This window comes from Typopeltis vanoorti, chromosome 8 (genome assembly GCF_054136105.1).
Source record: "Typopeltis vanoorti isolate ZY-2024b chromosome 8, IOZ_Tvanoo_1.0, whole genome shotgun sequence".
Classification (NCBI taxonomy): Eukaryota; Metazoa; Arthropoda; class Arachnida; order Uropygi; family Thelyphonidae; genus Typopeltis; species Typopeltis vanoorti.
The window spans coordinates 91287059-91359147 of NC_143556.1; the positions used below are offsets into that span (position 1 = coordinate 91287059).

The following is a 72089-nucleotide window of genomic DNA, read 5'->3' on the forward strand; positions in this document are numbered from 1 at the left end:
AAATGTCCCATGTGCAATTGGAAGAACAACAATACGTTGCACCCTTCAATTGGAATATTATTATTCCTGACACCTCCAAGGAGTCTGAAGACCCATCTCCATCAACTTCCCAACCTCAACCACCACAACTGGTATTCTATGTCTGTAAATCGCGTGTGTTCTGAAGGGCCTAGGTTCGATTCTCGTCGTGACGGGAAAGAATCTTTATAGGGATTTTTTCAAATGAAGGTGAGTTAGTTGATCTCATATGGAGGTAGCATGGTTTTCACTCCTGGAAACTCGGGTTTTTGATCATGCATATAGACAAATCGGCCCTTCAGAATACATGCAATTTGCAGACAAAAAATTTACTAACTTTTTTTTTTTTCTAGAAATCAGTTTTTGGTTAATATCTTTTGCATAAATATAGGGTTACTTTGTAGAAGGTTTTTGACCCTGGTTTTTTTTTTTTTATCGAGGTTCAATGTGCAACTCGTAATCATCAAATGTGCCATAGGTTATGGCTCGCAAATATGCCATTTGCTGGTTGGCTGAATGGTTAGCATATCTGCTATCCAGCCAGAAGGTTGCAGGTTCGAATCCTGCTGTGGGCATGGATGTTTGTGATTGTCTGGGGAAATATTAGTGGTGGTAGTGGCCAGTTAGATGGGGGTGGTGTAGTTGGTGAACTGAATGGTAGAGATAGTTGTAGAGTAGGTGTCCTCTATCCCTCAATGAGTCTTTGGACTCCCTGAAGGTGTCACATAATAATAATAAATTAATGCTATACTTCCAATATTTCACCAAAGGCATAATGGCATCATCAGGAAGCAATGCACAGAGAGATATTTTAATCACTACATGGATAAGTCGGGCTGAAGAAGAGAAACAAAGGTAATCCTTATATCGTAAATCATGCCACCTAGTGATTCTGATTGGATGTTTTCAGCCATTTGTCCGAGGAGCAATTTCCTAACTTCAGGCAGTTATGTACATTTGAGTTTGAATAGCTTTTTAAAGAAAAGGCATATCATCGGAATAGACTCTCACATGTATCTGGTAAGATCAAGTACAGTGACCTACATTCTCACACCATTAAGATTCTTCCCAAGAATTTAAAAAAAAAAAAAATCAGCTAACGCCTTTTAATCCCTTATAGGAAGTAGGCGAGGTTGTTTTAGTCCTAACTTTTGAAGACAGCAGAAACTGCAACTGCAGTAAATTTATCAATATCCCATATATATATATATATGTGTGTGTGTGTGTGTGTGTGTGTGGCATGTCTGAAAGCAAAAAAGTGGCGAACACCTTGGTCAGACAACACAAAAAATTGGCATTCATTTTCCATGTTCCTAGTACAGTTAATAGATCTGCTTGGTCTTTGAAGTGGCATGTAGCTGTAATCTATCCTACTATGGCCTAACAGATAGGAATATAAATACTACATTTGGTACCATGACCATAAATGCTTAGGACTCACAGATTAGGCTTTGGATACATGCCAGAAGACATGCTGGAAAAGGCCACTTTACTTCACTGTAGCAAATGCATACAGTATCAAAGACTATTCCTAGAATCTGCCTTAAAAATTATCCAAACACACAGACTTGGAATACAAACTTGAATTGATGGGAAGAGGAATCTTTCCTGAACAACACAGCCTAAGTTTGTTAAGGGGAGATTTTCCTTTAGTGATTCAGTTACATTTTATAACAAGTATGACAACTATATTTTGAAAGAGATGCTTACACAGTGATTTTTCTAGATTCTTTAAATGCATCTGATGAAATACCACCTGATAAACTACTAATCAAAAGTGAGCAGGTCAGAGATGAATAGTGGATAGTTGACTGAGAGGGGCTAGCAAGCCGGTGTAGTGAGTACAATGCCCAGTTAGGGAAATGTGATAACTTTCCTTTTAGAGAACAGTAATCCAATACCAGAACAAAACTACAGGTCCTGTTCTGGGTTGTGGCTCTTTATTTTATATATCAACAATTCGTTCAAGGATTTAACATAAATATTTAATGGTCAGATGATAACGCAAATTGGCAAGAGTAATATCGGAAAGCTCCGATGTGATTTCAAGAGGATCTGAATAAGCTGGTGATATGGGATAAGTGTGATTTCAACAACTATTTTGGCCAGAGATGGAAGGAAATAAAGTGTATTGGTGAAGGTTTATTCTAAGAAGTGAGAAATTTAGAAGTTTTGGTAAATAGAGAGTCAAGTTCAGGGTACTCACTACAAAATGTTGTAAAGATTACCAAAAAAAATTGAGTCATAGTGTGATGACTCCAACAAATTGAGATAAGGAGGAAGAGTGATGGATAAGGTACGACTGGGCCACAGCTCATTATTTATACAGACCTAGTCTTCTGGATGGTGAGGAAACAGAGTATAGAGACAAGTAACTAAGGCCTCTGGACCTTGAAATGTTGAGCAGGAAGTGTGGTCAAGTGAATGTTGTTCTATAAAGCTTAGAAAATGAGATGATTGAGATTTATTTAATGTTAGAAGGCTATCAGAAATATTGCATAGCATAATACATGGCAGAACTGTGTAAATATGATTGTGAGCAAATAAGGAAGTGAAGGCATGTTTGCATGGAGAGTGGAACGCATTGCTGGAAGAGTTAGTGGAGAAAGCCCCAACACTGAATGCTATCCAGGTGAGACATGATATATATTGTAGTTTGTGAAGTTTGGACTCTAGCAACGAGTCCTCTGACTATAGCCTTAAAATAATATTATTTCATCTCTTTCATTCAGATGCTCAGTTTCTACTGCTTGTTCTATCTATGAGTGTTGCCATGCTCACTCTCCTCCAAAACTATCATGACGTACAGTAGCTAATCAAGAGTCCTTCACTAGTCAACTTCAAATTTGAGGAACAAATTTTTCATCCTCGATTCATTCCTTTTGCATCATATAGTAATGTATAGGATGAAAAAAATCTCATACATGGGATTACATAAAACAAAGAAATAAAAATCCTGAATGTCTGATTACAGGTCAAATCATGCATGACTGGAGTAGATCAAGATCTAATCATGTCAATTAGAAAACAGAATTATAGAGGAATTTTTCAGTGGTCTAGCAAAGATTTACGTAAGTACACTTCAACTACAAATTAGGTATAAAAATCAGCAACAAAGACTATAACTGCAAAAACAGGAAAAAAAGCAGAAAACAAGGACTCCATTCCTAGCAATTAACCTATAGAACATGTTATGAATTTCAGTTATTTAGGCACAATTTTTATCAAATTGAACACAAAATAAGGCATATTAATCAGCGTATTGGCATGGACATGTATATGTCCATAATTACATGGATGTGAAGTGTCCATTGAAGTCAATATGACCATTGAAAATTATTAAAAAAAAAAAATTTTGTATCTATATAGATACAAAGCATACATAAATGTCTTCAAACCACATTCTCCTGGGTCTACCTCTCCCTCTTTTTTCCGTTCAGTTTCTCTTCTAATATTAATTTCTGAATGCCTTCTTGTCCAGTTAGATGTCCAAAATATTTAAGTTTTTGTTCTTTAATGATTTTCATTGTTATTTTCATTTTTGCTTTCTTTAAAACATCTCAGTTTTTCATTTTCTCTGTCCATGATATTCTCAACATTCTTCTGATGGTCTACATTTCGAAAGCTTCTAATTTTTTATCTGCTTTTTTATTTAGAGTGCAAGTTTCACTGTTGTAGTTAATCTTTTTCTTGTGTATATGTTAATGTTATTCATTTATATGGAATAAGACAGAGAAATAAGATAAAGTTAACAGAATAGAAGATAGTGGCCAAACCAGTTTTAACTTATGGATCCAAATGTTGATCAAACACTGGAGATCATAGATTATGACAGCTGGAGGGTAAATAATGGTATTAATGATAGAACTATATTAAAAATGAACTTAACGCAGAATATTTGACATTGTGAATATTAAAAAACATATATGCAGTGCATGCTTTTTGTTTTTTTTTTTATTTTTTTTTTTATATGAAACATGACAGTATTCCTAAGATGCTATAAATGGTAAAATTCTGGGTAAAAGACCAAGGGGAAAACCAAGAACAAGATGGACAAATATCATTAGTCAAGATAGTAGCATCATACTATGTCAAAACCGGAGAAGCAAGATTCTAGCCAAACAAGGCTCGATTTGAGCTGTAGAGCCATAGGAAGAAGAAATTGCAGAACTAGTTAATCTAAGATTATGTAAAACCAAAACAGAAGATGAAAGAATTAACTAAAGAATTAATTAAAGAATTTAAAAGCAGGTTAAAGTAAAAATTACCGGGAAAAGAATCAGAGAAAACAAAGATATAAGTAGCAGGTTGATGAAATTTGAAGCACTCTAGAAAATCTAGATGTATGAATTGATCAAATCAGACACCTAGCGAATAACCCAATTTCTTCCAGTATGGAAGAAAGTTGTTTATAGGAAAGTAATCAAGAAATACTAATTATATAGGACTATCATAACATCTGGTGCAACCCTTGTTAGTGTATATCAGCAAATAAAAATCCAGATTGAGATGATAAGTGTGTGGAATGGGGAACTCTCCCATAATGAGCCATTGGAGGTATCACTTAAGAATGATCATCACGATAATCATCATCATACAGTCAAACTGGTCAGAGAACAAATTAAGAAACAAAAATACTATTAGCGGATGGTAGTAATGATAATGATAGAAACTCTAGGATTCTATGGATTTCGATCCGAGTTTCGTACCCGGCTGTACAATAATACGGGATTTACCATCTCCCTTAAACTTAACTTATGTCGCTGGTAAAATAGCCTTTTGGCTTGTTATAGTAGTAATAACAATATATAAGTACACCATTTTAGCAATTCGTTAGTAGAGGTATATGTAAGTTCGGTTCACTTAAAACCTTGATATTCCAGGTCTACCTACTCACTGATGAGACCTCAAAAAGCGTTGAAACCGGTCTGGGTAGTGACCTCTTCTCATAATGTAAAACAGTAATACATCTCCTAGGAGCTGCATTTTACATTATGAGAGAATATTAAGGACAGTGAAGGATCTTGCTCCACCTTTGCTTCGAGTTGCCCTGGTGTTGTACTTCCCAAGTGATTACTTACACTTGGGCTCGCCGATAGTTTATTTCGGCATGAAACTCTAGGATTCGATGGATTTCGATCCGAGTTTTGTACCCAGCTGTACAATAATACGGGATTTACCATCTCCCTTAAAATTAACTTATGTCGCCGGTAAAATATCCTTTTGGCTTGTTATGGATGGTAGTATGTTGACAGTGATTGTGTAGATGGAAGATTAAGAACTATAAACATTATATTGTGTAGGTGTAGAATGCTGATGCTCTTCCATGAGTAGTCCTTGGACTCCATGGTGATGGAGTCCAAGGACTAGTGATAATAATGATGATGATAGTGTAATTATACTTTTTTTTCCTTCAGAAGAAAGCAGTGTGTCCTCTATGCACATACCAGTTATTCCATACTGGTATGTGCATATTGTGAATACAGAATAGTCTATTAACACAAAAACAAGTATGCATGCAGTGTATTCTATGAATACAGAATAACTGATATATACATATAATATTCTTCTAAGGATTTGGGCTCTTTGATTTTTCTCTTTCATTTCATTAGCACATCATGATTTGGAAAAGTACTAAAATTCTTAGGTCTTTCTCTACATCTCATTAATGTGTGTGTGCATGCATATATTAAATTTGCAACCTGCACATCGAGCAATATGTGCCAACAAAATTGAGGAAATTCAGTACAAATCTTAAGACCAGTTGTATTTAGACTAAATATCCTATCATTGACATTTTTCAGTGGCTTTCCAGCATTTTAAAGAGGACCCCCCCCCCATTTTTTGTAAAAAAAAATTCTTTTATCTCCCCCTACACCAGGAGTTCTCAACCTTTTCCAGTGGCATACCAGTATATTTAATTCAGGATATTAGATGTACCAGTAAGCAAATTTATCCTGGAAAAGGTGATTTGTTGGTCCCATTTGCAAAATAAGCATTTCTCTACAATAGTAGTGATTTCTTTAGTTATTTATTATTTTATTCAGATATTTATTGGAGAAACAGATACTCTTTGAATCTATTCAATGGATTGTTCTGTAAAATGTGCAATTTTTAAAAATTAAAATAATGAGTGAATACATAAACAAATTTTGACAAACACATATTTCTGATAATGGTACTCCAGTTCTCAAATAAACTTACAATCAGTACAAGCTATAAATGTAACATATTTTTAATTACAGAACTCGCATTCTTGTTTCAGTGTGAAGGTTGTGCTTGTTTAGCTAAACACAGCTTCTTAATATCTGGTTTCAACTGACTTAATTTGAGTCTTAAATTGGGTTCAACATTCAACTTATTATTCCTATATTTGTTTTTGATATAAATGAGAGAAGAAAACCCACATTCACAAAGGTAAGTAGTTGCAAACACCAACAGAAATTTTATAGCTTTTTCTGAGATCACTGGATATTTATTTCTTCTTGCCAACCAGAAGTCTGTTAAATCCATCCTCTCGATCATTTGCTTGAGACTTCCGTCACAGGAGAGCTCAATCAGTTCAACTTTCTCGGAAGGAGTTAACATTTCTGGTAAGGTATTATCAATGGAAAATGGCTCTCTAATCTAAAATTCTGAAGCCAGGTTTTCAGGGAAATATTCCTTGAAATCTGTGATTAGACTCCCAAGATGCTTCTTTATATTCACTACCAGTTCACTATGAAGAAGAATTTCATTCTCAGTTAAGAAAGTATCCAACAATGGAAAGGAACAAGTGTTTCCAGTATCGATTTCTTTAATGATGAAGCCAAGTTTTTTCTTAAGAGCCACAGATTTATCCTACACCAAAAATAAGGAAGTATGCGCACCCTGCAAGCTCGTGTTCAGCTGGTTGATGTGGCAAAATAAATCTGCCAGATAAGCAAACTGGGCAAGCCACAGTTCATCAGTGAAATAATTCAAGTCTGAGTCTGAGGATTTGTCAGAGAGAAAAATTTGAACTTCTGAACGAAGTTCAAACAGCCAGCTCAATACATTTCCTCCTCAACAGCCACCTAACTTCGATGTGAAGTAAATGAGAATCATGTTCAGCATCCATTTCATTTCGCAAAATGGAAAATAGTCGTGAATTCATAGCTCTGGACTTAATGAAGTTAACAATTCTCACACTTTCATTTAAAACTGTCTTCAGAGCAACAGGCATATTTCTTGCAGCTAAAGCCTTGCGATGAATGCTACAATGCACAAATTTTGCTTGTGGAGCTACTTCTTCAATTTTTGCAACAACTCCACTGTGTTTCATTGCACGTGCTCCATCTGAACAAACACTAACACATTTATTCCATTCTATATCATTCATTTTCATAAATTGGTCTAATTTTGAAAATATTTCATTTGAGGTTATTCGAGCAGGCAGTAGTTCACAAATCAAGAACTCTTCCTTCACTGTTTTCCCATCTATAAATCTTATATACATAAGAAAATGGGCCATGCTGGTAAGTCAGTAGTTTCATCCAATTGTATGGAAAAATATTTACTAGTCTGAACTTTTTCTATTAACTGCTCCTTAACATTTGAAGACAAATCTGAAATTCTTTGTGATACGGTGTCATTGGAAATACAGTTTTCCAGAGAAAACTGTATTTCCAGTTTTCTCTGGAAATATTCCAAAGGTTTGTGTTTTAAATCGCCATGTTTGGTTTGAAAATAACATTTAAGAAGGGAAGGCTTCATCGCCTTCTGATAGCGTTTCATTTGTTATGAAACACTATCAAAATGCGTTTCATAACAAATCATACACTGGGGAACAGGTGCAGTTTCTACTGCAATATATGTGAAACCATATGATAAATCTAAGATAATATTTATGTTGTGCTGCATTCTTGTACAATGATGTCCTCCGTCAGATGGTTAGGATTCGAAGTAGTGGCTTCTGGCAGAGAAGAATTGTTTCCCCCACTTACACTAATTTCTCCCTTCGATCTTTTTGAGGATCCACTCGTTAACCACTTACTCATGTTCCGGTTTCTGTCCTCTGGCACAAACTACATATAAATATGACAATTTCACAAATAAAATCTCGCATTCAAAGACAAAAATCTAACACCACTACTTTCTTGACTGTAACTGCGGCTAAACAAACGATAACAGATAAACTGTTTCCCATTGTTGTCCGATCAAACATATTAGAGTTACTTTCTGTCATTGTCATTTGATTAATACTTATTAAATTCAAATTGAACTACCGTATTATTTTTGGATATTATTATACAAAAGTTTTTAATGATAATGTAAAATCTAATTGTTTTCACTTAGTTGCATGATATATTTTAAGTAGAACTGTTAAATATTTGTGCATACATTTTTAATTCTCAACTCATGTTACAAGTAAAAAAATATGTTAATTTATCCTTTTATTTTATACTCTGTTTTCGTACCACCCGGCAGTGGCTCGAGTACCATAGACTGATAATCCCTGCCCTACACTTTTCATAAAGTCCTCACCCCCAGGAGTGACAAAGTTTGAAAAAAATCTGCCTTGTGGCATTGCATTCATTCATCTTCGGACACACTATGTTAGACATATTACTTTGGTGCTATCTTCCTTATGTATTTGTTCATCAGTTTATAGAAATAGTGAAATTAATCAAATTATTTTAGCCTTATTTTACTCTGCTCTAAGCAAGTTATAAATTGATCCCATTAACTAGGTAGGGTATTTACAAAAGATTTTCACATCGGTCATCATCACTCAATGCCCACCCACAGTATGAATGTACTATAGATTTATAGAAAAATCTTACATGGGTAGGAGCTACATAAAAATGTTTATGTCAATCCTACCTATAATAAGATAGGATTAATACTGTGAAGGGGTGCTTAAGGGTCAAACCTGTATAACTGAGAGGAGACCTCCACATAGCCTTTAAAGGAATGTGGAGAACCGACCAGGGCTTCTGAACTAATGTCCAATCCTCACCTTCTCGTGGTGCACCCTGTTGGGTATCTACTTTGATACTGAACGAACGAGGATGGGCTGGCAATTTGGGATTTAGCCGACCAAATTGTATTCTTATTGGTTAAACCAAAATAAAAAATGATGGTACAACATGACAAAATTTCATGCCGGCTGGGGCGTCGCCTGGTTAAACAAGGCCCCCGTTGTTTTCGCCAGGGAACCAGGGCGAACAGCGAAAAGTCAGCTACTGGAACAAATCTGAAATCAAACCCCAACTCAACATCACCAGAGTTAAAGATCGGTACTATCAACGTAAGAAGCCTGAATGGCAAAGAAATGGAGCTAGCTGAGGAATTAGATAAGTACCAGATCGACATAATAGGGGTGACTGAAACAAAAAAGACCAAAACTGGTGAGATCTTTCTGAGCAATAAATACAAAATGTTATATTCAGGCAATGACAATCAAGGAAAAGAAGGAGTAGCCATAGTATTCAACACAAAATACGAGGCTAATCTTCTTGAATGGCAGTCAGTCTCAAGTAGAGTAATGTGGGCAAATATGAGAATGGGGAACTGGACAATGAGACTTATTTGTGCCTATGGTCCCACAGAAGGTTCTACTAAGGTAGAAGTGGAGTAATTTTTTGACGCTTTAGAAAAAGCAACTGACACAATGAAAAAGGAAAAGTTGGTCCTTGTTGGGGATCTAAATAGTAGAGTAGGAAATGATTGTGAGACATACAAAAATATTTTGGGAAAATTTGGAGAAAAGAGCAAAGCTAATAATAATGGCAAATATCTGTTGGATTTCTGCTCAGGACATGGACTGGTTATTACTAACACCATGTTCCAACATAAAAATGTGCACAAATTCACATGGAGAGAAGAGGCTAGGAATAAGAAAAGTCTCATTGACTATGTTATTGTTGATAGTGATGTTTTCTCCCTGGTGCAGGACACCAGAGTGTACAGAGGATTTGAAATTGGAAGTGATCAATATTTAGTCTTGAGCAGGATAAAATTGAATTTCATATTGAAAAGAATAACATGTAAGAAAGTTTTAAAGCGAATAAAAGTTGAGCAGCTCTCAGATGTGAACTGTAGACTAAAATACAGAAATATTATTGAAAAGAAAATGAAAGAGTTTGAGAACAGGAATCAAACCTTGGAGATTCAGTGGCAAACTCTGAAGCAAACATTGATTGATTCTGCCAGAGAGGCATGTGGTGAGGTTGTGTGCAAGGATAAAAAAATCAGAACTCCCTGGTGGACACGGGAAGTTAAAGAGGCAGTGAAGGAAAAGAAGAAAGCATATCAAAAGTTCCTTGCAAATAAGTCAGCTTTTACTCTTACAGAATACAGACACAAATGTAAGAAAGCTAAACAGTTTGTAAAACTAGCTAAACAAAAGTCATGGGAGGACTTTGGCAAGAATATAGAAAATAAATATCAAGAAGGTGGCAAAATATTCTGGAGGTTGTTGAAGAAGCTTAGGAATGGAGGAAAGAGTGCTGTAAAAGGAATTAGAGATGATAAAGGTGAAATGAAAAAAGGATAAAAAGATATCCTTGAAGTATGGAGTAATTACTTTGAAAAACTGCTAAATGAAACAAGCAGTGATGACAGCACAGTGATAAAAAACACTGACCAGGCATGCAGTCAGGAATACATATCCATACTTGAAGTAGAAAAAGCCATCAAAGGCTTGAAATGTGGAAAGGCAGCAGAAGTAGATGATATTCGACCAGAAATGCTGAAGTATGGTGGTATAAGAGTCTTACAGTGGCTGCACTGCATAGTTCAGAAAGCCTGGACAGAGGGACGAATTCCCGATGATTGGAGTAGAGCTCTCATAGTACCCATATATAAAAAGGGAAATAAAACTGAATGTGAGAATTACAGAGGTATTTCCCTACTGAGTGTTCCTGGCAAGATCTATGCAAGTATACTTGAGAAACAGTTGAGAAGAATTGTGGAAGAAAAGCTTGGTGAAGAACAAGCTGGATTCAGGCCAAATAGAGGCTGTCAGGATCAGATCTTCACTTTACGACAAATAGTCGAGAAAGCATGGGAATATAACAAAGATCTGTATTTAAGTTTTGTTGATTTGGAAAAGGCATATGACAAGGTGCCAAGAGAGAAGCTATTCAATACGCTTCAGTTATATGGTGTCAATGGGGCATTATATCAAGCAATACTTAGTCTTTATTTGAGTTGTGAGTCAGCAGTTAGAATTGAAGGAAGTACAGGAAGATGGTTTAATGTTAAATCTGGTGTGAGACAAGGATGCACATTATCCCCTCTGTTATTCATTATCTATATGGATCACATTATGAAGGAAAGTGGTATTAAACATGATATTAAAATTGGAGATGTTAATGTCAGCTCTTTGCTTTATGCGGATGATGTTATACTTGTAAATAAATCCGCTACAAGTCTGCAAGATTCTCTGACTAAATTGAATAGCTGTTGTAATAGATATGGTATGAAGGTCAGCAATAAAAAGACAAAGACAATGAAAATAGGCAGAACCATTGAAAATGTCAACTGTGTTGTGAATGGAGAACCTGTGGAACAAGTAAAACATTTCAGCTACTTAGGCATGATTTTTAGTGAAGATGGTAAATTAAATATAGAAATAGACAACAGAATCAGCAAAGTTTGTACTGGGAAGTCAATTGAATAAATTCATATGGAATAAGAGAGAAATTAGTCGGAACACTAAATTAGCTGTATACAAGACTGTGTTCAAACCAATTTTAACTTATGGATCTGAGAGCTGGGTCAGAAGTAAAACACTTGACCAAAGACTAGAGACCGCAGATATGAGAGTCCTGAGAAAGATCAGAGGTGTGAACAGATGGCATCAATGGCAATATCATATTAAAAATGAGGATATTAGGAAAGAACTTGACATTGTCAGCATCCAGGAATGCATTAGCAGAGCTAATCTTAGGTGGTATGGTCACTTAAATAGAATGGGAGAGGAAAGATTAGCAAAACAAGTGTTCTCTGCCAGGTTGGCAGGAAAACGACCCAGAGGAAGACCAAGATATAGGTGGATTGATACAGTACAAAGTGCCTTAGACGATAGAAATATAAGATCTGATAATGTTAGAGTCTTGACAAGTAACAGACTGATTTGGAGGAAAATTGTTGATAGGAAGTTAGTAATGATGTAATTTTTTTCATGTAGTACTGTCATATCCTGTACACCCCTTGAGGGTACATGGCAGGAATTTGATGATGATGATAATACTGTGAATAAAATAAGAGTTGGATAATCCAGAAACCCTGCTATGGACAACATTGGTACTTGTTTTCAAATCACTTCAGGCTTCCAATAATCAGGAGTGTGATGGTTTGATAATCAGGCAATGAAATTCATCAGTTATCCAAAGACATTCAAACAACCATCTAGGATTCAAACCTGATAGTGTTAGCTGGTCAAGTAGCCACTCATATTCATATGTATGGGAAACTTCTCAAATCAACAAATGTATATTCTCCAGCGACTTCACAGTTTCAAAGTGAAGGTTATGAGACATTTATGGGTTGTTAAATCGATTTATTGGTCACAACCAGCTTTTTTTGTGAAATGAAAAGAATAGAAAATATCAAAAGCAGTTTTGCAGATTTTATAGATTTAAACAGTTATATGAAATCAAATCAAACCATAAAACACAAATTGATGCCATGCTTATGAAATTGTTAAACATTCGCTAACCAGCCGAATAAGTGACGAGAACTTTGTGATGTTTGCCTAAACTAGAGACTTCTCACAGCATCGGTCTTCATAAGTATTAAAAAAAAAAAATTCCAACTGGATCTCAGACTGATGTCAGTTATGAATTATCAGTGGATTTTCCTGAAAGGACATTATCGAATGCAACAAGTTTGCAGCAATCTCTTCTTGTGTTTTACTTTTGTGTTTTTTTATGTTGTATTTAAATGCTATTAAAATCATATCTGATACTGACTATGTTTTTGTTCTTACTTTATATGTATATTATATGTACCAAGTGCAAGTACTGTTTCGTGAAACTTTTGTTTCAGTTTGGCATGCCTGCGTGTGTGTAATAGGTCTCAATATAAAAAGCATGTCTCATTGCAGGTCATGGCTAAAAAAAAGTTTGAAAAACACCACAATACATTGTCCATTTTTAGAATTTTCACCTTTTTCTTAAACTAATCTTATGGAATATGTTTCAAGATCTGTGTTTCACCTCCTAAACTCTATAAAAAAAAAAAAACTTTTATCTCTCTCTCTCTCCTTCAGTGCATTTTCTAGCAACCACTAACAATGATGTCAGCATGCTGTTTTTGTTAAATGCCAAAACTGTAATAATTATTTTGGCAAATCATTAAAAAAAAGTTTTTGGCTTATATACCACATAGATAGTCCATGCTAAAGTGGAAACATCTTAATCCATTCATTTCTATTCAAAACTGAATAACAGAATGTACATTTCTGAATTTATAAGCACAGCACACCAAGTAAATGCACAGATAAGGCAATTAAATCTGAATGGAATTAGCAAACTTCTCTTCTTGAAATAATATGATGCAAAATCAAAACCAAAAATAACTGCTTTGCATAGAATTTTTTTTTTTAATTTTCATGATTTTTTTAGATACAGAATAAAATGAACTAAAAATCTCCTACGAACATGATAGCTTTTAACTTTATACAAGAAATAATCACAATATAAGTTAATTTTTGTTTCATATAAGAATTATTATTTTTCTACTTTTGTATAAGAATTGTTTCCCCCTGTTTAAACCAATCTGATTTCCAATTAAAGATATTTTTTAAAGGCATGTTAAGAGAATTTTTAGAAAAAGATGGGTAATGAAGGGTATATAATTATTCATTCTGAGCACTTTGCATAAGAAGTTATTATATTTTCAATGTATTAATATACAAAAAATTGAAAACGATCAATTTAATCTAGATGAAAACAAGCTTTTGTTGCATAATATATAGCTTGTCATGCACTAATCTATTGTTCATGCTGATGTGTTCCTTTATTAGATTCTTCAATTCTTCGATTAATCATTTCAGGTTGTACTTCCATATAAACTGCCATTAGCCTATGATTAATACTTATGTTCTTACCAGCACATCTGTCTATGCATGATGTCTAAAATGTGAGGGAGGGATAAAGAAAAATATATTTCAAAAAAAAAAAAAAAAAGTCTAAAATGTTTGTTTAGAAGTATATAAAATTTATATATAACAGAAACAACTTTATAGCATATAAAATGTTTAAAGGTAAGGATCAAATACTGATATAAGTACTTCATTTCCACAGAACAGTGCACAAACTATAGGAAGAAATATTATTACATGACACCTCCAAGGAGTACAAAGACTCATTGAGGGAAGGCAACTACTCTACAACTCCAGTATCCACCACTCAATCCACCAATGCCATCTATTGTCCACCACCACCACTATTTTCATAGAGGAGAAGGGCATGCTGCTAATGATATCAGATGACTTGAATCCAATTAGAGTTGAGACCTATGATCGTACTACTACTACTAACAGTATTTCATGTGGCAGTGAGTTTGAAGCCATCTGGTGTGAGGTCATATCTAACGAGATCAATTACATAGTGGGGTGTTGTTACAGACCTGGTCGATCGGTTGCTAGTGATGATGAAATGCATCACCAAATAGAAAAAAGATGAGCAATAAAAGAGTAATCATAATGGGAGACCTTATCCAAATATTGATTGGGTAGCAGTAGAATCTCATGAGAAGAATGAAAATGCATTTTTCTTAATTATGACCATCAGAAATGCAAACACGCATGCTGAAAGATTATAGGATGACATGTAATTTGTTCAGCCTCAGAGTATCTTACCACACACAAACAATATACAATATAAATAATTAGTAATTCATTTGCTTTTAATGAATCTTTCATACCTATCTTTTCCCTCTCTATGTGCCAATCATTCTCACATTGTTCATGTCTTAGTCACATATTTATAACTTTCAGAAATTTAAATATACCAACCAAATACAAGACTTCCCCTAATTATTACTTTTTTGATATATCCTAAAATAATTGCAGGGTGTAAGGTATGAGTAGTAGGGGTAGCACTACTGCCTGCTCAGCAGTCGCATCAAAATATTTGGTGGCTGGGTGGAATTGGTCCCCACTGCTCATACAACTCTTACTTATGGCTCCAAGTAGCTGGTAGAGTGCACCAGCGGCCACACCCTGGGACTGTGCCTCAACTGGCATACAAAACTAAGTGAAGGTATCAGCATTTTATGCTGTAGTGAAGGAGAGTGTCTACTCCTTGTTGCACTTGAAGACTGGAATGGCTGAGTTAGCAGATGACCAAAATTTAATTTGACAATGGTAATGAAGGCATGACAACAAACTATGTGATGTAGTCTGGGCACACTTCGAGACAAAACAGAGATGTGGCCAGTCACTGTGGAAGAGACAAGAACCTCACCACGTAACCATCCGTAGTCAATCATGAAACAGAGAACCATGTCGGATTTAAGCAATACAAGGTTGGACCCTCTGCAACTTTTGTCTGTTGGAAACATTACATGGAAGAAGAGAAAAAAATTCGGGAACGTAAGATGGATACTATGAAAATAGCATATGACGAAGATACCTTAAACCCTCCAGGGAGGGTATCTCCTGATTCTTCACATCTGAAAACCAAGAATCTTCTCTTAAGGCTTGCAACTTGGAATGTAAGGACCATATAGGAAGCTGGGAATTTAGATAACCTTATACAAGAACTTGAAGCAATGAAAATTGACATTGCTGGTATCAGTGAAGTCAAATGGACATAGTGGAAAAATAAACAGAAAGAGTCATTCAATTACATACTCATGTGGAGACAATCATAGGAACGGAGTAGCATTTGTACTAAAAAATAAGATTGTGCAATCCTCACTTGGATTTTGGCCCATAAGTGACTGGATAATTGCATTAAAAATTGCAGCTCAACCTTTTAATATTTTTATTGTCCAAATATATATGCACCTACATCTGATTACCCAGATGAAGATGTAGAATGTTTCTATGAAGACATTCAAAATGCACTAAACAATGCTAAATCAGATGACATAACTATCATTATGGGAGATCTAAATGCTAAAGTAGGCTCAGAAAAGATCTCTTCCTGCATGGGAAACCAGCACCTGGGACATAGAAATCCAAGAGGAGAAAGATTAATACAATTCTGTGAAGAAAACAATCTGGTAATAGCAAATACTTTATTTAGCCACCCTCCTAGAAAACTTTACACATGAAAAAGTCCCATAGGAACCAGACTGACTACATAATGATCAGATTATTTTCATCACAGAATTGTATTAATCTTTCTCCTCTTGGATTTCTATGTCCCAGGCCGTGGTTTTCCATGCAGGAAGAGATCTTTTATGAGCCTTCTTTAGCATTTAGATCTCCCATAACGATAGTTATGTCATCTGATTTAGCTTTGTTTAGTGCATTTTGAATGTCTTCATAGAAACATTCTACGTCTTCATCTGGGTAATCAGAAGTAGGTGCATATAATTGGACAATAAAAATATTAAAAGGTTGAGCTGCAATAAAAGAACGAATAACGGATGCATGCAGCATTTCCGTGTCCTGATGGCTGTGAAAAGTTCACGTCACATTCAGATAGGAATAAAGGAACAAATAATGGATGCATGCAACATTTCCATGTCCTGATGTCTGTGGATAGTTCATGTCGCATTCGGATAGGATTAAAGGAACTACTGGAACGAATAACGGATGCATGCAGCATTTCCGTGTCCTGATGTCTGTGGAAAGTTTATGTCACATTTGGATAGGAATAAAGGAACAAATAACGAATGCATGCAGCATTTTCGTGTCTTGATGTCTGTGGATAGTTCATGTCGCATTCTGATAGGATTAAAGGAACAACTGGAACGAATAACGTATGCATGCAGCATTTCTGTGTCCTGATGTCTGTGGAAAGTTCATGTTCCATTTGAATAGGAATAAAGGAAGGACTGGAACGAATAACAGATGCATGCAGCATTTCCATGTCCTGATGTCTGTGGAAAGTTCATGTTCCATTTGAATAGGAATAAAGGAAGGACTGGAACGAATAACAGATGCATGCAGCATTTCTGTTTCCTGATGTCTGTCTTATAGCCTTATCATATAAAGCCTTTAGATATTCTACCATAATTCCATCCATTCCTAGAGCTTTTTCTGATTTCAATTTCCTAATGGCATTTGTTACTTCCCAGGTAAGAAAAGTAGGCCCCTCCAAATCTTCTTGCATTGGCTTATCTATTCTATCATGATTGTAAAGTTCCATTGAATACTCTACCCATCTAATCCCTTATTTTGTCTTTCTCCATTAGGATGTTTCCATTGGTATCTTCAATGCAATGAGAGCCTACCCTTTTGCAAGATTTCTTAGTTAGCTCTCTAACTTTTTTATGAAGTTCTCTGGTTTTGTGCTTTTTGTCCAGAAGTTAAATTTCCTTGCATTTGTTGTTGAGCCATAGTTCTCTTGCAATCCTACAATCTTTCCTGATCTCCTTCTTCAAGTTCTTGCATTCAGGACGATTTTTGTGTTTCTTTCTTTCCTCCATCATTTTCAGTATCTTGTCATTCATCCAGGGTTTACTCATTTTCTTCTCAAATTTGGGAATTGTTTGTTTTACTGCCTTTTTTATACCCTCTTTAAATTTCTACCATTTATCCTCAATCTCATCTTTAGCGTTTGGTGGGATCAGGAATATTAACAGCAGTGGATTATGCCAGTTCCTTTAAAAATTTATCTTGTATTTCTTGATTTTTAACATACCCAGGGACTGATATTGGATCAGACCACAACCCTGTGGTCATTAAAGTAGCAATAAAATTAAAGAGAGGTGCTTAAGGGTCAAAGTTATATAACTGAGAGGAGACCTCCACATAGCCTTTAAAATAATGTGGAGAACCAACCAGGGCTTCTGACCTAATGTCCAATCCTCACCTTCTCGTAGTGCACCTTGTTGGGTATCTACTTAGATACTGAAAGAACAAGGATGGGCTGGCAATTTGGGATTTAGCCGACCAAATTGTATTCTTATTGGTTAAACCAAAATAAAAAATGATGGTACAACATGACAAAATTTCATGCCGGATGGGGTGTTGCCCGGTTAAACAAGGCCCCCGTTGTTTTCGCCAGGGAACCAGGGCAAATAGCAAAAAGTCAGCTACTGGAACAAATTGAACACAAACTCCAACTCAACATCACCAGAGTTAAAGATCGGTACTATCAACATAAGAAACCTGAATGGCAAAGAAATGGAGCTAGCTGAGGAATTAGATAAGTACCAGATCGACATAATAGGGGTGACTGAAACAAAAAAGACCAAAACTGGTGAGATCTTCCTGAGCAATAAATACAAAATGTTATATTCAGGCAATGACAATCAAGGAAAAGAAGGAGTAGCCATAGTATTCAACACAAAATACAAGGCTAATCTTCTTGAATGGCAGTCAGTCTCAAGTAGAGTAATGTGGGCAAATATGAGAATGGGGATCTGGACAATGAGACTTATTAGTGCCTATGGTCCCACAGAAGGTTCTACTAAGGTAGAAATGGAGGAATTTTTTTGAGGCTTTAGAAAAAGCAACTGACACAATGAAAAAGGAAAAGTTGGTCCTTGTTGGGGATCTAAATACCAGAGTAGGAAATGATTGTGAGACATACAAAAATATTTTGGGAAAATTTGGAGAAAAGAGCAAAGCTAATAATAATGGCAAATATCTGTTGGATTTCTGCTCAGGACATGGACTGGTTATTACTAACACCATGTTCCAACATAAAAATGTGCACAAATTCACATGGAGAGAAGAGGCTTGGAATAAGAAAAGAAAATAACATAGTCAAATATCATTGACTATGTTATTGTCGATAGTGATGTTTTCTCCCTGGTGCAGGACACCAGAGTGTACAGAGGATTTGAAATTGGAAGTGATCACTATTTAGTCTTGAGCAGGATAAAACTGAATTTCATATTGAAAAGAATAACATGTAAGAAAGTTTTAAAGTGAATAAAAGTTGAGCAGCTCTCAGATGTGAACTGTAGACTAAAATGCACAAAGATTATTGAAGAAAAAATGAAAGAGTTTCAGAACAGGAATCAAACTTTGAAGATTCAGTGGCAAGCCTTGAAGAAAACCCTGATTGATTCAGCATGTGGTGAAGTTGTATGCAAGGATAAAAAAATCAGAACTCCATGGTGGACACAGGAAGTTAAAGAGGCAGTGAAGGAAAAGAAGAAAGCATATCAAAAGTTCCCATCAAATAAGTCAGCTTGTGCTCTTAGAGAATATAGAGACAAATGCAAGAATGCTAAACACTGTGTAAAACTAGGTAAACAAAAGTCATGAGAGGACTTTGGCAAGAATATAGAAAATAAATATCAAGAAGGTGGCAAAATATTCTGGAGGTTGTTGAAGAAGCTTAGGAATGGAGGAAAGAGTGCTGTAAAAGGAATTAGAGATGATAAAGATGATATGAAAATGGGAGAAAAAGATATCCTTGAAGTATGGAGTAATTACTTTGAGAAACTGCTAAATGAAACAAGCAGTGATGACAGCACAGCACAAAAAACACTCAACAGGCATACAGTCAGTAATACATATCCATACTTGAAGTAGAAAAAGCCATCCAAGACTTGAAATGTGGAAAGGCAGCAGGAGTAGATGATATTCGACCATAAATGCTGAAGTATGGTGGTATAAGAGTCTTACAGTGGCTGCACTGCATAGTTCAGAAAGCCTGGACAGAGGGACGAATTCCCGATGATTGGAGTAGAGCTCTCATAGTACCCATATATAAAAAGGGAAATAAAACTGAATGTCAGAATTACAGAGGTATTTCCCTACTGAGTGTTCCTGGCAAGATCTATGCAAGTATACTTGAGAAAAGGTTGAGAAGAATTGTGGAAGAAAAGCTTGGTGAAGAACAAGTTGGATTCAGACCAAATAGAGGTTGTCAGGATCAGAATCTTCACTTTACGACAAATAGTCGAGAAAGCATGGGAATATAACAAAGATCTGTATTTAAGTTTTGTCGATCTCGAAAAGGCATATGACAAGGTGCCAAGAGAAAAACTATTCGAAAAACTACAGTTATATGGTGTCAATGGGGCATTATACCAAGCAATACTTAGTCTTTATTTAAGTTGTAAGTCAGCAGTTAGAATTGAAGGAAGTACAGGAAGATGGTTTAATGTTAAATCTGGTGTGAGACAAGGATGTACATTATTCCCTCTGTTATTCATTATCTATATGGATCACATTATGAAGGAAAGTGGTATTAAACATGATATCAAAATTGGAGATGTTAATGTCAGCTCTTTACTTTATGTGGATGATGTTATACTTCTAAATAAATCCGCTACAAATCTGCAAGATTCTCTGACTAAATTGAATAGCTGTTGTAATAGATATGGTATGAAGGTAAGCAATAAAAAGACAAAGACAATGAAAATATGCAGAACCATTGAAAATGTCAACTGTGTTGTGAATGGAGAACCTGTGGAACAAGTAAAACATTTCAGCTACTTACGCATGATTTTTAGTGAAGATGGTAAATTAAATATAGAAATAGACAACAGAATCAGCGAAGCTGGTATGGTGGGAAGTCAATTGAATAAATTCATATGGAATAAGAGAGAAATTAGTCGGAACACTAAATTTGCTGTATACAAGACAGCGTTCAAACCAGTTTTAACTTATGGACCTGAGAGCTGGGTCAGAAGTAAAACACTTGACCAAAGACTAGAGACTGCAGATACGAGAGTCCTGAGAAAGATTATAGGCATGAACAGATGGCATCAATGGCAATATCATATTAAAAACGAGGATATTAGGAAAGAACTTGACATTGTCAGCATCCAGGAATGCGTTAGCAGAGCTAATCTCAGGTGGTATGGTCACTTAAACGGAATGGGCGAGGAAAGATGAGCAAAACAAGTGTTCTCTGCCAGGTTGGCAGCAAGATATAGGTGGATTGATATGGTACAAAGTGCCTTAGACGATAGAAATATAAGATCTGATAATGTTGGAGTCTTAACAAGTAACAGAATGATTTGGAGGAAAATTGTAGATAGGAAGTTAGTAATGATGTAATTTTTTTCATGTAGTACTATCATATCCTGTACACCCCTTGAGGGTACATGGCAGGAATTTGATGATGATGATGATAATAAAATTAAAGAAAATAATAAAACCTCTAAAAATATAAGAATATGATCTTGGCTCTCTTAAAAATCAAGAAATACCAGATAAATTTTTAAAGGAACTGGTACAATCCACTGCTGTTAATGTTCTTGATCCCACCAAGATCTCACCTCCTTTCCACATTTCTAGAACAGATAAATAGCCTTCACCCACGTATTCAATTCACCATGGAAAAAGAAAATTCTGGTACTTTACCATTCTTGGACATCCTCCTTGCTCGAACTTCTTCTTCTGGTACCTTATCTACAAAGATAAGGTACCAGAAGAAGAAGGTCTTTTGAAAGCTCACATTTACTGGAAGATATATTCATAAAAAGTCTGCTCACCACGCATCTCAAAAATTTGGAATCTTAAATCTCTAATTAATCGAGCACAAAGTTTGCTCTTCTCCCGTAATCTTACAACAAGAATTTTCCATCATTAAAAAGTTAATGGAATCGAATAATTACAACCCCAATCAAATCAAACTGATAATAATCTTATGTTCCAATAACTAAGGTTTCTTCAACAGACCACAGAGTTCCAATCCTTATATTCCAGGAATCTCAGAACCTATAGGTAGAATTTTGAAAAAGTATCAATTGATTTCCACATGCGTTCCTATCAACAAAATTTCCTCTTTATTGCCTTCTATAAAGGATAAACTGTCATCTCTATCTTTGGCTGGCGTTTACCAAATACCATATGAACGCGTTGTTTCTTATTCTGGACAAACTGGCCGTTCTGTGGAAAAAAGGATTAAGGAACATCAATATTATACTGAATACAACAAACCTCAGAAGTCTGGTCTAGCACAACACAGTATTAACACTACTCATAATATCCAATGTTATAAAGCTATTTTCCTCTATAGATCTGGGTTCAAATATGAAAGTCTTTTTAAAGAAAGTTGTGAAGCTATTTTACACCGACCGAATTTAAATCGAAATGATTGTCTCTCCCTCTCGAAGATCTGGGAGACATTAATTTTATGTAATCAATAAAAAAAACAATTATCTTAAAGATTAATTATTATTTTCTATTATTTCCTAGAACGCGGCAACAATTGTATTTTAATAGGTGATCCATCAAATGTTCGTTACTTGTATTCAATTCCTATAACTGTTTGTGTGACACTGAAGCTGTACTATTAGTTTTAGTATGAAATATCTGTACCTTTATTAATTAAAAGTTATTACTGTGGTGCTCTTACATGTTCTTTTAATAATTATACTATGCCACGGGTACCTCTAAAAATTTAACTCCTTTGGATTTATTCTTCTTATTCTGAGGATGAAGTCAGTTTCCTACAGACACCCTAAGACCACTTGCCATTCACTGCAGATTACTCTACTATGCAGCATACTAAGGCACAGCTTCAAGCTGTGGTCAGTTTATTATAATTACCTGTCTTATAGATTCAGATTTTTTTTTTTTTTTAAAAAACAAAACTTGCTCACAAATGGCTATCACCGAAGTTAAACTGCACATTCACTTTCACAAACTGCATGCATAACACTAACTATAATTTGCCTGTAATATTAAAATTTAGACAGATTCTAGTTAGATATGCTAATAACATCTGGGAATATCTCATTTAGAGACAGATTTCCAGCATCTCCTAACATGCATTTTGTCCTGTAAACCTCTATGAATATTTTTTATGCAACCCTGATGAATGTGCCAGTTATGTTAACCACCACTTTTTTCTGTCCAACTCGTTATATTAAGAGTCAGTACTAGAAAGTATTTGCCACTGAATCTCCAAGGTTTGGTTCATATTCTCAAACACTTTCATTTTTTCTTCAATAATCTTTGTGTATTTTAGTCTACAGTTCACATCTGAGAGCTACTCAACTGTTATTCGCTTTAAAACTTTCTTAAATGTTCTGCTTTTCAAAATGAAATTCAATTTTATCCTGCTCAAGACTAAATAGTGATCACTTCCAATTTCAAATCCTCTGTACACTCTGTTCTGCACCAAGGAGAAAACATCACTATTGACAATAACATAGTCAATGAGACTTTTCTTATTCCTTGCATCTTCTCTCCATGTCCTGAGCAGAAATCCAACAGGTATTTGCCATTATTATTAGCTTTGCTCTTTTCTCCAAATTTTCCCAAAACATTTTTGCATGTCTGATAATGATTTCTTACTCTGCTATTTAGATCCCCAACAAGGACCAACATTTCCTTTTTCATTGTGTCAGTTGCTTTCTCTAAAGCCTCAAAGAATTCCTCCACTTCTACCTTAGTAGAACCTTCTGTGGGACCATAGGCACAAAAATAAGTCTCATTGTCCAGTTCCCCATTCTCATATTTGCACACATCACTCTACTTGAGACTGCCTGCTATTCAAGAATATTAGCCTCGTATTTAGTGTTGAATAGTATGGCTACTCCTTTTCTTTGATTGTCATTGCCTGAATATAACATTTTGTATTTATTGCTCAAAAAGATCTCACCAGTTTTTTCTTTTTTTTTTTCCAGTCACCCATATTATGTCGATCTGGTACTTATCTAATTCCTCAACTAGCTCCATTTTTTTGCCATTCTTATGTTGATAGTACCGATCTTTAACTCTGGTGATGTTGAGTTGGGAGTGTGTTTTCAGTTTTGTTCCAGTAGCTGACTTTTTGCTATTTGCCCTGGTTCCCTGGCAAAAAAAAAACAGAGTCCTTGTTTAACCAGGCGAAGCACCAGCTGCATGGAATTCTTTTGGTTTAAGCCAATAAGAATACAATTTGGTAGGCTAAATCCCAAATTGCCAGCCCATCCTCGTCCGTTCAGTATCCAGATAGATACCAAACAGGGAGCACAGCAAGAAGATGAGGATTGGACATTAGGTCAGAAGCTCTGGTCAGTTCTCTGCATTCCTTCAAAGGCTATGTGGAAGTCTCCTCTCAGTTATACGGCTTTGACCCTTAAGCACCCCTGTAGAAATGTCTAGGAGTAAAAATAGTACCATCACAAACTAACAGGTCACAAACTCACCAAGAAACTGCTGAGAGCTGAAATGTGTGGTACGAAAAAATTGCCTGACCTTGATTGAAACACTCACTACCGAGTTCCAAAGTGCAAATACCTCTGCTGGCATTGCTTGCAGAGGTATTTGCACATATATCAGCAAAGGCATTTACAAGCATCAGGTAGAGTGATATGAGGCTCACTACTATTGTAATCTGGAGCAGTGAAACATGATCTCTGGAGTGATGAATCAGTCTTCACCATCTGGCAATCTGAAGGACAGATCTGGGTTAGCCAGATGCAAGGAAAACACTATCTGCCTAAATGTGTTCTGCAAAACTATGAAGTTTGGTTAGGTTAGGGATGTTTTCTATGGTTCTGGCTGGATCCCCTAGTTCAGAGGATCCATCTTTAAGGCAACAGCTTGGTTATGGCAGCAAAGATTTCTTATATCAACACAACAATGCCCCCATCCACAAAGCAAGTTCTGTGCAGGAATGGCTTAATGAGATAGATGTTGAACTTGACTGGCCTGCACAGAGCTCTGATCTCAACCCCAATGAAAACCTGTGGGATGAACTCTGCTTATTGGAACACCGACTGGAAGCCAACTGCCTGACATCAGCGAATGATTTCACTAATGCTCGTCTGGATAAATAGAAGGAAATTACTGCAGCAATACCATAATCTAGAAAGCCTTTTCAGAAGACTGAAGGCTGTTATAGCAGCAAAGGGTGGACCAACTCCATATTAATGTCTTCCATATTAGAGTGAGAAATGAGATGAGCAGGTGTTCAGATATTCAGATATCAGAGAACATACAGGGTGTTCAGGATAAATTTGACAGTTTCGTAAGGAAAAAGAAAATCTTCTTTGTATCTATTAAATTTAATGGATTGACAAAAAAACATTACAGGCAGAGTTAATTACAATACTATCAGCAAGATTTACTCAAAATAACCACCATTAGCATCGATCACAGCTTCAATTCTGCTTCGGAACCTCGAACAAGCTGATGCTACAGTCTCCCTGGGAAGGGCCGCAAAAACTGTTTTAATTTTATCCATTAACTGGGCTTTTGTATTACTGGAAGTGCGATTGGTGTCTTTTTCAACTGCGCCCCATACAAAATAATCCATGGGGTTAAGGTCTGGGGAGTTTGGAGGCCAAACATTTGGACTGGTGAAGTCGTAGAAATTTTCAGACAACCATTTTTGACTTTTCCCAGAGGTGTGGCAAGGGGCCGAATCCTGCTGCCATACATACGGCCTACCATTGGCTACCCTTGTTATCCAGGGCTTGACTACAGTTAGCAACTCCACGAACAAAGCCCGAATTCCAATGCCAGGGTTCTTCAACACCTGTTCCTGCAGATTTGCGAGGAATTCTGCTGTACGAACGCAATCAGATCGTCTGCTAGGGATCTTTCTTCTTGCTACATCCTCGTAGTCACCATTGCAAGTCTCTAGTTCATGCCTGATTGTTTTTACTGTATTCAGGGAGCATTGGGCAGCAGTCGTAATATCCTTATTTTGATGGCGGGCACGAATCATCATGATACAAGTTATTCTCTTCCATGATTCAGGTGGGTTCCAGCTATCCATCCTTTCTGACATCTTGTATATGAATGAAGAAGGGTCCAAACTTTTAAATGAAGAGAAGTGTGTGTTAATACATGTAACTTACGGAAAAATATAATTAATTATAAATATGTCAAATTTATCCCGAACACCCTGTATATGTTCCATTTCCCAGTGGTTTCGACTTATTCATACTGTGAGGTTTCATTATCAAAGCATTTTTGTTTTAACTTTGCAATTTCAGTAATATTTCACTACATCAGTGGTGAAACTGATTAACCACCCAAACAGCCACATGGATAAAATATCTCAAAAATATAAGCTTCATATCCATGTTATTTCAGTGGTAGAAAAATATTATATTATCTTTGATTGACACTGCATTGATGTACTTTAATTATTAATTTGCATGCAATCAATCATTAATTTGCATGTAGTTCATTTCTATTTAAATCATGAAATAAATGAAACACTTTAATTTCTCTAAAAATTAAAAGTTTAATAGACTACATTTAATAAACATTATCTGCTTACCTCTTCATTTGAAAGTTCTCTCTGATTTAAGTTATTTATGCAGTGATGGAAACATGACTCTGCCATTTTATTATATATTAATAAGAAATCTTTCATCTGAAATTTAACAACTACATTAGTCACACATATTATTCACCACATTTTATAATTGCTGACAGGTACAAATACACTATCCTATCAGAGGGCCTATGCATATAAAACATGTGAAAATCAATGCTTGTGATAGGGAACGTTATTATTATTTGAGACCTCCAGGGAGTCAAGGATTCATCGAGGGAGGCTATAAATCACCCAAACCAGCTGTCATGCCTTCAGTTTCTTGTAGCATAACCCCGCTAATATAATATGCTGCTGGAAATCTTATCATGCAAAAGTGCATAACTTTACACTTACCAAAATTAAACTGACAGCCATTTTCATTTGCCGAAATTTCCAGCCTAACCTAACTTAACCTAATACTGGCTATCAGTAGCATCGCCAATTGCCCCGCCTATCTTCGCATCATCGGAAAACAATTGCACATCTCTTGTTAGACCCTTCCTAATGTCATTAATGTATACATTGAACAATAATGGCCCAAGGACTGAACCAAGATGTACACAACTGGTCACCTTAAATCTAGCAGATTCACACCTACTGTATACCACTTTTTTAATATCTGTCTATCAACTATCCACTGATCCAAGTAGAGTTTATATTCCAATCCCATATTCTCCAATTTATGCAACAGCCTTTCGTGTAGTATCCTATCAAATGCCTTAGAAAAATCCAACATTATAGTGTATCCATACCCTTTACCCAACTTGGCCATAACATTGTTATAAAATATGAGCAAATTGCTAAAACATGACCTTCCTTTAGTAAATTCACACTGCTCCTTGCAGAGTATAGCTTGTTTGTCTATCCATTTTTGTATGCAAGTTCTTACTAACTTCTCCAAAATCTTCACTATGACACCAGAGATACTGGTAGGTAGGTAGGTAGGTAGTTAGAAACATCAGTTTTTGGACCATCCTTGTACAATGGAACTATCATACAATCCTTCCATTGCTGTGGTATCATTCCTAAGCTGAGACTCAAGTTACACAAACACATGAAGGGCCTAGCCAATTCAGCTGAGTATTCCTTTAGCAAACGGGCTGTCTGTCCCTATTGACGAATTCTTATCAAGGGTATGCAACAGTTCTTCGACCTCATTTTCATGAAGCTGTAACTCTTCATCCAATGTAACAGTAGCACTATGTACCATGTCATACACCTAGTTGACATATCTTAGCAAAGTACTCATTAATTGAACAATCTCATTAGCTTCTGGCACTCGAGTATTATCTGCATTCAATAAAGTTATTCCTTCACATTCATTCTTTCTTTGTCTGTGCACTTCGCAACCATATGACTGGGGACACGTCGAAGACGTGAGGAATTTGAGGATCTTCCTCAGCCATAATCAAATTAGCCAGTCTTGGGTGCGGACAGTAGGGTTTTTTCCACCAGTTTATCTGGTTTTTCATCCTGCAAGCAGGCAAACCGGCTCCATGAACACACACGGATCTACAGCCATAAATACTGTAGAATAATAAATACATAAATACCATAACTGCATTCAATAAAGTTATTCCTTGACATTCATTCTTTCTTTTGCTTGTGGCATAACGATAAAATTCTTTTGTATTGTCTTTAGCTTGCATAGCTAATTTCTTTTCATACTCCGATTTAGCATTCTGCACAATACTTTTCTTTATATATATCATAACTCCTCACACTCTTATTCTCACAATATTCTTTCCACATCATCTTCTTCTTGTGTATCTCTTGTTTAATAAGGTTGCACATCCATTTCACTCCCAACCTATTTATTCTTCAAACGCTAATACATTATATACCACCTCAGCAATACATGGGAATTTCAAAATTCCCATGTATTGCTGACATTTTTCCCATTCAGTAACTTATTATTATAGTGTATGATGATAAACAGCATGCGGCCCCTTTTATGAGGAAGTATGGCACCATCTCATTCCTCCCAAATTTTATTCGGGCTTGAGACCGGCATAACTGACGAATAGGCCTATGGCTGGGAGTCAAGTATTCCTGACTGTAATCTGTGTGTGTTCATGGAGTTGGTTTGCCCGTTTGCGGGAGGAAAATCCTCAGATAAACTGGGGAGAAAAACCCTGCATTCCACGCCCAAGACCGGCTAACTTGGCTATGTCTCAGAAAGATTCTTAAGCTACTCACATCGACGACGAGAATCGAACCCAGGACACTCCTTCCCTAGACATATGGTTGTGAAGCACATAACCACTCGGCTAACCAGACTATTCAGTAACTGATAACATGGGAACAAATATAGTACTCTCCTTAAGATGATCATAATTTCCAACTTTGTAGTTCAACATGTAACCTGTTTTAATTGGAGCATCAATACAATTACATGTTTCCCAAGAAAGTACAGCAAGATCACTGTCACCAACTGATGGTCATACCATCTTTGAAGATGATCCACATGAAGGACATCCAAAAAGTGTAACGACACCAGAAATCAGTGATCAAATGCACGATTTGGTATTGGATCACCGGTGAGTCAAAGTGAGTGAAATTGCTGAGCCTATAGGCATTTCAAAAGAATGTGCAGAATATATTTTGCAGGAAGAATTGCAAATGAAAAAGCTTTGCAATTCTTCCATGCTTGCTCATAGCAGATCAAAAATGCACTCACATGAAAATCTCTGAACAGTGTTTGGCGTATTTTAACAAGAATAAAACTGATTTTGTGTGTCGATTTATTACTATAGATGAGACTTGGCTTCACCATTACACACCAGAATCCAAACAGCAGTCAAAACAGTGGCAGAAGCCGGTTCCATAAGCAGGAAATGTCATGGCATCGTGTTTTGGGATGCTAAAGGCATTTTATTTATTAATTATCTTGAAAAGGGTAAAACAATAACGAGGGAATATTATTCCGATCTTTTAACCAGACTAAACAAAATAATTGGTGAGAAAAGACTCAGTTTGCAGAAGAAAAAAATCATTTTTCATCAGGACAATGCACCTGCCCACAAAAGGTGTTTTGGCAATGGGAAAATTAAGGGATCTGAACTATGAATTGTTGGAACAGCCACCCTATTCCCCAGATTTGGCACCCTCTGACTGCTGTCTCTTCCCAAAATAAAATAAAACAAAATAAATCTCTCCTCGCTGGTCAGCACTTTTCTTCGAATCAAGAGGTGATTGCAGCTGTAGAGGGGTATTTTGTAGATCTTACTGAGAACCTCTACAGGGACAGGATAATGTCACTGGAGCATCCTAGGAATAAATATAAGGAAGATTATGTTGAAAAATAAAAATAATTTTGAAATTATAAATTCGTTTTTTCATTGTTAGGCCGAGAATTTTTCAGACCACCCTCGTAATTAGTAGTATTCCTCCTCTCCTATCTCTTCTGTCATTTCTAAAAATAGTATATCCATTATACTCAATCCCAGTTACCATATCTGATTCTGATAGCCAGGTTTCGCTAATATCTACAGATTTAGGCCACATCATATTCAATAAAGCAACGAACTCAACCCCTTTGTTTCTGATGCTCCTGGCATTTGTGTATAGATATAATAAATTACCACCTAGCCTATTCTTATAATTAAATATGCAATCTATTTGGCCTTCTTATAGAACTTTTTCTTTTCCCTCCGTAGACATACTTAAAAGGTCCGAACCCAAAGCATATTTTTCCATCCCTTCACTACATACATAATCATTTTGAATATCCAAATTATGTATTTCCAAAATTCATAAATTGTATCTATTTCATTTAAATCAAACGTTATTGATAATTTTCTAACCATCACCTGGTTAGAAAACCATCCATCACAAATACCATATTGTATAACTGCAAGCCAAAGTAAAAGTTTTATTGTACCACTGGATACAGTAGAATGTCCTAATAACTTACTTTAAAATATGTAAGGGAAATTTATTCATTCATATGTACTTCACCAGGAGTTGAGACCAATTGGTTTTTATAATGCAAATTTTGAAAAGCAAATAGTTTTTTTATTACTTAATATAACATTATACTGATATTTAATATAACATTTAAGACTTTTCAAAAATACCAATTTTAGAAATAAAAGTATCAAAAAATTGAAACTGGCATGCTATATATGTTTATCAATTTATAAAAATTGTGTCTGTCCAATGCAGAAGGGATGCAACATACAGTTAAGCAAGTTCCCACCTAATGCACAACTTATACAAGACACAGCCAGTGTGAATGTATAGTATATAAAGACAACAGTAATTTAAAATTCTAAAAATAGTTGTAAACTTTTCATTAAATACCTTATCATATTTGAAAACTAGGTGCATATTAAAAAATTATGTGGGAATATTGCAAATTTCTAAAGATAATGCCTTCATATATCATATTTCACTTTTAATAAATAAAGGTGTAGGTACTCCATACCCAACAATGCATAACATTGTCCCCCCGCCCCAAAAAAAAGCACTACATGTTAGTAACACCCTGTTCCAACATAAAGATGTGCACAAATTAATGTGGAGAGAGGATACATGAAATAAGTCTGACTGGCTGTCATTGTAAACAGCAATACCTTCACGCTGGTTCAAGACACAAGGGTATACAGAGAATAAGAAATCAGAAGTGATCACCATTTTGTTTTGTGCAGGATAAAATTGAATATCATATTGAAAAGACAAGTGTGTAAGAAAGTTTTAAAACATCAAAGTTGAGCAGCTTTCAGAGGTGAACTGTAGATTTAAATACACAAATATTATTCAAGAAAAAATGTTAACGTTTTTAATAATTCAATTTTTTAAAATCTTCAAGCCTTGAAGATTAAGTGGCAAGCCCCAAAGAAAACATTGACCGATTCAGCTAGAGAGGTGTGGTGAAGTTGTAAGAATAGAAAAATAAGAACACATGGGGGGAACAAGATGTTAAAGAAGCAGTCCTGAAAAAGAAGAAAATATTATTATTATATGACACCTCCAGTGAGTCCAAAGACTCATCGAGGCAGGGCACCTACTCTACAGCTCATTCTAACTGTAACTACACCAACACCATCTACTGCCCACCACCACCACCACCACTAGTATTTCCACAGACATTCACAAACATCCATGCCCACAGTGGGATTCGAACCTGCAGCCCTTTTGGCTGAAGAGAGGTTACACTAACCACTCAGCCAACAAGGCTGTCATATACTGAAAGTTCCTAGCAAATAAGTCAGCATATGTCCTAAAAAGTATACAGAGAAACTTAAAAGAAAACTAAGCTATGAATACAAGTAGCTAAACAGGGAAGACTTCAGTAAGAATAGAGAAGATAAATATTAGGAAGGTGACAAAATGTTCTGGAAGTTATTGAAAAAGCTTAGAAATGGAGGAAAGAATATTATAAAAAGAATCAAAGATGATAAAGTTCATTTTTAGTAGTTGTTTATGTAATTTTTTTTAAAAATGAATGCTGATCACCACCTAACTCTGACAGAAAGGTAAGATGATAAATGTGGTGTGAAAACTGAAGCTAAGAATATCCAAGATATCTGAAGCACAGGTAACCCTCGTATAACACGGATGTTAGGCTCCAAAGAAAAAGTAGGGTTATGTTAAGAAATCTTTTTTTTTTAATTATATAAACGACATATTCAATAAAAATAAAAAATATATTTTTATTTAATTCAGGTAATTCGTGTAATTTAAGAAAACATATATACTATGTTTATACATAAACAATGAAACAAATACATAGTATAAATTGTTAGTAAACTTCATTGCACATAATGCATAAATATTAGGCAAAATAAAATAAAGTGCATATTTTAATCGTCATCTCTGTCTTCAAAAATAACATTTCGTAGATGTTCTTTATTTACGAATGGCCGGACCTCGTCATCACTTGAAATCTCTTGGACATTTCTATAATTCTCATTGCATACTTCAGCTGGTTTAGTTATTAAGAAGTCAGTAATAAGGCCTTGCTTACCATTATGATGCAATTTTTTTTATCAAGTTCATAATATGGAGCTAAATAAATATCCAATTGTCTTGTGAATTTTCCGGAGGGATTATTATCCATAAAATAACTTCCTAACTTTCTTGCCAAGTCCAATCCTTCTGCTAATTTCTTTAAACTGAATTTTTTAACGGATTCATCATGATCAGAATCTTTGGCAGAACTTTCCGTGCCATTTGGCTCTACGTCATCTATTAACTGTACCAGTTCCTCCTCATTTAAACCTATTTCCCCATCAATTAATTTATTAATTTCATTTTCAACCATATCGCAAAATCCCTCTAAGTGGCTATTACTATAAAAATAAATTTTCTACATAAAAAATGCATTACATATTAATTATGTATATAACTCACCAGAAAATAAAGTGTTCAGCTTGAGATTAACACACTAATGATTTTTAATGTGCCATCCTGGCAGAAAAAGAAGATAATGGTCAACAATAAACACACTTTATACGGTAACACAATTGTTACATACATGCGTGCTAAAGGGCATTTCCCCAAATATGAAGTCGCTGTAACTACATGTGCGATGCAGGCAGACACAAATTTAACAAAGATAAATTTTGATTTTTAAGTCGAGTGGCGAAAAAATATACGAAAAGATAAAGGGTTGCTACAATTTGTAGACTGTGTTATATCGAAACTGCATTGAACAACGGTTACTACAATTTGTAGGTCGCGTCATATCGAAACTGCGTTGTATAAGTACAACGTTATACGAGGGTTACCTGTAATTACTTTCAAAGATTGTTAAACAAAACAAACAGTGACGAGACAGTAGTAGAAATCAGGGGCAATGAAAACAGGAGTGCATATCAATACTTGAGGTAGAAAAGTCAGCAAAAACTTGAAATTTGGTAAGACAACTGAAGTAGATGTTATTTGACCAGATAGGGAAGTATCAAAATTGTGTTGTGGCTACACTGCAAAATTCAGAGGATAAGGATATCTTCTGAATTACGGATAACTCCAGACATTTAGGATAAGGATATCCCAGATGTCTGGAGTAATTACAGGAACAAACAGGAGTATATGTAAACACTGGAAGTAGAAAAAGCCATCAAACTTTGTTGTGGCTATATTGCATAGTTCCTATCTATAAAAAAGGGAATAAAGCTGAATGTGAGAATTACAGAGGAATTTCTGTACTAAGTGTGAAAATTTATCCAAATATACTTGAAAAGAAGCTGAGAAAAACTGTAGAAAAGAAACTTGGAAAGAACAAGCTGAGTTCAGGCCAAACAGATGCTGTCTGGATCATATTTTCACTTTAAGACAGATAGTCAGATATCACGGTAATATAATAACAAGAATGATCTGTATTTAAGTTTTGCTAATCTGGAAAAGCATATGATAAGGTATTGAAAGTAAAGCTCTTCAAAACAATACAATTATATGGTGTAAATTGAACATTATATCAAGCAACACATAGTCTCTGTTTGAGTTGTAAGTCAACAGTTAGGAATGAAGGCTATGCAGGAAGAGATGCTTGATGTTAAATCAGGTTTGAGACAAGGGCACATATCACCACATAATGAAGAAAAGTGTCATTAAATCTGATATCAAAATTGGAGATTTACTTTATTATACTATTACTATATTCTGAGCGTTATATTATACTCCAGTTCCATTATAATCCAGTACAATTCTTACAGAATTGTACTGGATTTATAACTTCTATAAATTCAATAACTGCTATAACAAATTTGGTATGAAAATCAACAATAAAAAGATAATGAAAATGGCAGAAACATTGAAAACATCAACTCTATCCTAAATAGAAAACCTATAAAACATGTAAAACATTTCAACTGTTTAGATACAACTTTTAGTGAAGATGGCAAATTAAATATGGCAATAAACAGAATTAGCAAAGCTGATATGGTACGAAGACAACTGAATATATTTATATGGAATAAGAAAGAAATTAGTCAAAACGCTAAACTAACTATATTCAAGACTATGTTGAAACCATTTTTAACTTATTGATCTGAGAAGTGTATTAGAAATAAAACACTTGATCAGAGACTGGAGACTACAGATATGAGAGTTCTGAGAAAGATTAGGGGACTGAACAGATGGTTCAATGGCATTATCATATTAAAAATGATAATATTAGGAAATAACATATGACATTGTTAGCAGAGCTAATCTCAGGTGGTATGGCCACTTAAACAGAATGGATGAGGAAAGGTTAGCAAATCAAGTGTTCTTTGTCAGGGTGGCAGGAAAAAGATCCAGAGCAATTCTGTCTATATCGTCTATTATTATTGTCTATATGAATGCAAAATGATGTTCTGTGAAGAAGAAAGAAATACTTCTTTCTTCTTCACAGTAAAATCAGAATATAGCAATATCATTTAGGTTATATATTCAAAATAAGACAAACAAAATAGTTCCTTTGTATATTTGTTATAGTTTCTTCACTAGAAATTAGACAGCATTACAGATTTCATTGCATACTTTGTAAATAATAACTTCTGTAACTAACATCATCAAGAATGAATGCCAACAAAATTCATTATAGCTTACTTGCCTACCAACCATTTAGGATATATCAAAAAGAAAAGATTTTGTTGTTTCTGGTGAATGCTGCACAGGTAAATACTTAAAGAAGGTTTACTTCAAGAGTTCTTTCATTTCATTTCTGGATTTCCTTTTCAGATGTCTAAATTCACTTTATCCCTCATGCCTTGTTGTTACTCGCTCCAATCACACGATTACCAAAGGAATCAAATTGGTCAGTTATGTATACAAATTCTGGAAACAAAATGCAGTGACCATGAAATGATCACATGGGTTGCAGCCAGTATTATGAGAACTTCTACAAACAAGGGATATATGTGGAACTACAAGGCTGCTGATTATGTAAAGCTTAGGAAACAACCGGGAGCTGTAGCTTGGAAAGAGGAGTGGAGTGGGAAGAATATACTTGCTCAGGTTGATAAAGGCAGCAAAAGAGAAGAAATTATGAGAAGTATGAGAAGAAATTAAACAATCAAGCTAAGAAAAATTCTAGCGAGTTCTTTTGATATGTCACAAGAAGAAGGAAAAATTACTATGTGAGGATGATGCTAGTTAACGACCCTGGCAGATTGGTATAGTATGCCCACAGATACGAGACCCTTCGACACTTCTGATCATGTCAAAAGAAGGAGAATCCATTCCGATAATAGGGTAATCATATTGTGGGATATCGTATTGCGGGATGAGTGTTTATTATTACACGTCGGAAAATTAACTTATCTTTTATGATCATTGCAGTTTTTACTGTTGGCGACCAATTCGCACATTGCCTTATTTCTTTCTCCCCCCCTTCAACATGAATCGACTCTTCTTGGCAGTCTGCCAATGACAGCTCTCATTTATGTGGTCGGACTATAATAACCAGTAAAGAGGATATAGTTGAATTATTCAATGATCAGTTTATCAGCATATTTCATCCTCGTGAAGGCAACATCCAGTGAAACTGGAGTGTAGAATGTATGGCAGAGGAAGGACTGATGGTGGATGAGCAGGAAGTATATGAGGAATTATGAGTCCTATATTTTAAGACTCTTATATAATTAGGAGAAGTATATAAGTCTTGCAACAGGACAAGTCCTGAGTTAGTGAAAGGTGGGAAAAATTATTCCACTTCACAAAAGGGGAGGGAAATAAGACTAAGGCTGCAAACTATAGGCAAATCTGTGTGTCTGGATTGTTGTTAAGTATTAGATAAGTTGGTGAGGACTGTGTCAGGTTTTAGCAATCTGCTTGCATGTTACAATAAGGTAACAAACTCACTCAATAAAAGAGATGCATAATGGTGTTCTTGGATTTTTCAAAGGCCTTTAATAGACTGCTACATGACAAGCTAGTAACTAAACTGAAACAGATGGGGTTAGATAACAGACTAGTAAGCTGGATAACTGATTAGCTGTTGAACAGGCATCAGCAAGTTGCATATGGAAGGGTGGTTTCCCAAAAAAGAGGGAGCTCACTAGTGAAGTGCTACAGGGATCTGTTTTGGTACCATTATTGTTGTTAAATTGTATGTTAATGAAAATGGGACCAGCTTAACTGGAGATGTGCAATTGTTTGCTAATGATGCAAAGTTGACAAAAGCTATGAAAAGAAGAGCAGACATTGTGGCCTTTGAGGGAGGATTGAAGTAGACCCTCTGTCCAAAAAGAAACCAAACTTTTGATAGAAAATAAAACAAGCCAATTATAATTATTCAAATCATTTATTTCAATCAATATGCTCTCCCTCAGCATCGATACAGAGCTTGGCATGATCAATTAATTCATCAAATGAGTTTTTTATATCAGTTTTTGGGATACTGTTGAGGGTCGTGATTACTGCAGCTTGAACGTTTTCAATGGTGCTGTATCACTTTCCTTTCATCGGCAAATGAAGTCAGGGGGAAGAGAAAGAAATCACAGGGTGCTAAATCAGGTGAATATGGTGAGTGATCCAACAAACAATCTTGGTTTTTGCTCAAAAACTGTCTCACAATGTTCAAACTATGAGATGGTGCATTATTGTGCAAAAGTGACCAGCTGCCTGCATCACGATATTCATGCCATAAGCGACGAATTCTCGCTACCAATCGCTTCAAAACTTCGAGATAAAATTCACCATTGAATGTTTGGCAGGAGGAATGAATTCTTTGTGGATATTGCCCTTGGAATCGTAGAAACAAATCAGCATTGTCTTAATTTTGACTTCTCCAAGCAACTTTTTTTTCGGATGCCCCTCTTCTGATGGTCTCCACTCAGCACTCTGATGCTTTGTTTCGGGCTCATACTCAAAACACCACATTTCGTCACAGTAAGGATCGTTTCAAGGAAGTTTGAGTCCTTACGAGCGGTTTCAATGAGGTCCTTGCAGTGCACAGGATTCGATACTTTTTTTTGGTCATCGGTCAACTTGTGGGGAACAAATCATGAATTCAATTTATGAAGGCCCAAACTCTCAGTCAAAATGTTGTGCACAATTGATTTTGGAATCACCATTTCATCTTCAATCAATCTCACGAACGATTTCAGGTTTTCTTTGATGAAATCACACACTTTTTGGATGGTAATTTTGCTCAGTCCAGTTTTTGGACAGCCTGGCTTTTCGTCATTCTCGAGCGTCTCACAATCACTTTGAAATAGTTTAAACCACTCGTAAACTTGAATACAGGATAAGCATTCATCCCCATATGCTTTTTGATGCATTTCGTCAAAACATTTACCAAGTTTAACACAAAAGTCAATCGCAGCTCTCTGTTTGAAACTCATTTTCCGACCATTCGTCAAAACACACTACACTATCACTCTTGGCACTATAACTCGGCTTCTAATGAAACAAATGTCATAAACAGTTGACATAACACTAATGAAGATTGCTGCTTTTGAAAACAAAAAGATACAATAGGTGGTGCCACTAGTTTCTTCTATTTTCAAAAAGTTTGGTTTCTTTTTGGACAGAGGGTGTAGACTACGTGAGTAGGCAAATGATTGGGGCTGTCAGTTTAACGTTGCAAAGTGCAAGGTCTTGAAATTTGGTAGACAAGGTTGGGATGCAGAGTATACAGTTAATGGAGAAATTTTGAAGGAAGTGGAGGAGATGAGAAATCTGGGAGTGATGGTGGACAGAGACTTGAAGTTTAGGGGTCACATTACTAAAATTGTAAGAACATCCTAATGGATTATGACATTAATCAGGAAGACATTGACATGAAAAGGAAAGCAAAGCATTTATGGTTCTCCTGTATAAGGTTTTATACAGGGGAAACCTGTATAAAGCCCCCTGTATACCAGTCACATATGAACTTCTGTGCACAGATTTTGATTGTCTGGTTTTTAGGGGGGGGGATGAGGATGTATTGGAGAAGTTCATTAAGTCAGTATCAGGTCTGTGGAATGTCAGATATGAGGAGAGATTGAGGGGAATGCAACTTACAGAGCTTTGTGGATAGAAGAGGAGATATGACTGAAACATATAAGTTGGTGAGCAGTTGTTACTAGATTAAGGTGGAGAAGATATTTCATAGCATAGAGGGAGGCAAAGGTAGAACTAGAGGCCATCCATGAAAGCTGTATAAGGAAAATGTGAACAGGAGATTGAGAAGCATGATCTTGGCATGGATGAATGAGTGGATGTACTAACATTCAATCATTATCAATAGCAAATATGTCACCATTGTCACACTTCCAGTGTGATCAGTGGAGCTAGAGAAGTACAAAAGTAAAATTAAGTAAGACCAAAATAAGCAAGTTTAGAGGTGAGGAGAATGGGCAGAAGAAAACAAAAGTTTTCTTGTTGCGAAGTTAATAATCAGAGGTCAGTGGTGATTATCAATATTTCAGACCTATTAAGGGAGCAAATAAATGCAACTGGATGTTGCAAGGAAATTTTGTAGTAGAAGAGTTCAAAGACAGGACACTATATAATTAGCATTTTGTGATATAAATGATTTTTGTTATTATTTGACAGAAGGAATCAAACACAGCAGTATAGTATAGTATAGTATAGTATATTGTTCACATGCTGTACTATACTGCTCTGTATACTATACTATACACAGCAGTATAGTACAGCATGTGAACAGTGGAGATGAAGATGGCAGCTGTGGCCAGTAATTAAGCTTCTATAGTATAACTTATCTAGTTTAGATGACTGTAAATGGTGGTACACATTGTTTATTTTGAAACAAAGATCAAAAAAAAAAATCAGCTAACGCCTTTTTATTCCCATATACGGGAGTAGGCGAGGCCATTTAGCCCTATCTAACTTTTGGAGACTGAGTGGGCAGTTCAATCTCCACTGGTACCCAATCAGAGACAGATGGAGACAAAGATTGGTTAATTAAATCCCATAAAAGAGATATTTTAGCAGTATAAACTGTTTCAGTGTAATCTAACATTCAGCCTATCATCATCATCATCAAATTCCTGCCATGTACCCTCAAGGGGTGTACAGGATACGATAGTACTACATGAAAAATTTACATCATTACTGACTTCCTATCTACAATTTTCCTCCAAATTAGTCTGTTACTTGTCAAGACTCCAACATTATCAGATCTTATATTTCTATCATCTAAGGTACTTCGTACAGTATCAATCCATCTATATCTTGGTCTTTCTCTGGGTGGTTTTCCTGCCAACCAGGCAGAGAACATGTGTTTTGCTAAATGTTTCCTCACCCATTCTATTTAAGTGACCACCTGAGATTAGCTCTGCTAATGCATTCCTGGATGCTGATGATGCCAAGTTCTATCCTAATATCATCGTTTTTAATATGATATTGCCATTGATGCCATCTGTTCACGCCTCTAATCTTTCTCAGGACTCTCATATCTGCAGTCTCTAGTCTTTGGTCAAGTGTTTTACTTCTGACACAGCTCTCAGATCCATAAGTTAAAATCGGTTTGAACACCGTCTTGTATACAGCTAATTTAGTGTTCCGACTAATTTCTCTCTTATTCCATATGAATTTATTCAATTGACTTCCTACCATACCAGCTTTGTTGACTCTGTTGTCTATTTCCATATTTAATTTACCATCTTCACTAAAAATTGTGCCTAAGTAGCTGAAATGTTTTACTTGTTCCAAAGGGTCTCTGTTCACAACGCAGTTGACATTTTAAGCAATTCTGCCTATTTTCATTGTCTTTGTCTTTTTATTGCTGACCTTCATACAGTATCTATTACAACAGTTATTCAATTTAGTCAGGGAATCTTGCAGACTTGTAGCAGATTTATTTAGAAGCATAACGTCATCTGCATAAAGCAAAGAGCTCACATTAACATCTCCAATTCTGATATCATGTTTAATACCACTCCTTCATAATGTGATCCATATAGATAATGAATAACAGAGGGAATAATGTACATCCTTGTCTCACACCAGATTTAACATTAAACCATCTTCCTGTACTTCCTTCAATTCTAACTGCTGACTTACAACTCAAATAAAGACTAAGTATTGCTTGATATAATTTCCCATTGACACCATATAACTGTAGCATATTAAATATGCTTCTCTCTTGGTACCTTGTCATATGCCTTTTCCAGATCAACAAAACTTAAATATAGATCATTGTTATATTTCCATTCTTTCTCAACTATTTGTCGTAAAGTGAAGATTCTGATCATGACAGCCTCTATTTGGCCTGAATCCAGCTTGTTCTTCACCAAGCTTTTCTTCCACAATTCTTCTCAACCGTTTCTTAAGTATACTTGCATAAATCTTGCCAGGAACACTCAGTAGGGAAATACCTCTGTAATTTTCACATTCTGTTTTATTTCCCTTTTTATATATGGGTACTATGAGAGATCTACTCCAATCATTGGAAATTTGTCCCTCTGTCCAGGCTTTCTGAACTATGCAGTGCAGCCACTGTTAGACTTTTATACCACCATACTTCAGCATTTATGGTTGAATATCATCTACTCCTACTGCCTTTCCACATTTCAAGTCTTGGATGGCTTTATCTACTTCAAGTATGGATATGTATTACTGACTGTATGCCTGTTGAGTGTTTTTTACCATGTTGCTATCACTGCTTGTTTCATTTAGCAATGTTTTGAAGTAATTACTTCATACTTCAAGGATATCTTTTTCTTCTGTTTTCATGCCACCTTTATCATCTCTAATTCCTTTTACAGCACTCTTTCCTCCATTTCTGAGCTTCTTTAACAACCTCCAGAATATCTTACCACCTTCTTGATATTTATTTTCTATGTTCTTGCCAAAGTTCTCCCATGATTTTTGTTTAGCTAGTTTTACACAGTGTTTAGATTTCTTACATTTGTCTCTGTATTCTCTAAGAGCACAAGCTGACTTATTTGCCAGGAACGTTTGATATGCTTTCTTCTTTTCCTTCACTGCCTCTTTAACTTCCTGTGTCCACCATGGAGTTCTGATTTTTCTATCCTTGCAAACAACCTCACCACATGCCTCTCTGGCTGAATCAATCAGAGTTTTCTTCAGGGTTAGCCACTGTATCTCCAAGGTTTGGTTGCTGTTCTCAAACTCTTTCATTTTTCCTTCAATAATCTTTGTGTATTTTAGTCTACAGTTCACATCTGAGAGCTGCTCAACTTTTATTCACTTTAAAACTTTCTTACATGTTATTCTTTTTAATACAAAATTCATTTTCATCCTGCTCAAGACTAAATTTGAAATTGAATTTGAAATTCAATTTTAAATCCTCTGTACACTCTGGTGTCCTGCACAATAGAGAAAACATCACTATCAACAATAACATAGTCAATGAGACTTTTCTTATTCCTTGCCTCTTCTCACCATGTGAATTTGTGCACATTTTTATGTTGGAACATGGTGTTAGTAATAACCAGTCCATGTCCTGAGCAGAAATTCAACAGGTATTTGCCATTATTATTAGCTTTGCTCTTTTTCCTACTCTGCTATTTAGATCTCCAACAAGGACCAACTTTTCCTTTTTCATTGTGTCAGTTGCTTTTTCTAAAGCATCAAAAAATTCCTCCACTTCTACCTTAGTAGAACCTTGTGTAGGACCATAGACACAAATAAGTCTCATTGTCCAGTTCCCTATTCTCATGTCTGCCCACATCACTCTACTTGAGACTGCCTGCCATTAAGAAGATTAGCCTCGTATTTAGTGTTGAATACTATGCCTACTACTTTTTCTTGATTGTTATTGCTGAATATAACATTTTGTATTCATTGTTCAGAAAGATATCACCGGTTTGTCTTTTTTGTTTCGGTGACTGCTATTATGTCGATCTGGTACTTATCTAATTCCTCAGCTAGCTCCATTTCTTTGCCATTCAGGCTTCTTATGTCGATAGTATTGATCTTTAACTCTGGTGATGTTGAGTTGGGGTGTGTTTTCAAATTTGTTCCAGTAGCTGACTTTTCGCTGTTCGCTCTGGTTCCCTGGCAAAAACAACGGGGGGGCCTTGTTTAACCGGGCGACGCTCCAGCCGGCATGAAATATTGTCATGTTGTACCATCATTTTGTATTTTGGTTTAAGCCAATAAGAATACAATTTGGTCAGCTAAATCCCAAATTGCCAGCCCATTCTCATCCATTCAGTATCCAGGTAGATACCTAACAGGGCGCACCACGAGAAGGTGAGGATTGGACATTAGGTCAGAAGCCCAGGTCAATTCTCTGCATTCCATTAAAGGCTATGTGGAGGTCTCCTCTCAGTTATATAGCTTTGATCCTTAATCACTCCCTTTAGCCTACATATTGTAAATCGGTATTAGTACTATAGGTAGGCTAAATGTTAGATAATCCTGAAACACTCTACGGAAATTTTTTCAAGCCACTTCAAGTCGCTAATAAACATGTCGATGGTCTCACACTGGGTGATGAAATTCATCTCCCACAGAGACATTCACAAAGCATCTATGTCAAAAGTAGGATACATGCAAAAATCCATTAAACCTTTGTATGGTTTAATGGATTTTTATTTGTTTATGATATCCTGGTGCTGTTTTTGGAAGATATTTTTCTGATCTGCAGCTGCTGTATTTATGTTGTCTTTTATGGTTTGTGAAGGAAAACAGTAAGAGTCATGCATTGTGAGGGTGACATACTCACAAACATGTCTCTCACACACAAAGCATCCATTCTCCTGTTCATGCATTCCTTATTTAAGGACAATCTTGCAGAGTAAGCAGTGCCAGATTTATTCACTAGGCTGTCCAAGAAGCCTCCTAAAGTGCAATTACCAGGCTCATTCTCATGTATTATCTAGAAGCTGGCCTGCAGAATGGCTTTACTGCTAATCCTCGAAAAACAAAGTTCCAGAACCCTACAGTGTTCATTCCCTTAAAAGATCACCTTTAAAGCATGTAACAAAATGGGAATACAGAAATCCGATTTCGGAGTGATTAATTATATTATTATCATCTCAGACCTCTAGGGAGTCAAGGACTCATCAAAGGAAGCTATAAATTCCAAACCAGCTGTCATACCTTCCCTTAAATTCATTCACGCTAGATGCACTCACTACCCTTAAAGGCAAACTATTCAACTCACTCACTGTTCTCTGGGAGAAAAGCCTAGCTCTTACCCCCTTTCTTGCCTGTGAACAAACTTCCATGGATACCCGTGTTCTCTCCCCGCTTTCCATATAACGAAAAATTTCATCAGATGATATCCTATAACACCCATTCAAAAGTTTATAGACCTCTATCATATCATCCCCTCTTTCCCATATTAAGCAGGGTCTGCAATCCACATACTTGCAATCTGTCTTCATAACCTAAATCCCATAATCCAGATATAATCTTTGTAACTCTTCTTTGCACCCTTTCCACAGCTTCTTTATCCACCAATATACCAAGATCCCTCAGTTTCTTGTAGCATAACCCTGCCAATGTATATGCTGCTGGAACTCTAATCATGCCAAAGTGAATAACTTTACACTTAATAACATTAATCTGACAGCCATTTTCGTTTACCCAAATCTCCAGCCTATTCAAATCATTTTGTAAGTGCTGAATATCAGTATCATCCTTGATTGCTGTGCCTATTTTCATATCATTGGCAAACAATTGCATATCTGATGTTAGACCCTGCCTGATGTCCTTAATGTATAGATTGAACAATAATGGCCCAAGGACTGAACCCTGAGGCACACCACTGGTCACCTTAAATCTAGCAGATTCACACCTACTGTATACCACTTTTTAATATCTGCCTCTCAACCATCCTCTTATCCAAATCAAGAGCTTATATTCTAATCCCACATTCTCTAGTTTATGCAACAGCCTTTCGTGTGGTATCCTATCAAATGCCTTAGAAAAATCCAACATTATCATAGTGTATCCATACCCTTCATTCAAATCAGCTGTAACACTGTTATAAAATATGAGCAAATTGCTAAAACATGACCTCCTTCAGTAAACACATGCTAATCCTTGCAGAGTAGGGCACGTTTGTCTAGATCCTTGTTCTTCAAACTGTCTGCGGAAATTTCCTGGAAGTCCACCAAAATTTTCTTCGTCTCTCAGAAACAACGCTAGAACCAGTATCAAATTTTCTAACCTCTAAGCAGCAGCAGCAGATGTCGCACTAGCTAAAAACTGTAATTTTATAACATTGGATTTAATAAATAAAATACTATCTACATTAGTTTATGTTTCTATCTTAGCCGTCAGCCGGTTTGCGAAATATTTCTCCTATTTTCTCCAGTCGGCAGATGTAAAAAGGTTGAAGAACGCTGGTCTAGATGACTCTACCCATATGCAAGTTCTTACTGACTTCTCTAAAATCTTCACTACGATACCCGATATACTGAAAAAAATATTAATTAATTAAAGTCAACTACTGCCTAGAAATCTAGATGACATTAACTCCACACTAGGTAGGTTATTGTTTTTTTTTAGCTTCTGGCATCAATACTCCAAAGTTCACACTTGCATACATTTTGTGGAAACAAGCTTTATAATGCAAAGGTAGGGGTTGTCCTGGATGATTATATGATGCACTATATAATCATCCAGGACACCATCATTCAAGGGCTAGTGATGTACGTCGCTGCCCTTGATTAATTAATGCATAGACACTGAATTGTGGGTCGATTCTAATTGTTAGTCAGGCATACCAGATTTTGTTAACAAATGATAATATCTCCATGAAGATCTAATAGTGATAATAATAAATAATTTAGGATTCAAAACAGCCAATACTTACATTTCTTACAGCTCCATCTTCACTCATAATTTTCTGTTGATGAAACAATAATTAATAAAAATATTTACCAATAATAACATATATTAACTACTACATTTTTGAACTACTAACAACATCACTAAGTTTCAATTCTAAACTATTTTAGTAAGGCTTGTTGTCCATGTCATGACTTCATATAGTGATTTCTATTTTGAAGTTGGAAAAAACACACTCTGGAAGGAAAATATTGGAAAGTTAACAAATATGAAATCAAAACAAATGGAATTCTACTGTTGACAAAGTGAGATGAACATAATCTCATCAACCATTACATTTTATCATCAAAAGAATAAATTCAGTACATTGTGGAAACACCCTTGTTCATATCACTTGATTGTCCACACTTGGGATCATAATGACATTGTTCCATGTGTCATCCCCAATGCTGACACCTGTAAGATTGACTGTCATCTTATTTGCTCCTTTATGACCATCAAGAATGTGCATAAATGGGAGGACTGAGAATGCAAAATGCACACAAGTAACAATGATGTTCTGAAAGATTCTGCAAAATACAGCCAGTGTCAAAGTTACAACAGTAAATTACCTACTGAGCATCTGGAGGGTGTACGAAACAGCACTGAATAGAAATACCAACCAAATGGATGGTTTTCTCTCCTTAGATTTCCTTACAAAAACCCCAAGGTTCCATTCTTTCACTCACTCTCTTCCCCCTTGTATAAATTACCTGCTCTCACAGACTTCCAATCCTATCCATAACTTTGCCAATGACACTACACTTCATTCTTCATTTTCATTTGACAAACCTTGTAGTGTTCAAGTACTAGAATCCTCAAGATCCACCAAGACCAATGGCCTGAGTCTCCTAGCAATAGCTCAATGGAACAAGGACAGTTTTGTAAACTTCAATGCCAATAAAACGTGTTCCTGTCTGATCTCTTGCAAGAAAGAGCTTGCATCCCTATAACTTACTTTCAACAATACCCACATATCATGATCACATCCCTTTCCATAATACCCAGATATCAAAACACAATCAGATTTCTCTTCTTGGACTGACCTATATCTCCAACTTTTCCTGGCACAAACATTTGGTGGACTGTTTCACACGAGACATTTCATATCCTCACAGCTCTGCTCAACTGTGGAACATTGCTCCCATATTTGGAGTGGTGCACCAAAATCCTCTTTAAGATTACTTAATTCTATCCAGAAGAGAGCAATCCAGTTAATTAGTGATCCCTCTCTCACATTATCCACTTCAATCCCTTTCCCACAGATTCAGTTTCTGCCTTGTGCCTCTTCTACAGATATTATATTCAGCAGACATGAAGAGATGTGAACTGTTCATGTCTGCTGAATTTGCCACTATTATTCCTCAATTTTTGTCCAAAATCATTAGAACAAGAGCTGCTGTTAACCAACATCCTTTTCAAGTCCATCTTGAAATTCACTAAACCAACTTCACTGCCTCCTCTTTCATTCCATCTACTTCTGTTGTTTGGAACAGCTTCCTCCACTCTGCCTCACCCAAAGAGTACAATCTTCAGTTGTTCCAAAAACAAAGTGAACAGATTCCTCCTTTCTTCTTATCCTCTACTCTTTAATTTGTACATTAATGATATAGCAGAAGATATGAAGGGGGACATTCAGTTGTTTGCCAATGATGAAAACTAGGGCAATAGTTGATAAAGGTGATGTACATATCATAACAGGATGATTTAAATAAATTAGCAGTGTGGGCAATGGTTGTCAAGTCAATGTTGTAAAATGTAAGGTAATGCACTTCAGGATGAAAATATTACACACTTCACATTGATGGTACTGGTTTACAGAAAATTTATGTGGCTAGGGATCTGGGGATGATGGTGGATAGAGATTTGAAATTAAGAGGCCATATTGCAAGAGTAGGCAAAACAGCTCAGAGGATTACATGGATGCTGAAGAACACATTGACAAGTAAAGATAGGTAGGTTATTACCCTCTTTATAAGGCTACTGATTTGGCCACCTGTGTTTCTTGGGGATCGAGAGGCAGTGAAGAGGATTAAGAGACGTGCGACTAATCTGGTGACAGATTTGTGGAATCTTTCCTATGTGGATGAGAGGGGGATATGATAGAAACTTATAAATTACTAAAGCGATACTAGAAGATTGACAACAGAAGAAATTTTTCAATTCATGGGGAACAGGGAGGGAAAACAAGGAATCACACTTGCAAGTTATCTAAGACTGTGCAGATGTAAGGATGTGCAGACTAGGTTCTTTACTTGAAGATTGGTGAATGAGTGGAATGGATTGCCAGAGGTGGTTATGAGTGCCCTAACAACGAATATGCTTAAGGAGATGTATGATAGGTATTGTATTTACGGATAGAGTGGGTCTCCCGCAATGAGTCTTGACTCTACAGAGTGCCCATATAAATAATAAAAAAAAACATGATATTACCCAAGAAAGAATGGTGAGCAGAGGAATGAGCTAATTTATTAAATGTGAAATGCAAACAAATGGAATGCACTATCAGAATACACTGTCTACCAAAAACTGTCCAGACACTTTAGCAATTTACAATTGATACCAGCAGATGAACCCTAATATCAGGTATGTTCACCTGATGGAGGAATGGAGACAAATACCATCTGATGCCTGCTGCACATTGGTGAAAAGCCACCCTCAAAGAGTGAAGGAGGTGATCAAAGCAGTACTGAGTTCAGCAACAGATCGAGGACATGCTGCTTTGGACCTCAATCGCTGCTCATCCCACAGGTATTCAATGGGGTTGAGGTCAGGACTCTGCACAGAGCAGTTGTTTAGCACCCATCTCTTTATACCATTCCATAACAGCTGCATCTTTGTGGCACGGAGCATTGTTGTCTTGATAGTAAACAGGTCCGTTCCATAAAAACTCCACAGTGTAGACAGCACCTGATTATCCAGAATATCAAAGTACTGAGCTGTCTTCATGGAACCACAGGCAATAAGCAGTGGTTCCACTCCAAACAGGCTGAATACACCCCACCCATTCCCCCACCACCAAACTTTGCTATGGGTACAACACACTGTGGTAACAAGCGTTCACCAGGTCAGAGGAGCTGCCTTGTTCCTTGTTGTGATGTTTGGCTTGTGTGCCACTGCTCTTCTGTGGAAACCCGATAAATGAGTTCTTTTCATACAGTATTAGTGCTCATCATGGTATCACTGGTGCTCTGGAACTCATCACGGATGGCCTGTGCCAATTGTAGCCAGTTTTTGCATGCCACCTGTTTTAACACCCTCGTGTCCCTGTCAGTCATTTTTAGTGGTCACCCTGGGTGTTTTCTTGCATTAGTGATGCCAGAACATCTCCATTTGTTGATCACATCACCAACTGTTGATTTTGGATGCTCCAGTTGAGTGGCAATAGCACGTAGACATGCTACCAATGTGAGAGCCCATGATGACACCTCTCTCAAAGTCAGAGTTCACGTTGTGTTGCCATACCACCTGTATTTAATTATTATGATGAAATACTGCTTCCTACCATCAGCACACCGGTTTCCGGGTATTAACAAACCCGGAATGTTCCATAACTTCAAATAACATGGGTGTCTGTACAATTATTGGTAGATAGTGTATGTCACGAATGAAACAAGCATGAATGCACCAGAGACAATGTTGTCAAGTGGTTAACACATGCCAGCAATGAGTCCAAGCCACCTTTAGTAGTAATCATCTCTATTTGAAGATAATTTCTTAAGCAGAAAATTTAAAATCATCAGATAAATAGAAAAAAACAAATACATTTCTTACATTCCCATTCTTTTGTTAGGCAACTGTTGGATGTGTTAGTTTTCACAATTGGTTTCTGCTTTTGGTAGTTTATGGCAAAATGCCAAACAATGTACTTCTTTAATGAGAAAAAAATGAAAAAGGAATAATATTTGGTTCTAATACTTATAAAATGTGAAATGTGATTATGAAAAAATCAACAAATTATGTTAAAACATAAGATTTAAAAAATAAAAATAAAAAATACAATTATCCCTCATTCACACACACTTGAAATAAACCTCTTGGGTTTCCATCTGCTCTGCAAACAGAACTATGCAAAAATGCAAAACCATAACTTTTTTTCTGGTGTTTACTTTTACAGATGCAGTAGATCATATCACATTAAGTTTCATTTTATTTTTACACCTGTAATTCATTTGTAATTAATGTTATTGCTATCAAAAAACTATTACTGCCTCTGGCAAAACAATTCACCCAATCACTATGCTCCCAGCAAAAAATCTAGTCCTTGCACTCATGACTTTTGGAATACATTCAGAAACTGCTGTTGTTAAACAGTTCTTGACTATTATGCAAGCAAATTAATCCCTCGATGACTCCAGGAGAGTTGATGTAATAATAATAATAAATGAATACTGAATATTCAGTTTCCAATATAGCAAAGAAATAAATATTTGACCATAATGAATTAAGTTAAAAAAAAAAATTGAAATAAAAATACAGTCATTAAAAAATTATTTTATAAAACATTGAAGAAAGATTAAAAAATATGTGCAATAATACTTCATTTAACATAACTAAATAACCATGCAAAATTGCAACTTTACTTTCCTTAAATTTAATTTTTACAATTGACATTTATTAAAAAAAAAGATAGAAAATTACTGTTCTTATTTCCTTAAATAACAAAAATAAAAACTTTGATTTTTGAATTGTTATATATATAGAGAATATTTGTGAATTTAATAATCAAAATGAAATTGGAAGAAACTGTAATGCAATATTTATTTTTTTTTTTTTTTGGAATAAGTCAACCTCTGGTTTCTTCATAAACATAAGCATTTCCTTCTGAAAAAGAAACCTCTGTTGTATATTATTATTATTATTATTATTATTATTATTATTCAGGCCTCCAAGGAGTCAAAAGACTCATCGAGGGAGGTCCTTTCTAAGACATAAAGTCTGTCAAGACTCATCGAGGGGAAGTCCCCCCCTGAGAAACACAAAGTTTATCATACCACTCCTTAAACCCACTGACCATTCTCGCTCCCACCACTCCATCAGGCAATGCATTCCACGGCTCAACCACCCTCCACACAAAGAAACCACTCCTTACCCTCTTGCTCACAGTTTCCTTTCGTAACTTCCAGGGATGGCCTCTTGTCATCACTCCTTCCCGCTGATCAACCAAGCGAAAGAACTCCCCAGTGTCAACCCTGTAACCACCTCTCAACAGTTTAAAAGTCTCAATCATATCACCTCTCCTTCTTCTATCCACCAAACTCTGCAGTCCACATTCTCTCAGCCGATCCTCATAACTATCCTTGTACAGTCCTGAAACCATCTTTGTCATCCGTCTTTGTATCCTTTCCACGGTTAATTTATCCCCTTCAAATCCTGGGGACCAAATCTGAGAACAATAGTCCAAGTGTGGTCTGATCAGAGACTTATACAACGGAATGATAACCCTCTTATCTCTGCAGGTCAGTGTCCTTCTCATAATAGCAGCAATCCTCTGTGTTACCTTCACCACCTTTGCAATATGTCCCCTAAACTTCAGGTTTCTATCAATCATCAACCCCAGATCTCTTGTCTCCCCTACTTCCTCCAGTATAACTCCTCCCATAGAGTATGCAGCATCCCATCGATGTTTCCCAAACCTCAAGACCTTACATTTTGCTGCATTAAACTGACACCCCCATTCATTTGCCCATCTATCTAGCTTATTTAAATCCTCTTGCAGGGCTACCACATCTGCACTATTACTAATAATCCTTCCAAGCTTCGCATCATCCGCAAACAACTGAATATCCCCCTGCAATCCACTGGCTATGTCATTGATATAAAGGTTAAACAATATAGGTCCTAGTACTGAGCCCTGTGGGACCCCACTTGTAACCCTCTGCCTCCTGGAAACTGCTCCACCATACACAACTCTCTGATACCTATCAGACAGCCAATCCTGAATCCAGTTGACCAATCTGACATCCAGACCCATGTGCTGCAACTTAAATATCAGCTTATCATGTGGTACCCTGTCAAATGCCTTCGCCAAGTCTAAGAAAATTGCAGTATATGCCTTTCCCTCATCTAATGCTCTTGTAACTTTATTATAAAAGGCTAGCATATTGCTAAAACAAGAGCGTCCTTTCACAAATCCATGTTGATTCTCACAGATAACATTACCCTCATCTGCCCAATGCTGTACACGGTCCCTCACTACTTTCTCCAAGATCTTAACAACTACTGATGACACACAGACTGGCCTATAATTAGACACTTCCAGTCTGTTACCACCCTTATGCAATGGCACTATCTTACCTTCCTTCCATTCCCTGGGCACCTTTGCCAAAGCCAGACTTTCATTGAAAAGCCACGTTAAAGGTATTGTCAATTCCCTAGCACATTCTCTCAAAACTCGTGGCGAAATACCATCCAGTCCCACAGCTTTACTGACATCCAGAGTACTCAGTATCTGAAACACACTCTCCTCCTGTACCTCCAGACCTCGTACCAGTCCTATCCCTCTAGCATTAAAACTGACTCCTCTAGGATGAAATACTCCAATAAAGTGTTCATTGAACAATTCCACTATGTCCTCTGCATCAGTCACTCTATTCCCATTTTTATCCCACAATATCATTCTTCCACAGTCATTTCTCCTCCTACTGGCCACATAGCTAAAAAATTCCCTAGGATTTTCTTTGGATCTTAGGGCCAATCTCCTTTCATATTCCAGTTTCGCTTTCCTTACCACACGAGTCACTCTTCTGGCCTGTGTCTTATATTCCTCATGCATCTCTTCACCTGTCTCCTTATATCTCTTCCATAGCCTCTTTTTCGCATGCAATTCCTGTTTAATATTGTTTGTCATCCACTTTACTCCAAATTGCGCCCTCTTCTTCACTCGTGGTATACAACTTACCATTGCTGATAACAAATATTCTTTCACAATTTCCCACGTGGTGATATCCTGGCCTTCCAATTCCTCCCTCCATGAAACTTCCCGAAGTTGACGTCTAAGACTATTATAATCACCTGCCTTATAATTCCACATAAGTTCCCGTCTCTTTGATACTCCTGCATGTCTATTCATTTTCCAAGTCAAAACCATATGGTCACTCTCTCCAACTGGTGGGAGAGACGTCAACTCAGTTATTATCAACTCTTCTGATGCTATAACCAAATCCAAAATTTTTGAACCTCTTGTTCCCCTATTGTTACATGCATCTTCCTCTCTCCAATTTATACTACTGAAGTTAAAATCTCCCATAACAATCATTCTTCTTGCACTTGCCAAACTTAGCTGTCTAAACATCTCCTGGTCCCCATCCTCTGTGCTCCTGGGTCTGTAGCAACACCCCACTAAATATCCTGTCTTGCCTACCTCTACCTCACACCATACGCTCTCAAAATCATTTGTTGGTAGCAAGTGCCACAACAATTTTTTTTGCTATTTTACCTAAAATGAACCATGTGATTTGCCATTCTTGCTACCATACTAATGGTAACACCAGTTCTTTTTAACAGTAGTGTATTAAAACATAATTATCTCATCATTTATGCTTTATTGCAGCTAATTCTGCTTTCAACTGCATGGCAATACAGCAGTAGATGAAAGATAACACTGTCAAAATACTGCCATAATTTACTCCTCTTTTTCTTTTCATCAATATGATTTTCCAATAATCTTGTAGTTTTTGATAAAGTAATGTTATTGACTTCACTTAAATCCAAATTAAAATCAGATTTATCATTAATTAGAATACACTTAATATTTTTTCTGACTTGAAAAATTATATTTTCAAATAAAGTATTCATATATTCTAGATTTCTTCACAGAGAATTTTTTTTGCATTGTTCCTACTCTGAAAAACAGAGTGTTATCCTCATCTTTAGATTAATACGTTTTCATAATTATAATTGTTGTTTGAGACACTTCCAAAAAAAAAGCAAACATTTGAACTCCTAGTTTTGGTAATTTCCTAAATTGCTTAATAAATTTAGCAATTGTCCTATTAAAGACTGATTTGAGCTTAATGTATTTATGTTGTTGTTGTTTACTGAAAAGATACTTAGTACTCTTTTTTTTTCTTTTTTTTTTTGGTTCTTGTATTTGTTGTAACAGATAAAAAGTGGAATTTTAACATCTTTGAAGACAGTGAACATGTTTTAATCTTGAGCATGCAGCAGCTGAATGGTTAAAATTTCTGTTTTTCTACACACTAGTATAAATTTGAAATTGATATCTGTATATTAATAATTCAACATTGCTAACTGCAATGTGTAAATAAAATATGGAACACTTAGAATTTTAGCATAATTACACTCTTTAATAATACTATACCAAAGGTTAAACTAAACATATTTGGTCGTTTATATAATTCAAATAAAAACTTATTTATTAATTACTGACCATTTACGAAAAACAAAACTACATTAAAGCCAACCAGTTTCGCCAGCAAACTGTCTAGCTTTTTCAAGGCATTGATGGAGACATAAAAACTAGTAAATGCAAATTGAAAGGAACATAAAAAACGTTGTAAACCAATTAGTAGCTAAGGTTACACATTTGCGTGACAGAGAGGACTTATTGTTCTTATTCATTATCACGCATGCGTATTTGTTGTAAACATATAATGTGATTACTGGCTAGCTGTAGTTCAGATTGATTTAGAGAGAGGATCAGGTTTTTCCACGAACTGTTTAGGACTGCACCCTGAGGTTTCCACCGGTTATTAACACTATTGTGGCTTCCTTGAATAAACGATGTCTGTAGTCGTCATCCAGATATGGCATGGAGCTGTTTTGCCACGCTATCGTGTGGTTAGATGTACAGAAATGATGTGCTAAGCCAGAAGAGATACTTCTGTTGTGGTTTACATCACCAACATGTTCTTTTTGTCTGATTTCTAAACTCCGTGAAGTTTGTCCAATGTAGGCAAGACCACAAATATACTCCTGGATATTTGTAGAAAGGCACCTTATCTTTTGGGGGATCCTAAAACTTGTCTGATGCTGGTGGTTGGTTTGAAGACCACTCTGATGTCATAGGCTCTTAGTATTCTAGCTATTTGATAAGAAATTGACTTGATGAAAGGGATCGCTACAGTAGAAATGTGCTGGGAGCGTGATTCTTCTTCCTGTCTGGGGTTGTCACCGTATAGATATTTTTTGATGATGTTTTGAGGATATCCATTTTGTGATAATGTGTTGGCTATTAGTGAGAGTTCAGTCTGTATATATCCTCCTCTTCTGATATAAACTTTCTGGCCCTATATTTCAACATGTGGATAATGCTCAGTTTGTGTGTCTTGTGATGGTTTGAAGTATAATGAAGATATCTTCCAGTATCTGTGGGCTTTCTGTAAATAGATAATTTGATACTATTTGATTGTTTCTTTATCAAGATGTCTAAAAAATGCAGTTGGTTGTTGTTTTCCACTTCCAGAGTGAATTTTATCTTGTTATGTATTGAGTTGATTTTATCCACAAACGATTTTAGGTTTTCTAAACTGTCTTCCCATATAATGAAGATATCGTCAACATATCTCCACCATGTAGATAGTCTAGGGGAGATTGTGGAGAGAAATTCTCTCCACAATCTCCTACTAGCCAGTAGCCACATTACAGCTAGCCAGTAATCACATTACACGTTTACAACAAACACGCATGAGTGATAACGAATAAGAACAATAAGTCCTCTCTGTCACGTGAACATGTAACCTTAGCTACTAGTTGGTTTACAACGTTTTTTTATGTTCCATTCAATTTGCATTTACTAGTTTTTATGTCTCAGTAAACGCCTTGAAAAAGCCAGATGGTTTGCTGGCGAAGGTGGCAGGCTCTAATGTAGTTTTGTTTTACGTAAATGGTCAGTAATTAATAAATAAGTTTGAACCATGTGAATATGCAAAGATGTAAGCTATTTCACGTCTCTCCAGTGGGGTGGTTACATGTCCACTTTCTGTTTGGATTTTTCTTAAAGAAGGAGTTCATGATAAAGTTTTTCTGATTCTGCAAATTCAACTAGAAGGTTGCCATGTCCATATCTTTCACCATAATCAAATTTACCAACTGAAGTTTCATTGTTGGAAGTTTTTCCCCACTTGGTTAGACTATAATAAATTTAGTTTAATCCTTTATCCAAGTATAAGCAAACAAAGTTTGTGCCTGAAGTATCTTCAGGACTGAGGCAACTCGTGGTAAAGATGGACCAAGTTCTCATCACTACTTGTCTTAGTATCTCCCATAATGCAAAGCACATCTCCTTACAGACATGTATAATACTATGCATTAAGAGAAGGACTACTACCCAGACCGGTTTCAACCTTTATTGAGGTCTTGTCAGGTCTCATATAGGTAAATATGACTTCTCCATTGCTTCCACCTTAGTATCACCACCTCTGGGTCTGGCTCCCACTGACGAGACCTCAAAGAAGGGCGAAACTGGTCTGGGTAATGGCCCTTCCCTTAATGAATAGCATTATACATGTCTGCAAGGAGATGTGCTTTGCATTATGGGAGATACTAAGATATGTAGTGATGAGAGCTTGGTCCACCTTTACCACGAGTAGCCTTAGTCCTGAAGATACTTCAGGCACAAACTTTGTTTGCTTACACTTGGATAAAGGATTAAACTAAATTTATTATGAAGTTTCATTGTCTTGTTTACCAATCCTTGCATTGAAGTCTCCCATAATAATTTTAAACCATGGTTTTTCTTTGTTACTCAGATGTTGGATTTCTTCATAAAAAAGATTCAACTTTATCATCATAACTTGTGGAAGATGCATATGCCTTATGTTTCTATCCTATCTCCTCTCTTCCTTCTATCTGCCAATTCTTGAACTACCTCTGAACTTTTTAACCAGCTCCACATCCCCAAGAAACATAAGTGACCAAATATGGGCACAATAATCTAGATGTGGCATATCAGAGCCTTATAATAATGAATAATGCATATTTTGTCCCTACCAGTCAGTGCATTTTTGCACACCCAAGTGATCTTCAGTGTTTTGCCAATTTTTGCATTACGGCCTCAACTTCAGTTCCCTATCACCATAACTCCTAGATCTCTGGCCTCATTGATTTCCACCATGAAACTACATCGAGAGAATACATAGAATGAAACGTTTTCAATCCAAAGTGAATAATTTTACATTTTGCCACAGAAAAAAAAAAAAAAAAAAAGAATAATAAAAATCGTTAAGTTGACGTAAAAAAAATTTTTTTACAGCATGGGAGAGGGGGATAGAACAAGATACCATTGCTGGAAAATGTATAAGGAGGGTGTGAACAGGTTCTTTACATGGAGAGTGGAATACATTGCCAGAGTGTGTTGTGAATGTAGACACATTGAATCAGTTTAAAGCACAGTTAGATGAGCTTAGTGTGTAATGGTATGTACCTCCCACGAGTCTCTGACTCCATGGAGGTCAGATGTTAATATCAATAATAACTTCAGCTTTTTAAAGGCCACACACACACACACATATATATGCAGTTGCATACATGATCTAGCATAACAAATTTTGTGGAAATTCTGTACAACAGAACAAATGCTTGGTTGCAACTAACAAAACAGCACAAGTTCAGTCCAAATCATATCACATGCATAATATTTTAGGCTTAAGCAGCATCACTTCTGAACTTTTTTTTTTTTTTTTAAACGAACATGAAATATTATGATTATTATACAGGCATATCCATTGAGTCAGTCAGAATTCATTGGGATATATCCATTATTCACAAATACCTATCATACCTCTCCTTAAACCCACTCACTAATAAAACACATCTCTGGCAACCCATTCCACTCTCCATGCAAAAAAATCTAGTTTCCACTGATAATCCCATGTTCTCTCCCTTACTGCCTTGTACTAAAAGAAACATACCATGTAGTTAAATATTATATATACGCTTATAAATTATCTAGATGCAATACCGACGAAACAATTCCAACACACACCACTATGTTTGATCAGAAGGGTTTTGCATAAATTTACGATACTCGCGATTGCGGTCATTTCGATAGTCTGTTAAGGCATGAAGCAATTATGGTCTTTCCAAAGCGACTTGATATTGGTTAATTCTCTATGGAAACAAACAAAAAAAAAAAATCGGGATCTTTAAGACTTCACATATCTCTTATTTACTTTCCAAATCTTTAAAAAAAAAATGTCATTCGCGACAGTATTAATATTTAAACACACTTACGCTTAGAATACAAAATAAAAATCTTCGACTTAAACATGTGTTTCACACAACAATCAAATTTTAAGCTCTCTAGCGAACAAAATTCCAATATAAACTAAATTTAAAAATAAAAAATAAAATAAATCCTCAAGCACCTTTAATTCCCAAAATAAAGCAGGCTAGCTGTTTAGCTAGCTCTTGAATCAAAGTAATCCTTCTTCTGCAAATATAGCTTGAATAATTCTACATTCTGTGATTATCTCCACAAAATTATAAACATTAACTAGCAGTATTTGATCACCTCGAGATAAACTCCAAATTCGGAAGTTTACCTAATTTCTCTACGACTGCACTGTTCTTTGGGAATCTCAAAGAACAATACAATATATCATCATCTCGAGAAATGCCCAAGGGAATCTTAAAATGAAAGGCAAAATGATTACTTTATTATTAGTAGTAGTAGCAGTAGTAGTAGTCGTCGTCGTACATTTCCATGGAGTTAGAAGACTCGTCGCACGCACACACACACACACACACACGTACAGAGTTCAACATATCTTGCCTTCATACATTCTCAAGAACTCATGTACTCTCAAGAACTGCATTCCAATCACTAACCATCATTCGCAATGCAAAAAAACCTGTTCCTCATTCACTGAACCACATCCTCCCTATACAGCTTTGTGAGAAGGCCTCTTGTTTTCCCCATATATTCCCCATTCCATGTATAACCTCTTCTACATTAACCTGGTAATGCCACTTAGCAAAGCATCTGTCTAAATCATCCTTGCCTCCCCCCGGTTCACCAGTCTCAGCAAATTGCTTTTCTTCAATCTATGTTTATACTCAATATTCCAGAAACCACCTTGTATCTGAAAGTTTTCAATATGTCTTTAACAGTGCGTTTTTTTTTTTCTGGAAAGAAAGGTGCTGGTACTCACCATGAAGATGTTATTAAGGCAACTTCCACACTTTTAACATATCCTCCGATATACCCTGTTCGTCTCTAGATCGCTTCTTGCTTTTGGTATCAACTGCGGAATGACGACCTCGGAGCAGCCATGAGTTCACATATTTGCTAAGGTTGAACTGAGTAAGAGAAGGGCCTACTATCCTGATGACCATCAGTGCAGAAGTTGTCCGTACAAGCAGAGATGACCTAGATGAAGTTACTATATGATTCATCTGGGAGATATCCCTTTCATATTCACTGGAAGATATTGCAATTGTGCCCAAAGTGTGCTTTAGAGGAAGTAGTATTCCGGACTTTATTTTCTTGAAGATATTCACGGAAACCATGAACTGCTTCTCTTTCATTTAAGTGAAATTTGCTAACTTTTTAATTTCAGCTTCAACAAATGTAAAATCTTAGCACTTTCAGGCAAATCAACATGATCTACTTCAATCAGATGCTTACCAACAGCTTCTTTCAGAATTTTGTAGAAAGCAGATGAATTTATTGCAGGACTGTGTCTTTCATTTTTGTGGATCTCAATCCCTTTGATCTTTGTGTTCTTCTGACTTTGAAGAGAAATACTGTAGTACGGACTAGGATTTTCAATTCTTTCTTCAAAAAGTTGAACTGTATTCTTTTTCTTCCTGTCTGCTTTGTACAAGTCAATATTTCTCTCTTGTAAATCCAGATTTAGTTCACTAAGTTCTTGGAGAGCATCACACATAAGGCCCAAATCAAGAACAAACTCGCATCACGTTATTTTTCTTAAAAGGCCCTCATAAAGAAAGCGATCTGTTTTGCTTCTTCTGCTTCTACTTTTGGCCACAAGAAAGTGATGGACGAGGGCATTAAAGTCTTGCCACACTGCAGAAATAGTGCGAAAGCTAGATGTAACCCAGCGAATGCTTAAAATTCTGCTAATTTTAAGAAGTTGAAGTTCTAGAATCGCTGTCCATTCCTGTAGTTCCCTAGCATTCCTAGATGAAGCACGATGAGTCATATAAAGTTTGTCCATTAAACACTTAAAGCGATTCGCTCCTGCCACGTTGTTCACTGTGTCACTAACAGACGATTTTAGGCGATGGCTAGCACAATGCCAGAATATAACACTAGGAAACTTCTTTTGCTTTAGCCACCTTACACCATTACGCACACCAAACAACGCGGCTGCACCATCACAAGTTACAGATATAAATACTTCTTTAAGCAATCTTTAAACAATCCTAAACACTCAAGATCACTAATTAAAGAGTTTAGAATTCCTCTAGCAGTTACAGCTGTAAATTCGATCAAATCTATGAAAAGATTCACAGAAACCGAAAGTACAGAAAGAACTACACGAACAATAACAATCAATGTTGTTCTGTTACTCACAGTTATCGATTCATCAATAAGTAACGATATTTTGTTTTTGGAGTTCACTATATTGTCTATTAATGTTTTTCTCATTTCATTTGCGATATGGCTCAAAATGTTAATGCAAGCATTTGCAGAATGAAGATCCCATGGCTAGGCCATTGAGTTTCTGTAAATTTATTTCGTCTTCAAAGTTGCTAAATAATTGATTTCTCCTAGCAACTTTGTAAGCGGTTCGAAACGCTTTTGCTTTACGTCTTTATTATGAGACAAAGTATTTAGGAAAACTTTCTCTAATGTTTCGTTTTTTGCTTCAGATGTTTTATTTTTGGTATCATTAACCAACAGTTAATGACATTAACTGTTGTTTGCGACAATGGTAAAAACTACCATCTACCGGAATATTTATGATACATTTTGCTGTCAATAAATCGCAAATTTTTAAACACTAGAAAAAAGGTGCCGGTAATGCATACCATTGCTTACCGCCAGAAAAAAAGCACTGTCCTTATACTTCTGAAAACCAACTAACCAAATCTCTGAAGAGTATTCCATATAGTGGCGAATTCTCCATGCTTGCTATGCTTGTTGCGCAAGCTCATTAACTGAGAAAGAAGTAATATTTATTTGTTAATAAATGCATGCATTTATAAGCATTCCATTTAGGTTTTTATTTTTGTAGACAGAAGACGTCTTAACCTTGCGTAGCAATATTTGAGCTTTGTGTTGTGTATCGAAGGCCGATGATTGCTCGTCTAGTCAAAGCTACCTTGGCTTGCTCGGTTGTAGGAGCTTCCAGGTCCTCGTATTAGCATTGTGATTTCATGCGCGTGCGCATAGCCATTTCACGTCGTCTCATTCTGTTGTTTAAACACAGGCCATACGCAGTCAACGTAGCTCTAGTCAGTGAGCTTCAGCCTGCATTTACAAGTGTGCGTGTTGCTAGGGAAAATTAAGTTACAACCAACTTTTTATGACGATGTTATTGACCAGTTCATAAAGAAGAACCGTAGGGTAGAATTTGTATTCAAGTAGCTAAATTGAAAAAGATAGAATATCATTTGTAAAATAAATGTTGTATTTGTATGATTAAATGTACATAAATTTCTAAATATATAGTTTTAAATAGTCAGTAAGTCGTTATTCCACGAATCAGACTTCAATCACACCTCTCACTCCCTGAATGATAACAAGAGCAAGCGTGAATTTCAAGACCAGCATTCGTGCCTGCATATACGATCTGATCAAAGCCCTGTATAATGGAACCATTACATCCATACTTCTACACGTGCCTTCTCCGCATCATTGCCATAATACTCTGTGTTGTTTTCGCAATTTTTGAAACGTATTACGAAAATTTTAGGTTCTTGTTATAATATTTCTCACTTCTTCTAAGATATTTCCATCAATTTTGAACTCTCAATCCTATCTTTTCATCCGAAATTTTAAAATCTTACACCTTATAACATTGAACTGGCAGCAACACACGCACGCGCGCACGCACGCACGCACACACACGCACACACACACACACACACACACACACACACACACACACACACACACACACACACAAAGTCCATTAAGCTAGTATATTCAAGTCCTCTTCCAATGCTACGACATCCGATCTAATCTCCTCATAATTCTAATTCTCCTAACCTTGCACCATCAACAACAGCATGCCACCATTCAGACCACTCCCAATATCATTGACGTAAATTAAACAGCAAGAACCAAAATAATATCTTCAGACAACCACTAGTGACATTTGCCTTCAGGGAATACCTCTTTCATCGACAAGTTGCTGATGCCTATCAGACAGACAATCTCTAATTTAGCACACTGATTTACAATCTAACATCATATGTTTCAATTAAATTACCAGCTTGAGTAGTAGTGTAGTCACTTCTGACCAGATCAAGATCAAGATAAGATAAAGAATCGTGACGTGATTGGTTGATGACGTCATTGTGTGTGACGTCATGAGTTTGGAACGTTTGGAATTTCCCGGTGGGCATATGTGTCTATGGCTTCAGTTCTTGTGTTTTGGTTCGCGTATGGAATTATGGGTGATGGTAGAGATAAGGATTCGTGTTGTGATTGGTGGTGCTCTTCTGACAAGATCAAGTTCAAGATAAGATAAGGAATCGTGGCGTGAATGTTTGTTGTCATGAGATGAAGATACGTGACGTCATTTGTTAGTTGTAAATAAGTGACATTGTTGCTTTGAATGAAAAAGTAAGATATATTAGTGGATAAGGAATGGTGTCGTGATTGGTGGTACAGTTTAAACAAGATCAAGATAAGATAAGGAATCGTGATGTAAATGTTTGTTGTTATGAGATGTAGATAAGTGACGTCATTTGTTAGTTGTAAATAAGTGACATTATTGTTTTGAATAGAAAGGAAGATATATTAGAGATAAGGAATTGTGTCGTGATTGGTGGGACACTTTAAACAAGATCAAGATCACGATAAGATAAGGAATCGTGACGAGAATGTTTGTAGTTGTCAGATGAAGATCAGTGACGTCATTTGTTAGTTGTAAATAAGTGACGTTATTATTTTGAATGGAAAGGGAGATCTATTAGTGTATAAGGAATCGTGTCGTGATTGGTGGGACACTTCTGACAAGATCAAGATAAGATAAGGAATCGTGACGTGAATGTTTGTTGTTATTGATTTTGGAATGTTTGGAATTTCGCTGGGTCCCCCCTTCTGTCAGAAACATCACGTGGTGTTTTTGGTTTGTTTATTACCTTGTGGGTGATATTTAGAGATAAGAATAGTGACGTTATGTGTTTGGAAATTCACAGTTACGAGGTTTTCTGAATAATTTAATTATATGCTATGTCACTCAAACATACAGTTTTTTTTTCTTTCTTCTTCTATAGATGGCTGTACTAATTTTCCAATATATTTTGGGTTATTTCTTTCCTGTTAAAGGGTGGGAATTCTTAAAGTAGAGTTTAGTGGCGGGTGTGTTTCGAGCTTTTCTGAATAATTTTATTATATGCTGGTGTCCCTCAAACATACACTTTTTTCTTTTTTTTTTTTTGCTCCAAAGTTTTTATTATCAGTTGGAGGTGACATTACTATAAGATTATTGGCAAATGACAACATCTTTTTCGAATTAACGTTATCTTGTTTACAATGTTTGGGTAATGTTTATTTTTAGTTTACATGAAGAGAAAAAACCAAACGGCATTTTAAAAATAAATGGAGACTTAAAAGGTTACAATAACTTTTTTGTATGTAGTCTAGAAATTCTAATAATAATTTAAATTTACTTACAGTTTTCCAGAATGATTCTTCTTAATGCAAATAGATATTCCAAAATAGTTAAATTTTTATCCACACCACAACACACAATCTTGAAAGAACGAAATTTCTGTAATAATCTGAAAAGCTATTTGACTTTTGTTCCTTAGATTTCTGTCTGTTCGGTCACCTGTTAATTCCTTAACATAGGATCATACGATGTTTGTGATGTGGCTATATGTTTTTAGTATTCACATAATTCGTTCATTGTGACACACATATCCTAAGTCTTGTGTTTTTCATGAGTAATAATCCGGAACCGAGCGGTAACTTCAAATCGCAGTATTCATCTTTTAAATGACTCATATTCTTCCTTTGATGTTTTGCGTGGTATTATCAGTTCGGGGAAGTACGACTGTTTTTCTATAGTTGAATATTTAATTAGATTACTATCCGATTGGTTCTCTGTTTAATTCCTTCCCACAGTTGCTAATGCTATGTTTTCCTAAGCTTGGTGGGAAAGTCTACGCGCCTTTTTGTTTAGGGTAAGTGTAATTTCCTGTTTCGAATTCCAAGTGCTGTTAGGGTATGGAATTCTGACAAGTGAAATGATTTTTTTTTTTTTCAAATTGAATGGTTATTTTCTGTATTTTACTTTCAAAATTCTGGTTTAATTACATATTCTAACAGAATAACTGAGCAAAATTAATGAATAAATAAAATGTATGTGAATTTATTTTCCAACACACAGTAGATTTCTCATTAAGTCTTATCTTAAAGATATCTCTTTTATCCGGTTGCCAAATTGTTGTACGTAAGTGAGAAATCGCGCGCGCGCGCGCGTGTGTGTGTGTGTGTGTAGTAACGTGTTGGTTTAAAATATCTAATGGCTCTGTAAAATAACCAAATTCTAGCAGTATTGTAACATTTCAGGTGAAATCTTCTCCACTAAACTTCTGGTTATTAATTTAATACCCGATTATTCCTTTTGCTTCCAGGAGTTGACATGTCCTCTCAGCCCGACTCTTTTGTTTTTCACAGTAGGGATATTTATATATTTTAACACAATTATTATATTAGATATTCTTTCCAACACAAATAAATAATTATGTATTCTTATTTCAAATGAATATTAGCTCAGAAAGAAAGAAAGAAAATTGTAAAGAAAAAAATGTTTACCTTCAAATAACTATTTTGGAATCACAGTAAGCAAGAAATTCATCACCTTTTCAAAGTTTTGAAATTCCTACCCATATTGTTTTCATCATTTGGTATCATTTAAATGAAGAACGCTTCTGGCTATTAACTTTGTTAATATTATTGATTTTTCTCTTCTAATGGCGGTCATTTTTTTTTTTTTTTGATAGATTCATGCTGATTCCTTGTTATCTGCACGCTACAATACCTTTTTACTTTCTACAACAAACGTTTTTTGAGTTTAAGTAACATGATTGGCTAAAATATCAGCTGTTTGTCTCTGTAAAAAAATCAAATTCTAACAGGCGTATTGTTAGAATTTGGTACGACTGTTTTTTCTGGTCGTGAAGGTATCTACAGATGTAGTAACAAATTGCCACTTATCAACTCATTTTTTACTTTATTCACAAAACTACAAATCCGTTATTTGGTATGGTCTCTGTTTTTAATTCCCCCATTACTAGAATGTACGTGTGGTAAAGTTTTGAAATAAGTTTCGACTCGCAAGAAAAATAAAATGTTTACCTTTAAATAAATATTTATGATCACAGTAAGCAAGAAATTCATCAGCTTTTCAAAGTTTGGAAATTCATATCCATATTGTCAAAATGAAAAGAAAAAAAAGTTAGAAAGAAAGAAAAATTGTATAGAAAAATAAAATGTTTACATTCAAATAACTATTTATGATCACAGCAAGCAAGAAATTCATCAGCTTTTCAAAGTTTGGAAATTCATACCCATATTGTTTTCATCATTTGGTATCATTTAAATGAAGAACGGGTATAGCTATTAAGTTGTTAATGTTTTTGATTTTTCTCTTCCAAAGGCGAGTATTATTTGATATATATATATATGTTGATTCATTTGTTATCTGCATGCTACGATACCATTTTTATTTTCTACAATAAACTTTTTAAGAGTTTAAGTAACGTGATAGGCTAAAATATCAGTTGTCGCTCTGTAAATAACCAAATTCTAACAGTCGTATTGTTTGAATTTGGTACGACTGTTTTTTTCTAGTCTGGTGAAGGTATCCACAGATGTAGTAACAAAATTGTCACTTTTCAGTTCATTTGTACTTTATTCACCAAACTACAACTATGTGTTGTCAAGTTTTGAAAAAAAAAAAAAAGAAAAAAGTTTCGCCTACCAGTGACATGTTTTTAAACTTTTATCATGTAATATTTGAAAGAAAAGAAAAATGTACCTTCATTTCTTTTTTACATCAAGTTTTTTTAAGAGTTTGGTAACGTGATGAGCTAATATATCTGCACTCTCTCTGTAAAATAACCAAAATTTTATCTTACTTTGTGTGGGGAAAGGTAAAATTTGTATTTGTGTTATCTGGAGAGTACAAACCTTTTTCTATACCAAACTTTAAGAGTTTAATTCACGTTTTGGGTAAAATTATCTGCTTTCTCTCTGTAAAATCACCAAATTCTAACAGGTAGGATTTTCGAGTATGCGAACGAAATGTTTACAGATAACTCAAAAATGTCAATAGGTAGCATTAGTAGCATTAATTCAGGATATCAGGTTTCCCATGTTCCTGGCATTAATTTCACAGTAGTGATTTTTTTTTTTTTACAATAATTAAACAGAATTGCATTAAGGTATAAAGTTATGGATTTAATTATCAATTCTAAACTGAATAACTGAGTAAAAATTTCACTGTGGAAAACACAACAACAACACACATCTTTGTTCATTTAAGTTTTACAAATGCTTATTTTATTTTGCTGAAATATTACTTACAAAGAAAAAAAAATCGAAACTTGTAATTACCTAAAAATATTTCACAATATTTAGTTTACACTATTTTCTTGAAGAAAGAAAATTTCAAAGACTTTTGTGGTTTACTCATTATTTTACTTTACTGGACACAAACACCACAACACAACACGATAGCTGCACTGGATGAACGAATTGCAGTAACTGAAAAGACACTCGACTCGATAGTACTGTTTACCTGATCCTTTACCCTGACCGTTCCTTCCAAAATGAAACTTTCGCGCAGATGACTCACAGACATGTTTTCGCATGCTGGTGGATTTGATGTTGATGTGCGTTTATCTTACTTTGTGACATTATGGTACAAACTTTATCTCTGTGGCTCGAATTCATCCAAAGGAAGATGAGCGAGCTACCCATTTGTAGATATCTTTTAGTAATGTCACGTCAAACTGATAACCAATGAGATGAACGATCTCGCTATTTGCGGATGTCCGAAATTGTTGGGATGGGAAAAAAAAATAGCATTATGTGTTGGGTGTGAAAGGGTAGTCAAGAGGTTGACAGTGGTCTTCCCTGCAAGGCTCCCCCACCCTCCCTCTCCTCCAGAAGATATGTCTGCTCATCTAAGGGAGATGAGCTAGCTTGCCGTTTTCGGATTTCTTTTAGTGATGTCACCTCCAACTGATGTTAAATGCTTCTCCACCCCCATACTCTAACCCCATCATCCCTCTCTCCTCCAGCAGATGTCTGCTCAGGCTAGCGGAGATGAGCGAGCTTATCATTTGCAGATATCTTTTAGTGATGTTACCTCCAACTGATACTGATAACTTTGGAGGGAAAAAAATAGCATTAGGTTGTGGAAGTGAAAGGATAGTCAAGAGGGTGACAGAGATCTTCCCTGCATAACTCCCCCCTCACCCTACCCCTCTCCTCCAGAAGATGTCTGCTCAGCCTCGTGGAGATGAGCGAGCTCATCATTTTCGGATATCTTTTAGTGATGTCACCTCCAACTGATACTGATAAATTTTTAGGAAAACAAAATTAAAAAACGCGTTTTTTAATTTAGTTTAAAACTTGTTTTTTTCTATACCAAACTCTTAAAGTTTGGTATAGAAAAAAGGTTTGTACTCTCGAGATAATACAAATTTTACCTTTTCCCACACAAAGTAAGATAAAAATTTGGTTATTTTACAGAGAGTGCAGATATATTAACTCATCATCATATTAACATGATGATGTTACCAAACTTTTAAAAAAACTTGATGTAAAAAAGAAAAGAAGGTACATTTTTCTTTTCTTTTCAAATATTTGTACATGATAAAAGTTTAAAACATATCACGCAGTCGAGAAACTTTTTTTTTTTTTCCTTTTCAAAACTTGACAACACATAGTTGTAGTTTGGTGAATAAAGTACAAATGAACTGAAAGGTGACAATTTTGTTACTACATCTATGGATACGTTCACCAGACTAGAAAAAAACAGTCGTACCAAATTCAAACAATACGACTGTTAGAATTTGGTTATTTACAGAGCGACAACTGATATTTTAGCCTATCACGTTACTTAAACTCTTAAAAAGTTTATTGTAGAAAATAAAAATGGTATCGTAGCATGCAGATAACAAATGAATCAACATGTAAATATCAAATAATACTCGCCTTTGGAAGAGAAAAATCAAAAACATTAACAAACTTAATAGCTATACCCGTTCTTCATTTAAATGATACCAAATGATGAAAACAATATGGGTATGAATTTCCAAACTTTGAAAAGCTGATGAATTTCTTGCTTGCTGTGATCATAAATATTTATTTAAAGGTAAACATTTTATTTTTCTTGCGAGTCTAAACTTATTTCAAAACTTTACCACACGTACATTCTAGTAATGGGGGAATTATAAACAGAGACCAGACCAAATAACGGATTTGTAGTTTTGTGAATAAAGTAAAAATGAACTGATAAGTGACAATTCGTTACTACATCTGTAGATACCTTCACGACTAGAAAAAACAGTCGTACCAAATTCTAACAATACAACTGTCTATTCCAATTAACAATACAATTTTTTGCATTTCCAAGTCACTTCAAGCAAGAATTTAAAAGCATTTCTTCAAAACTTTCTAGTCGCAATACATTTCAAATGTCTTCATCTCTCTCTCTCTCTCTCTCTCTCTCTCTCTCTCTCTCTCTCTCTCTCTCTCTCTCTCTCTCTCTCTCTCTCTGTTTTCCAACATTGTTCTCAACAATTTGCAGTTTCGGTGTGTTTCATTGGCAGTCTCAAAGTGTTGCTCTTTCAGATAAAATGAATAAAAAGTAATTTATGTTAGTTAAAAGCAAATTTCAAATGAATGTAACTGTAGAAAAACAGCCTATTTTTACTTATAAATAAGCTCTATCGAAATGAAATTCTCTCCGCTAAATCCTGATATAAACTTTCATCTTTATAAAACAAACTTCTCAGCAATGTGAAGTTTTCGCCTCACTCTAGGATTTAGAAATGTAGTCGTATACTGTCAATTTGTGCATTTTCTTTCGAATTTATAAACAGACTATCACTTTACTTGATGTTGATGTGTTATAGTATTCTTTCGCAATCTTCGATTTGTTCAACTGAATCCTCAATTGAATTTGACAAAATCATACCATCATTTTATAAAACACTATCTCAGTTTTCTAGTTTCAACGCTATCTAGAACATTAATAGTGGTAATAGCAGCAGTCTCCAGTACTGAAGTTTCTTAACCACTCCATATCAGCAAATTTGGTCTTCAAGCAACTTTCCAATTTAATACATACACTGGTTGGAAAGAAATTAACAGATATTCCCATGGACAAGTTGCATCCTGGCATATAACGAGTCACTTGTTTGTAGCTGGCAGAAAGTGAAGGAATATGACACTCCTACTGTGCAACTGTGTCCAGGTGAAATGGCTGCTAGAACTGAAAGAGTTTGAACGAGGCGTTGTGATAGGATGCCATGTTATCAGTGATACCATACTGAGATGGAAGATCAGAGAGTCAAATGCAAGCGCTACCACATTGGACAACCGACCACACAGAAATTGACTGTAGGGTGCCACGAAGGATAATATGTAAAAACCGCCAAACTCGCACAATGAAAGTGGAGTTCCACGCAGACTGACACAAGAATCAAACAAAAACATTCAGTACCGAAGTTCACAACATGGTATAGTCACAGTATGCAAGCCCCATATTACCCGAACCAACATGCAGTTGTCGCCGATGGTGCAAAATCATATGAAGTGGGACGTGGAAGCTTGGAAAGCAGCATTATGGAGTGACGAATCACGCTACACTCTACCGAGCAGATGCACCAGTGTGGGTATGGCAGATGCCCTGTGAACGTCTCTTACCTCTTGCCAGATTGTGTAACCCCCATGCATGAAACTTGTAGGTGGCAGCATGATGGTATGGTCCTGTTTTAGCTCATTGGTCTCGGACAACGTTTTGTGATGCCATGAACATTAAATTCCATGAGGTATTTGGATTTAATTCTGGACAATGCTTCCTCCTTTGTGGCGTTTCTACAACTGACCATTGTCTCTTTAAGCAAAGCAGCATAAGGCTACTAATGTAACTGCCTAGTTTGTGAGCATGAACGTCACCACATTGACTGGCCTCCACAGAGCCATGACCTCCATCCTATTGAACATCAGTGAAATGAGCTGGAGCGTCCACTGAAGTCAAGGAACGTCCGTCATACAGAAATCTAGGACATTATTTCATGCCTACAGGAAGAATCGTTGAAAATTCCCATTGATTGCTATCTCAGTCTTGTGAAAAGTAGGTCCCGAAAAATTGCTGCAGTCATGGCAGTGAAAAGCGGTCCTTTATCTTATTAAGATGGGCGTCAAGCTGTTTTTTACTCACACTATGATGTTTATTGACTTCTTTCCAAGCAGTGTACTCCTGATCATAATAAAATCTTATTTTCCCATGCAATCAAAGTTGAACTCAATCAAAGCCGTTTAAATCCAAAATGCTGCAAACAGGTAGATTCCCAATGTCCAAATTTTCTATCATCTGATAACTCTGATAACCACTCTGATCTTTTCATTACTTATTTCATTAATGCAAAAACCAAACTTAACATTTTCTCCATTAACCCTTATTTTTGTTGCAGGTATTCCTCTTTTCATAAATTTTGCAAAATCGCAAAATAATGAATTTGCTGTATAGTTACTACATTCACATTTTAAGTTTCCTTTGTTTATTGGGATAATAATCCCTTGACAGCTATTATGTATCACAATCTCCCATCCTGTTTTTCTTTCTCATTAACAGATTTTTCACCATTGTTCACCTCATAATTCCTCCTGTCACAAATGTGAATTTGTCAAACCTGATATCTCAGAGTACAAAACGACAAATAGTGAATGTTTCTTGCTCTTTCATACAATTTACTCGCCTAATTCACCTCCACTGATTTTCTGTCTGTACAGTGTAACTCTGATAACCACTCAGATCTTTTCATTACTTGCTTCAAAAACTTGATTATTTACAAACCCGAATGTCGTTTTTTAAGGAAAGTTGTTTTTCAAGATGACAGCAAAAGATACAGGGATATTTACAACCAGTCAGCAATTTTTAAGAAATTCTTCATCTGCTAAAGAGAATGTGTGATAATTCTCTTCACTTTCCTCTGATATCTTATTGACTATATTCTACTGATAAATATAGTACAGAATCCATTTCCCTATACTCTCTTAGTCAGACCATTACCTCGTACATGTTTCCTTTTTTACAGAACTTCCTTTGCCTAACACACTCACACACACACACACACACGCACGCACGCACGCACACACACAGTTTCAAATTTTATATTACTTGAAACAGAAAACAAGAAATGTGGCTACTTTCAGAATATAGTTGCACACGTAAAAGCATTACTAAATTAGTAAACAGAAGTTTACTAAATGTGGTATAAAGGGACTTTTTTTCATGTACATATCCTATACGAGAAAACTTATTGTGTTATAACGTAAATTGTATCCAATAATAACAGCATAGTGATAATATAAATAGATGCTACAGATTTAGGGACGGTAGTACACAGAGAGTTAAAGTTTAGAGGATATATTGCTCAGGTAGCCCATAAGATTACTTGGCTATTGAAGAACATATTAACATGAAGATAAAGGATTCTCGGGATAAGGAAGCGGTGGAGAGGATTTAGAGGCGAGTGACCAACATGGTGACTGGCCCATGGAATATTCCCTATGAGGATAGATTGAGGGTGTGTAGATTTTAGAAGTTTATTGATAGGAGAAAAAGAGGGGATATGATAGAAATGTTTAAGTTGCGGATTTTTATAGGATAGATGCAGGAGAAATGTTTCAGCACTTGGCTAGAGGGATCAGAACAAGGAGTCTTCCCTGGAACTTGAATAAAGGTGGGTTACAAGCAAATTCATCGAAAAACAGTTAATCGAAAGACAATTCACCGAATGCAATTCATCGAAAAAGCAATTCGCCCCCCCCCCCCCCCCCACCCCCCCCCCCCCCCACCCCCCCCCCCCCCCACCCCCCCCCCCCCCCACCCCCCCCCCCCCCCACCCCCCCCCCCCCCCACCCCCCCCCCCCCCCACCCCCCCCCCCCCCCACCCCCCCCCCCCCCCACCCCCCCCCCCCCCCACCCCCCCCCCCCCCCACCCCCCCCCCCCCCCACCCCCCCCCCCCCCCACCCCCCCCCCCCCCCACCCCCCCCCCCCCCCACCCCCCCCCCCCCCCACCCCCCCCCCCCCCCACCCCCCCCCCCCCCCACCCCCCCCCCCCCCCACCCCCCCCCCCCCCCACCCCCCCCCCCCCCCACCCCCCCCCCCCCCCACCCCCCCCCCCCCCCACCCCCCCCCCCCCCCACCCCCCCCCCCCCCCACCCCCCCCCCCCCCCACCCCCCCCCCCCCCCACCCCCCCCCCCCCCCACCCCCCCCCCCCCCCACCCCCCCCCCCCCCCACCCCCCCCCCCCCCCACCCAACCGAATAAGAAACTCAAAGATTGGAATCAGAGAGTTTCATGCCGAATATAGTAAACTATAAAAGTATCGGCGATTACTAGAGCTTAATGCAAGTAGTCCTAGTACGTAGTACAATTTCGGGCAACTCGCATCAAAGGTAGTGAAGTTCTGATCGCTATTCTTGGTATTTTCCATAATGTAAAAACACATTTCTTAGGAAATGTATGCTGTTATTACATTATGGTGGGAGGTCACTACCCAGACTGGTTTCAGCCTTTTTTGAGGCTTCATCAGTGAGTAGCTAGACCTAATGGATACCAAAGGGTATAGCGAAAAGAACTTATATACGCTGCTATACGAGTTGTCAAAAAGGTGCAACCATTAAGTTACTTAAATAT

General features: G+C 36.2%; 2 protein-coding genes across 4 annotated transcripts; both read right to left on the minus strand.

Moving 5' to 3' along the window:
* Positions 1–7033: 7033 nt before the first annotated feature.
* LOC150104189 (zinc finger BED domain-containing protein 5-like) lies at positions 7034–7752 on the minus strand. Its single transcript, XM_090396423.1, has 2 exons — positions 7557–7752; positions 7034–7365 (listed from the first exon to the last, which is right to left on the minus strand). The coding sequence occupies exons 1-2, from the start codon at positions 7750–7752 to the stop codon at positions 7034–7036; spliced, it is 528 nt and encodes a 175-aa protein (XP_090252549.1).
* A 5819-nt stretch (positions 7753–13571) lies between these two features.
* Tim9b (Translocase of inner membrane 9b) lies at positions 13572–57452 on the minus strand. Of its 3 annotated transcripts, none has more exons than XM_090396821.1 (4): positions 57365–57452; positions 45022–45054; positions 26304–26399; positions 13572–14123 (listed from the first exon to the last, which is right to left on the minus strand). In XM_090396821.1, the coding sequence occupies exons 2-4, from the start codon at positions 45046–45048 to the stop codon at positions 13983–13985; spliced, it is 264 nt and encodes an 87-aa protein (XP_090252947.1). In that variant the 5' UTR covers positions 45049–45054; positions 57365–57452; the 3' UTR covers positions 13572–13982. The 3 variants fall into 3 exon arrangements, with proteins under 3 accessions (XP_090252947.1, XP_090252946.1, XP_090252945.1); XM_090396820.1 differs by lacking the exon at positions 57365–57452 and adding an exon at positions 57231–57259; XM_090396819.1 differs by lacking the exon at positions 57365–57452 and adding an exon at positions 56983–57087.
* Positions 57453–72089: the final 14637 nt, after the last annotated feature.

What these genes read in the sequence shown, in the direction of transcription:
- LOC150104189 (XM_090396423.1), bottom strand. Translation starts at nt 7,752, where the DNA reads ATGAAGCCTTCCCTTCTTAAATGTTATTTTCAAACCAAACATGGCGAT. An exon ending in AATAGAAAAAGTTCAGACTA is followed by an intron (nt 7,366 to 7,556) that starts GTAAATATTTTT and finishes TGAATGATATAG; the next exon opens with AATGGAATAAATGTGTTAGT.
- Tim9b (XM_090396821.1), bottom strand. Translation starts at nt 45,048, where the DNA reads ATGAGTGAAGATGGAGCTGTAAGAAAT. An exon ending in AAGATGGAGCTGTAAGAAAT is followed by an intron (nt 26,400 to 45,021) that starts GTAAGTATTGGC and finishes GTTAAATTTCAG; the next exon opens with ATGAAAGATTTCTTATTAAT. An exon ending in GAGAACTTTCAAATGAAGAG is followed by an intron (nt 14,124 to 26,303) that starts GTAAGCAGATAA and finishes CTCACATTTTAG; the next exon opens with ACATCATGCATAGACAGATG.